The sequence below is a fragment of the Gordionus sp. m RMFG-2023 genome, chromosome 5 (assembly GCF_954871325.1).
Source record: "Gordionus sp. m RMFG-2023 chromosome 5, tfGorSpeb1-WG-v2, whole genome shotgun sequence".
Classification (NCBI taxonomy): domain Eukaryota; kingdom Metazoa; phylum Nematomorpha; class Gordioida; order Chordodea; family Parachordodidae; genus Gordionus; species Gordionus sp. m RMFG-2023.
Genome location: NC_088779.1, coordinates 4,958,854 through 5,030,942, shown reverse-complemented (window position 1 = coordinate 5,030,942; position 72,089 = coordinate 4,958,854). Strand labels below are relative to the sequence as shown.

Below are 72,089 nucleotides of genomic sequence, written 5' to 3'. Positions count from 1 at the left end.
CATGGTCCGGTATTTGGACTGGTCGGATACATCCGGACCACTCCACGGTCCTAAAATAAAACAAGCCAAGACCGGTCTTTAAAAAAAATACTATTCCTGTTTATCATTTTATTAAATATAAGAATAATTTATGTTTACAATATCAAATCAGATCTGAATAATTTAATAAATAATACAAATAAGTAAAATGCTTTTTTTTGAAGAACTTTTCGCTTTCATGCTTATTGTAAAATAAAAATGAACTAAAAAAAAGAATAACTCCTCTAGAAAAGTAATATATAATAAAATATACGTAAAAAATTATATGAATTGAATAGAATCGAAAGTCCTGTTTATTAATCGCTGGACCTGATTCACTATTAAAATAGATCAAAAAAATTTAATAAGACAAATAAATAAAAATATTTTTTATTTTATTATTGATTTTCGTGAGAGTCTAAGGTCTAATTGCTTAACAACTTCTTTAAAATCTATTTTTTAGAAAAACAGTTTCTATTTACTCTTCTTCTTATGCCCCCCCCCCCCAAAAAAAAATACAGAAAACTGATTTACACCGGGATCTTATATAATTAAAAAATTTCTATATTATAACCTTTTCGCGCCTTTTTTATTCAAACTGAATTAAATGACCATGATTTCGCTTCTCAAAACGAATACGAAATATGTTAAGCCTAAAAATGGCATTAAATTTACAGCCAGTCTTTATTTCGTTCAATTTGAATCTGGCTTAATACTTACTTAAGTTTTCTTGGGAAACGTTAAATTGGGTTTCTAATGTAATTTAACTTTAAAAAGATTTAAAATATGTTATTTAAGTTATATTCTAAAATAAATAGGCGGCTTTATTTTAATCAAAATTAATGATTTTTTTATCCTTATGAAATTTAGCTAAAAAGTTTTGCTCATGTATAGAGAGGGAGATATGGCAATATAAAAACTCTTATCTAAAAAAATAGGCTTCTCATATAGATGCCACGCGATAATCTTGAATGGTGATTATAGATATCGTTTAACCCCTTCTATGGCAGTTTCATAGCGAAGTTCAAACTTTAGAATTGAAAAGAAAGTTAAAATGATGCCTCCTAATTAATACATATAAACTCCTTTCATCCTTCTCAAGTATCTGATCTCATCTCCTGTAGAAAAGTATATATAAAAATGTCTTCTGATGCGTTTCGCGAATGGACCATTCCTTTGAGTGGAGGAACCGAACAGGCCAGTTCGCGGCCTAAAATACTCAATAGTTACTCTAAAAAATCTCAGCCTATCTATTACAACCTACAGCGTGGCTGTGCTTCCACAAATAACCACGGTGTCCTGTATGTTTGTCGGTCTGAGGTCGACCAAGATTTTGGGATTTATAGCATCGATTTAACAACCGCCACCGCAAAATCTGAAGACCATGCGCCGATTCTTATAATGGATTCTAGCAGTTATCGAGCTCATAACCCCTCTGTACCAAGCTACTCGGAACTCCCCTCTCGCGATCATCGAACTGTAATGGCCCTCAAAATTCTCTCAGACCCACCAAGGAGGATCGCCAATACGCGATGCCCTCTAGGCGGTAAAAAGGATGTCTTTGCTGAGGCTAGACCCCTTGTGGCACTCTTGTATACAACCACTCGTCCTCAAGGCGGTGAATGCGAAATCGTATCATTGACAACGCGACGCCTCTTGCGAACCTTAACATTTGCTTTACCCATCTCCGATATCGACTCGAATGAGTCTTATATTGCATTTGCATTCGCCGATCGTCTAGCCATATTTGATTCAGCGACCTTACAACCAGTTGTTGTGATCCGCAATCGCGAAACGCCACCTTTTACTAATTCATTTGACTACAATACACTCTTGGATGACGACTTCAATTCCAACCCATTTACATTGGGAGCTGGCAAATTTCTAGCATTCTCTGACTCCTCCTTCAAGCCCTGGCTGAGCTCGCGGTGCCATGCCCTGGTGGCCGAACGAACTGGAGACCCTGCTTGCATATCTGGTTACGCGTCTCGTAACATTGATCCTCCCCGCTCTCGATCACCTCGCAGCTTCAGCCAATTGACTGATAACAACAAACCCAACTACTACGCCTCCGCACTTTTTAAAGCAGCCAAGTCCGTTTCACGCGGTCTGTGTAGCCTCGGAGATGGGGCTTCTTCCTTGGCTTATAATTCTCGAGCTATCTTAGACAACTTCTATCAAAGCAGTCAGTTTACTACACTTAACACAGCGAATAGAGGACTTCATGCTAACCCTCTTAAGCCCGAATTGCGTTTTAAAAATATCGTAACTGTCGTGGATTTAGAAGTATTAGAGAAGTCCAAGTCCATGGATTTCTACTTTTCTACGAATCGACGTGAAAACGAAACGAAAGATTTAGATGATTGGTACCGTTTTTACGAATGCCGATCTGCTTCTTGTAAGAGCAACCCCCAGAGATGTTATGAGCCTGATGATAAATTTCGCTTACTTGACTCATCGGATTTCGGATCTAGCTTACTCGGCGCGAATCATCGCAATCCCAATTTTTTGCGCTCTAAAGCATCTCACCCATCTTGGCGTAAATCCATAGAGTCCGTTGTGATGGCCCACTTTATAGCTCTTCCCGGAGTTACTCACATAGATGATTCTCTCTTCCCAGGCGAAATTAAAAGGCCGGTCGATTATAATATGTATGGGGATAACTCTAAGGACGGTGAAAACATTATTAACCTGAAGTTTGATCCGGAAGGATGTCTTCTTTTTGTGGCTGGTCACATCGGACGGCATTTTCAGGTATATTACTTGGGTCGACACGCATCGTGTAAACCTGGTTTGACGAGGATTGTTCACATGTACACGTTAGAGCGAGGGCTCACGCCTTGCCATTATCTTTCTTCCGTCGATTTCAGTGCTGATTCCCGTTGGATTAGCCTCGTATCTGAAAAAGGGACCATCCATTTTTACTCCTTGAATTGCTACCGAGAACACGAGCCCTTAGGCTATAACAATATTAACTTCATAGGCTCAAAAATGGGGGAAGATTTGGAGAACGATTATTACAGATCAGCCGGTTTAGATCCGGCACTCGTTTCTTATCAACGACTCGTCACGGCTCGTAACATCGTTAACAAGCGCGCAATCGAATCTTCTCCCGGAACGATATCACTTCACACTCGTCTTTTTAAAATGTACCTAAGCACGCCTGGAGCCCAAATACCAGGTGGCTCTCCCTTACGCATACTCGCGCTACATCGCGTTAAGCCCCACTTTAATGAGCGCTTGTCAATCAGTGACTTCACCACCCCGCTTCGTGATATATCGCTTCCAAACCTGCTCTCTCATGCTAGCCAGACTTTCACTAACACTTCTCCCGCTTCTTACGGTTATTTAGTGCGATCGCTCTTTGCTCCTATTTCCTTCAATACCTCTTCATCTACCACTCATCTTTTATCCCAGAGGGCCACTGATCGAGGCGACCATATAGTTGTCGAGAGCGGAGCCATCCCATTCCACCTCAATTCCCACGCCTTACATTCTGACCCCCATAATGATACCAGACATGGTGTCATCTCCTTCGACGACCCATCTTATCTCTTACTCAATTTTCAGAACCTCGATCTGAGGAATCGTAAAGATTATTTGGCCACCCAGCTTGTAGGCTCTGATCACTTAGCAGAAAATAACTATCGTTCTTCAGTCTCCGCACGTCGATCTCGACCCACGTATGCCTACACTGGAGCTTATTCCCTTTATGTTTTGGATGGTACAGTTGATCGATTGCACGAATACGTGATTGAAAATCGATCTCTAAATTCGTCTAGTCTCAATAGCGTTAATTTGAAACGCGTCCACACTTGGTCATTTTCACGATCCCTGACAGCTCTTCGGGATGTAGGGAGAGGCGATGTTGATACGGAATCAGGGTCCATTCTTACCATCATTAACGATTTACCAATTTCTCCCTCTCCTCGCGATGCTGGCTATGCTTCCTGGCTACCGGAAATTGAGATCAGAACTTATGCGGGACCCCATCGTCGCCTTTGGATGGGTCCACAGTTTTCTTTTAAAACCTTTCAGCCCCATCATCATACTACCATTCTCCAGGATCGCTCTCCAGCTCTCATATCATCTTGTCCTTCTGTACCACGCTCTCCTCCCCATCTTCCGTCTTCGTGCTTATCCCGATCTCCTCTTACGGTGATAACTCAAGCAACAACACGCGCTACTCCTCTTGGCGATTGTTTTCAGGACAATAGGGACTGCCCCGTATACGAAGGGCTGGATTCAATCGAACCCATTTTAGCTCTCGAGCTGGACGAAACGCTACCCCTGTATCCCTTATGCCCTGCCCCAAAATTTAACCACAGCCAAACACGCCAAAATATCGACATTACAAACCCTTTCAACTATCACCAAAGTAAGAAGCCCCGAGAAGAGAACCACGTAGAGAATCGGCCCTCGCTTATGGTTCTCTCAAACGAGAGCGGCACTCGTTTAAATGGTGGCGTTGAAAAGGCGATAGAGAATAGTCCTCGAGAAGAGGAGTACCTCAAAACGGAGATTATGGATGAGTTGAGGGATGCCATCGAATGTCAGCTCGTTACAACTTACAGTGTTAGCGAACCAGGTACCCTCTATTTTAAATATTATTTTTGTTACATATAGAAAATGGAAAAAGCCACCTTCTGATGAATGCGATTTTTTCTAAAAACAATTTTTTTCTTAAACATAATATATTTCGTCTCCAGTAAATATTTCCTGCGCTGTCATGGAACCCAGAATCAAAGAACCCGGCAATGACTTATGTTTAAACGACGCATTAACCGAAGCTAGTATAGATATATTTGAAGTCTCTCCCGTCGATTCAGCTATTCAATTAGTCACTTCCAAATAAAATGAAACATTGTTACACAACCTAATAACTTAATCTAATATCTAAGGCGCTACAAAATCGGCAAATTTATGTATCGGTAACATTAAAGTGATGGACAAATTTTTGAATTCGTCCTAGCTCCACGTAATATCCTATCCCGTTATTTAATTCATCGCGCGTCTCATTTTTTTTTGAATGTTACATTATATTGTTGTTTATTATAATAATTTTACTAGTCAAAATTCGGGATTCCCTTATATCTAATATTTTTTTTGTCATTCTACAAAACTTCATATAAATTCACATCAAATCATTTTTATTTATAAATATATATTAAAATTTTGCAACGATCAAAGTATATAATCAAAACAAAAATGATTAAATTTGTATTATTATTTTTAAAAAGGGAAAACTTAATTTTTAACCTATTTTCGCCGTTGAACCAAATTTTAAAAACGATATATATAACACTAATATTTTTTTTTAACCCTTCTATGTAAGAAAATGATCTTATATGCAACCATTTGCTCATATTTATAATTATAATAAATCGCTAAGCTCACGTAAAGTTTTAAAAATTTATATTGATCAAAATCAAATTTCTTTCTTTATAAATAATGTGATGAATTATATTATTTGTATACGAATCGAAAATTACTCGTGTAATGTAAAATCATGTTTTTTTTTAAAAAACAATAATAATATAATATATTTTTAATCCTTAACACAATCTTACCCTGTATTCACAGTTAGCGTGAATTAGCGGTGAAGTATACAAAAACACGGCAAACGCAACTGTGATTGCAGGGTTATTTACATAGTTTGATTGATTTAGTTGAATTTTGTAATGTTATATATGTTAACTCCAATGTGTTATTATTATATTATTTTTTATTTGAGCGAGTTTTTTTTTAAATTTAAGAAATTGATTCTTTAGAATAATTCCAACCCTATAACTTTCAGACAATTTTGCCGTTAGCTTTTGACTCAGAATTATAATTTATATAAAGAATCTATGAAAAATTTAACATAAAATTTTTTAAAGCTCAAAAGTTCTTGGCGAAATTTTTTGGAATTTATAGACTTAGCTTTTCACACATGTCGGAATTTATTCCCAGAAAAATCTATTTATTTTTTTTAGATATAGAAAAATCTATTTTTTTTTAGATATAAAAAAACAGGCCCAAATAATGATTTAAAGTTGAAAAAAAAAGTACACATTGACTGATAAATCATATTGGACTCTAGATTTATATAATTAATTATTTTATTTATTTATATAAAATGAAATTATTTATTTTTTCGAAACATTTATATAATAATAATATTAAATATTAGTATATATATATATATATATTATATATAAATAAAAGTACATTTCGTCCTCATTGTTGACTGTTGATATTATAATATAAAAAAAATTAAACGACTTGATTAAATTCATAATTTGAGATGGTTTTATTTTAAAGGGACCTCTACTCCATGGACGCAAGATTGAAATTGGAGGGCGGTAGGTAGTTATGACGACTTTATCATCATTTGGGTAAAATTAGAAATGGGTGGTTTTTTATTTGGATTTACCATTTCTCCTAATTTTGATTTGGTATAAGAAAACAGCGTCTACATGACAGGATTTTCACTGGATGCAAACCCCCTTCAAAAACCTTTGCCTACCCCCCATTATTTTCACCTATTTATTTATTGATACTCTTTTCAAAGAATTTATAAAGGATAACTTAAATTAATCTATCTCTACTACCAACTATTGATATTTTGTGAATATAAATAATTTATTTTTTAGATAATAAATTCAATTAAAACCTCCATTATTTACAATGAATTAATTATTATGGCATTGTGAGCTTGCTGAAATATCTAAACCTTTTAAATGTAATTTAAAAGGATAGTTTATTTGGAAAACAATGTGTATGATTGTTTGCAATATATAGATTTGGTCGATGAATTGTATTATAATAATACTTTAATTAAAGTATTAATTTTTACAGCTATAAATTTTGTTCTATTTCATCTCAAAATTTAATCGATAACCCCCCAAAAAATTTATCATACCCCCATTAAAGCAGCTTACCCCCTCAAAAAAATAGGATGCAAACTGTTCCTACCCCTCCCGCTCATGTAGACGCTGATAAGAAGGGAAAAGGGGGAAGGGGGGTAAATTTAGAAATAAAATTTTAGAGGGGGGAAGCAAATCGTTAACTTTAGGGGGTGGGCAGAGAGTGTAGATATCTGCTTATTATTTTAGCAAAATATTCTTATACCAACAATCTATGGATCAATGAGAGAATAAATATAGTTTTAAATATATTTAGACCGGGTTTCAACCAAAAGGTCAGAAAACCTCACTTTTCCAATAATAATGATATAGTGGACATTTTTTTTGTCCTAACTTAAGTTAATTATTTTAATACTAATTTCTTATTTTATAAAAAAAATCTCGTATCTTCAAATTTTAAGAGACCCTTTTAAAATCATCTTATTGAAATTTCAAGAAAATTGATTAATTATTTTTTTAATCCTTTAGTGCACAATTTCCTTTAATTTAGTCCTGATTCGGAGCCTACCCCGCATTCGCGTCTAGTATACATAAATATAACATATTTTATATAATTCGCGCTAACTGTGAATGCAAGGTAACCTGCTAAAATAAAAGTTAGAAGTCCTGATTAAATTTAATAATATTTTATGTCATCGTTTGTTATGATTACTAATAAATGAAAACAGCTTGAGTTTTAAATAACCTTCATATGGTTATTATAGGCATATCCAGAGATTTTCTAGAAAAATTAATGTTATTTTGTTAGGAAGATATGAAACAAAAAATTACTATAACATTGATTTTATTTTATACATATTTATTTAGATAATTAATTAACGATGTAAATTAATGTTGAATCTTTTTTAAATTAAATTAACAATATCTATTTCAATTTACAGTATAATTTATTTGATTTACCTGCAACTGAAATGGAATCAAGCCAATAGAAATTACGAATATTTCGGATCAGATGACGCTAATAAATTATTTTATATTACAACAAACAATAACGTATATATAATATATTATATTATTGACAATCAACGCAACAATCGATAATGATAGAAGAAAGCATTTATTGAACATTTATAAATGGTGTCATATTACTATCAGAGACCTTCAAGATGATCAGGTTCTGCAAACTCAGAAATTTGCCAGCTCATCCCGTCCCAAGTTCATAATAAGTTTCAAAAATTTATCCCAAGACCATATTCAAAAATATAATTTATTCTATCTAAATATAAAAAAATTTCATTGTATTTAAGCTTTATTTTGTTTGCGATATTGAAATTTATTGCTAATAGAAGAATAAAAAATTCCTTTTTTTCAAAGTTAGCGTCGTTATATATGAGCATTGTGTTGCTCATAGAACCTGGCAATTTATTATTCATGCTCTCTACCATTGATATCAAATTGCTTAGATCTTCAGATTCTATTTCATACTCATTAAATAACATATTTTAATAAACTATAATTCATTGATAAAATATAATAATTTCATATTAACAACTATATCTATAATCAATATAAAAATATATAATTGGGAATTAAAAAAATATATATTTAGGTATGGTCGACGGGACTTGACCCATGTATGGATATGCAGTTGGAACGACAGATTTCGATGAATATTCTTTGTCGAAGGTAGAAGCCTTCTTTTGAATCACCTGTGGATAAATGTAACCTTTGCCCTATTGTTTTGAATAATTTTAGAGCTTGGGGTCCAAATGATCCACAGTGTCTGAGACTACCAGAAGGAACGAAACATTATTAAGGTGGCAATATTTATTGGTTTTTGTATTCTCAGCTTTCGTGATGGAGTTGGCAGAAAAAGATTTGGCAAAACGATCTACGCATGTGTATGCCAAGCGAGGGGCCTTGGTTCCAAGGGACTAGCGTCATTCCATCTGGTCTGGTTTGATTATCGGAGCTAAGGCCATTGGGTTCCGAGAAGAGGGAATATTTATAGATTTCGGGGTTCTATTGATGATTGAATTGATAGCAGAGTGTCTAGGAAGTCTGCCTTTTGAGAAATGACAGTGTAGTGGGTGGTGTCCAAGACTATCAATGTGAGTTTCACATAGGACACATGATGTAGGCGTTACGATTTCGCAGCCTAAGCGAAGACCAATAGCAAGTCGTATTGTAGTCATTATGTATAATTGGGGTTGGGTTTAGGTCGAGAAAAAGAGATGGAGATTTTTTTTGAACAGCTTTGAAGTGTAAGTATTCGACGCAATGCTGTATCAGCAAATTCCAGTCTCTTTGTCTTATAGAATTTGGATATGAGCAGTTTGGGACATTTTTGATCCAGAGATGCTACTCTATGATGTGGGTCAATAGTATCCAAGTTTCCAAGTGTAAATCAAAATTTAGAAACAGAGGATAGAAAGGGTGAAATGCTCAAGGATATGGGGGATTGGATATCTATACATCCTAGTTGTGGTGAAAGGGCAGCTTGCATCCAGGAGAGTGATGAGAATTTGATGTTTAAAATAGATTCAAGAGTATTTTTTAAATGGACTTCGAGATCTAATAATATTTTGGGGGAAGTGAAGATTGTTGATGAACGGAAGGTATGTAAAATCTTTAGGCATGAATAAAAATTTTTTTATTGAATTTAATTAGGAATTTATCTCTGAAATGAAATATAGCATTTTCCCCTCCGATGGGTGAACATAGATGGATAAAGTTAGCTTTGTCCACTGAAATAAAATTTTCGGGCAGTCCGATTCAAAAGGGGAATAAAATTCATACTTATAAGGGTTTAATGGCAGTCCTGTAATAGGGGCTAAGTGATTTATAATAGATGGAATTTTTATGATTTCGTTATAAGGGTCCGCTAGTATGCCATCGTCCAGGTACCATATATTTATCACAATATAAAGAGATATCTTTTATAATTAATTTAATGCCCTGACAAAATAATGCCGAACCTAAAGGGTCTCCTTGTTGGATGCCCTGTTTAGAGAGAATGATAGAATCATTAAATTTTAAAAGGGTGGGTTGGTTGTAACATGCAGTGATGTATCTTGTATAATCTGGGAATATTTCACAAAAAGAGGGTAAAAAATATTTCCTCCTAAGTAAATTGAAGGCATTATGTAGGTCGATTTTGAGAATGCATTGATCATGTGTATTATGGAGGATGACACATGTCGAGTGGGATGCAGCCCCACATCCTCCTGGAACATTAAAACCAAGCTTGTTTGGTTGTAGTAGATTAGATTTTATACGGGAGCAAATTTTTTTGGAAATTATTCTCCGGAAGAGTGACCCTATTGCAATAGGTCTGATGTCCTCATTTGTTGTATTTAAGGATATTAAGCTGGCTCCAAAAATGATGGGCTGAATGGAATTAGGTATATTATTATGAAAGATATGATTGAGCAATATGGTAAATTATGTAAGGGTATTTTGATATAGGGGTAAAGTTAGTTTAATTATATCTTGAATATAAATGGTTCTAAAGCTATCAATGCCTCCAGAAGAATCTTTTTTGAATGACATGATTGTATCCAAGATTTTCATCTCGGTTAGAGGAATAGGATTATTAGATGGTGGGAGGATTTGTGAAAAATCTTGAGGATATTTAGATTGCATGGCCATGAGAGTTTTATCATCATTGGGGGCCATAATATCACTGGAACAAGCTATGTTGATAGCTAAATTTACATTTGCATTTTATTTTCAATAAGCTTGGCCTTTTTTTATCTGTCAAAAGCTTATTGAAAGAATGTGGAGGTTGTTTCGGAATATTAAAATAACTAGTGTTATTTGAATTTAATGTTTTTTTGATATTTTGTGTTAAGTTTGATTTTGATGTTGGGAGAAGTAGATTCAAATATATAAGTAATAATAGTTTAATCCAATTATCTAAGCTTTTAATATTTTTATTTAGGGAGGTTAAAATAGCTAAAAGATATAGTTTTATGGATTGTTTCTGTATTGAGGGTATTATTGGAACTTGAAGTTGTAGGTATTGGTTCCAAATTAATACTATTAATAAGAGCAGGATAAGAAGATGGAGGTATAACAGGATCATTGTTGTTAAAGAAAGTCCCCGATGAAGGGCATCTGTTGGCACGTTTACCATGACATATAATTTTATTATTTTTGCAATTAAAATTTATCTAAGTTTCAATCAGAGTCAGCTAGGTGGATAGATGATACTTATATTGAAATAATTTAATTTATTTTGATTAAAATTTTTTCCATTTACATTAGGTATCTATGAGATGTTTAGATATCACAAGAGACAAAATATAATAAATAGAATTATATCCGAAACTCCATGCCGAAGAAAATATTAAAAAATTCCTTATCAGACAATATGAAGTTTTCGCCATCCATTAACGGTTTTTATAGTTAGAAGCTATTAAAAATGTTCTTACTTCTTAAATAACCAAATTGATTGAGAAAGACATTTCTTCAGAAGCAGACAGATTATTGAACATTACTGTAACCATATTTTTTTTTACATTTAAATGTATTAACAAATTATTTAATTACACAAGTATTTTAGGTAATATATTTGAAAAAATCATTGTTGAATCAAAAACGGAACGATATGAATTTAATATTTGCCTACCTCGACAAAGCAAACCTATTGTTCCAATATTAATTCAGAATATATTTCAAATCCTGATAGAGAAAGAAAATTGAATATTTGAAAGAATTTTATTGTATTTGAGTAGGTTAAAATATCCTATGATGCATTACTTGTTGAATATAAACTATGGCATAAAAGGTTAACCATGATGATGAAAATGTTCCAAAAAATATTATAGATGCTTTGCATAATTTAGGATATTTTAGATCATTTTAGATTATTTTATCAATATATCAATATTATTATATATTTTGGAAACTTCACCCATTTTGTACTTCTACCAATAAAAGAACATTTTTTTTTCTTTAAGAATATATAAAACACACCTGAAATACTTCTTAGAATGAATTGGTTAACCCTTTTTAATACACTTTAGGAGATCACACCAACCGCTGATGAAATCATTGAAAAATTAGCTCAATCCCCAAGAAAATTGGATTTCACATTATAAATTTATAATATGCTTATTAACTACATATTTTTCCCATTTTTTTTTAAAACACTTCATGAATATACTTTGTAAGTTTATAATACATGTAATAATTCTTAAGAATATTTTAGTGCATTAATCTATATTTTCTACATTTTATTTTTTTAAGTATAATTTAAATTTATCTTTTTTCGAGATACTTATTCTTATTTGAGTTTGTTTATTATAAATTGTCAATATTTTATTATCACTCGTCCTAATAAATTTTTATAGGAAAATTAATTATCTCCTCTCCCTTTCCCCATAGAAAATTCCTGCGTACGCGCCTGCATATCAAAACCAAAATAACTAAGTTATCATTGGTAAGAATCAGGGAGTTAGATAATGGCTAAAAATCGGTTAATATTACTCAATTTACAGGCGCTTGCCGAAGAAAATTTACTAAGACAACTACAAAAATTAATCTCAAAGTTTAATTTGTAATATAATAACTCAAAAGAATGGTAAATTTTGTCAAAATTTTAATATCGCGCCTGATATATTCTTTTTTAAATATATATATTCATTTTCTATTTAAAGGATGGTCTCGGGATTTATAATGTCCACATTTTTCATATGTATTTGGATAAACAACGCATCCACCGCAATTTTAAGGGCGCCATTAGCTATTGGGGTAATGGAGGAATACCAGAAATTCAAAAAAGTTTCGGTCACAACTAAAGTCAGTATACGATTCCTTCAAAACACGGATTTTTCAAGGAAAGAGAAAACGGTTTTGACTTATCTGTTAAATTAATCATATAATGCTAAATTTAATCAATGAATTGAATCATCATCGCTTGGGTGGGAGCTTATTTTCTAAGATGCAATAATTATTTTTAATATTTAGCGAAATCTAATAATATATTCCTACTATTGCGTATCATGTACACACATCAAAAACCCTTAAAAATTTTATGGTAAAATATTTTAATATTTTAAAACAATATTTTGTAATAAATATTATTATCATTATTATACATACAATATAATAATAATGTTAATATATGTGTCCAGGCAAGTAGCCACGAATTTGTTTGGAGGGAGGAGAGACTGGGAGGGGAGGGGAATGTAATTATATATTTTTATAAAATTTATCTTAAGTTTGTCTCATATGGAAGATGGGACATGTTTTAAAGACCCCAAATAATTTTGGGATAACATGATGAAGAAGAAAATTCTACTACTCCTACAATATTTAAACGAAGTGCATGGCTTATTTTAATTTTCTGAATTTTTGGCTTCGGAAGGGGGGGGGGAATATCTCCCTGCTTGTATTCCGCTGGCTACCTGCCTGTATGCGTCAATCAGATTTGAGAAATGTAAATGACTTTTTTAAGTTCAGACTAGCCTTTTATAATTTTTTATTTTAATAAATCTTTATACCTTTAATGAATAAATAAACATCATTACTTGTACGATATAACTATAAGTACAATTTTTTATAATGTTAGTTAATATATGATTAATTTCTAAAATTGCCCTGTTGTGTCTCATAATTAACAAATAATTAATATCTAATATTTTGTTTCTAAAACTTAAATAATAATATAATTGCTTTACCGTTTGATCACTTTATTATAGAAAGGGCAATCTAGGCATCATATTGTATAATTAGATGCCATAACACTTTTTTAAGTAATTAGTTCCTTTATCCCTTACTATTTTAACTTGCTTTAATTATGTTTTTTAATTTTTTTACCGAATAAAATTCCATTATATTAAAAAAAAAAAAAAAAACTTGTATTTGATATGATAAAACAAAAGGCAGTTATTATCAATGGTTTCAAAGAAAATGAAGATTTAATTGATCCTCCCAGCTTGTCAAAGTAAAAAAAATGAAAGAATAAAAGAATTCTTAACCATAAAAAAAAATTCTCACGTGTAAGATATTTTTTAATGTTAATTTTTATAGGCACGATAAAGACCAATTGCGAAACCTTCACAAATGCATATTTATAGGGATCACTTATGCTGTTAATATAGGTGGAACGGTATCCCTCATTGGTTCCCCTACTAATTTGATAATGAACGGATGCTTAAATCTGTAAATATCACACGTATATATGTATAAAATATATAATGGTAAGACTATTCTAATAAATCTGAGCGTTTGGTAGTTATTAGTGTTGTAAAACGGCTCAATTCGGGTCCATATTTAAAAACGGCCCGATTAAGATTATAACCAAAATAATATAATGCAAGATGATTTTGTTCATAGATGGCTGAAAGGTTTGGATAGCTATCTGCCAAATCGGGAGGCTTACATAATATGGCTTGGTCGTTTTTAAAAATCAACCCTAATCGGGCTTTTTAAAAAACTCTAATTATATAGGAAAATAAGTTATAACTTATAATATATATATATCTATTACTTTTTTAAATAATAGAAATTATTCAGAATTATAGCAAACTAGTGAGCAAAACGCTCAAAATATCCAAATTCTTTGAAAAGCTATTTTTGCAACGGGCTAATTTTTGCTTGATATCTTTTAGCATTATGCACTCTAACCGCCCAAACGCTCTTTATAACATTATCCTGTATTTATTGTTAGCGCGAATTAGCGGCTGAGTGTACAAAATTGAATGTAAAATTATAATATATATTTTTTATACTTCACAGCTAATTTTCGCTAATTTGAGAGTGACATTTTTTTAGGGGTATTTTAAAAAGTTATTTACTAATCTTAAAAAGTTTCATTTTAAACATTTTAAGTGACATTTTAAAATATCAGTTGAAGGGGGGGGATTCCCTATTTTGATTCTATTATTTATATACAAAAATCTCATTTGGTAATAATGTTTTGAACGGAATTTGTATAGGCAGTTTAGAATATGAATTTGGTATACTATTCAAATAATTTATTATAGTTAAAAATAGACTACTGAATTTGATAATGATAAAAATTTAAGTAGGAGAGACCGGGGGTAATGTTATCCATATATCTTTATGTTTGAAATTTTATATTTAAGAAAAAAGTCGTTTAATTTCTTATTAAATGCAAAATTAAAAATAAAAATTTAGGAATTAATCAAAACACCCGGGGTACCTTTTTCCCTTTCCCCATATAGCGTCTCTTCATTTTTTTAGATTTTATTAAATTATTTTTTATATAAAAATTGTTAATCCAAAGTAAATTAATGACATTGTAAAATATGATTAATGGATCATAAAGTTCATCTAGTATTTAAAAATTTTCATGAGAATATTTTTGCAAAACATTTTTAGAACCATTTAAATATCTTATAAAAATTAATTTATAGTTTAATTTCATACCTCATTTTAAAATTATTTGATTAGAAAACACCTGCCCCGGGATAACACTATCCCCGGTCTCCTTTAATATATTTAGGCTCCTATTAAATGGCTCAAAAATAATACTGAAATGCTCGGAAAAATTTTCAAATCCTCAGAATAAATATTTAACGCTCGGAAAAAAAAATACTAAATGCTCCTATTTATTTCTTATTGCTCAGAAATAAACTTAGTGTCCAGAAAAAAAAAATCTAAAACGCTCAGATTAGAAAAATAAAACTCTCAAAAAAATAATATAACGCTCAGAAAATTGTCTTCGATTACAAGAAAAATATTTGTGAAATTCAGTAAAAAATTTTAAAGTTAAGTATATAATTTAGCAATTAAGGAAAATTTTTTATTCTGAACGAAATAATATGTCATATATTTAATACTTTGAAAAAATTACAAATTGATTGAATAGCAAAAACACTCATTGAGAAAATTTTTGTTTAGGGGCAAGAAATTTTATTTAAGAATGGGGGGAGGGCAAGTACATTCCTTCGCAATGACAGTCTTTGTGATACCACGCAACTTTTAAAATAATCGCTTTGTAAATAAATTCAAGCTGTGTATGATTTTTCACAATATTAAAACTTCTTTTTTTTTAACTTATAGTTATTTTTCATCTAAAGCTGAAATCAGTTTCATGACTTGGATTCTATATGTCTTTCCGGGTGCAGTTATCGTCATATTTTTAACATGGATGCAATTATGCTTTTACTTCATAGGAATTAGGTAAAATAATAATTTTTTTCTAATGACACGGTGACATATTCATTTTTAAAAACGACAAAAGTATTTATTCATATTGAATATTTCTATGAAAATAGACATGACCACCTATCCCCCCATTTTTCACTCTATTAATTGGTAACACAGTCTAAATAATCTATAATAATAAGAATAACGCGTTTATAAAATTGTATTTGGTAATATAGGGAAACTTTTAGGCAAATGGGAAACAAGAATTCCAAGGAAGATCCTAGATTGTTTATCAAAGAACAACTAGACAAATTAGGAAAAATGAGGTATATTTTAAACTTATAATTAGATCAGTGGCATTAGGTGTTAAGAAAAATTACTATTTTTGTTGATTGTATAGAAAATAATTTATGCATTTTCAAATGTAGATTTTTTTTATATTAAAACATATTTATAGGTAATCATATTTATTGTTGTTAAGTGACTCGATTTAAGACGATTTTAAAAACGGCTAACTCAATATTTTAGCCAGGAAAGTATTGCTTAAACCTCGAGATTTCGGTAATAGATGTCCAAACTATTGGACCAACTATGACCAAAACCTTTAGGCTTGCATAATTCTGGATAAAATATTGAGCCAGCCGTTTTTAAAAATCATCGTAGTAAAAGAGCCGTTTAACAACACTAATATTGAACTATATTTCTATTAATAATATAACAATTTAAATATGGTAAACCTAGGTAAATCATAAGCGTATCCAAGATTATCATATGGGTGGATTTATGAGGAGTTTCACTCCCCCCCTCTATAGCTGGCCTTTTGGCCGGTTATGGGTTTTATCTATTAAGCTTTTATTTGTTAATGAACCTTTATGACTATTTAAAAAATAAATACAAAGAATTAAAGGTTACCTGTATATCTCAATTTTTATTATTTTATTTTAATTTAATATTTTGAAATAAATTTTAAATATAGAAATCAGGCTCTTAGCCTAATTAAAAAGATTGGCAGAGCCTTAAGAACTAACTCAGGAGACCCAAAAGAAGACCTCTATTTACGTCAACGCATAGGAATTCAGATTATAAAATCGATTTCCCATGCTTCATAGGTTCATTCCCCGAGGAGCCCGATTAATCTAGATTTTCTTCTTCTGCCCTAAATTATTCGAAATTCTCCCCACCCTCTTCCTCATATAATCATTTGCATTAATTATATTTCCAATATATCTATTATTATACTTTGTATTATGAAGTCGTGGTTTGTTAAATTTCTTGAATTTTCTAGAATTATGTTTTGGACATGATTTTATTTTTATATTAATATAAGCATAGTAATGTAATTATTTTTTAAATTTTAAAGGTCTTGCCTTAGCTTAGAAAATTCTCATAAGTAAAATATTTTGTTTTAATTGAATAAACTAATTGCAGTATATGTAGTATGTGTAAAATATTAAGTTATAAAAAAAATTTAAATAACAATAATTTAAAAAACAATTATTTAAACAAACTTTAGGAAACTTTATCGAAAAAGGATAAATAAGTGTTTTAATCTAAAAAATTGAAACACGCCAATAATAGAATTGTAGAAAATTATAAAAGTTAAATAAGTGTTTTAATATAAAAAATTGAAACACGCCAAAAATAGAATTGTAGAAAATTATAAAAGTTTGATAACTTTTATAAATTTTTTAAAATAGATTTTGGACACAACCATACATAATCATTTTTATATTCACATTCATTTTGTTTATACATTTTAAAAGGCAAAATGAAATCACAATTCTATGTTTATTTGTCACGTTAGTCGGTTTATGGATTTTCAAAAATCCCAATTTTGTTCCTGGGTGGCAAATATACTTTGAATAAAGGTATTTCTATTTTCTAATAAAACAATCTTTTCATTTAAAGCTATATTTCTGACGCGACACCGGCACTATTAATTGCTTTTCTACTCTTCATATTACCAACAGATTTTAGGTCCGTCTTCTCATCAAGGATGACAATGGTAAAATAATATCAAATTACTTTAATATGTTTTGTTTATGAGAGCCAAAGTTAAATTAGAGAACTTATGTTAAAGATTAATAATTTTATTTCTAAAGTTAGAAAAATATTATTAAAATATGAATAGCTGAATTATAATAATAACTTAAAGCATTATATATTATAATAATGAAAAAATAAAAGATGTATCAAAATCTAAAAAAATGTAACACATTTATTATAATCCCCAGAACTTATGTTAAAGATTAATAATTTTATTTCTAAAGTCAGAAAAATATTATTAAAATATGAATAGCTGAATTATAATAATAACTTAAAGCATTATATATTATAATAATGAAAAAATAAAAGATGTATCAAAATCTAAAAAAATGTAACACATTTATTATAATCCCCAAGGAGATATCCCTGATTGCCTACCTTTGTTAATATGGAGAGACATTTATCATGACTTGATGTAGGATATCAATTTGTTTGTAGGGGGTCGGTGGCGTAGCTAGGAATTTTCCTTAGAGGGGGTCCATACATATAAAAGCCTGGAGGGCTTCGCCCCCAGACCCCCTTTAACGGGCCTTCGGCCCTTTTGCCCGGCCTTCGGCCGGAGTTTATCTTACAAATCATAACCATATCTTCGATAATAAACATATTTTTTTAAATGCATCAATAATTTGTTTTATAATTTAGTAGATTATTCTCAATTTTTATAATAATACTATCCAGAATTTAATAGTAATATAAAATCCTTCCACAAACATCAAAACCAGAAAAATTAAAATATTATTGGTATTTATTTGATATAAAGTCACCACTTATAAGTCTTTTGAACGTATAATCTAAAAAAAAAATTTTTTGCTCTGGGAGGGGTCCAAACCCGAAAACCACCCCCGTAGCTACGCCACTGTAGGGGGTGGATTAGCTCTGGTTGCCGGATTCGAGGTTCTTTTATTTATTTAACATTTTATATACATAATTTTAAATTAATTTATATGCTACATTTAGTTTGAGTCTATATAAAATTTACAGCAATAAATAGCAACATATTTGTTGTTTTGTTTTGATAGATTTCTGGGCTTCAAAATTGTTCGTGAATTATTTTGACGTATTTCGCAATTTACCGAAGCAACTTATCGTGCTCATATTTTATGCTTTAACCTGCTTAATGACAGAATTGCTCAGCAATATCGCCACAGCTAGTATAATGATGCCAATAATCTCGAAGATAGTAAATATAACACAAACTTTCCTTAAATAATTTAGATATAATGTGGTATTTTTCAATATATTACTTATAATGATATGTTTTAATTATGACTAGCTTATTAAATAAATACATACGTTATATATAAGGCCGGAGGGTATCCGTATGTCGGAGAGCATAAGTGCTAACCTTGTGCCTTGAAGTATTCGAATGACTTTTTTGCCGTTTACATCGTTTGCTAGACTTTGCAAGGTCGTAAAAAATCTAAAAAAACATTATCACTTATTTGTTAATATAAAAATTGCAAATGATTAAACATTTCAAATCAGTTTATATAAAATTGCATTTATAGTAATATTGAATAATCAAAAATAAAATGATCTTTTGTTTGAAATCTTTAAGTGAACTATATTGATATAATATGCATCACACGTAATTAGTAGTTTATGTATCTGACTCTGAGTTGGTTACCATATTTAAGCAAATAGTGAGCTAATTATTTACTTATTAAAGGAAGTGTATAGTTCGAACTAGTAAGCAGGAGCGTCGCTTGCCTTTACAATCTCAGAGGGCTCAACAAAAAAAGCCCCCCATACCTCACAATTTGTGGGCCTTTGGCCCACTTTTGTCCGGTCTTCGGCCGGGTTTTATATTAATATATTATACTTTTTTAAAATTTACTAGTTCTAAATAATTATTCTGAATATCATACATTATATTTTGCATACAACTAGCATATAAAAATAAACTAGCATATAAAAATAATACAAGACATTTATAAAAATAATACAAGACATTTCTAAAAATAATATTTTTTTTAATAGAAAATCTATCTATTACAGTATAAAATATTTACGATTGTTGATATAAAATGATTTTGCGTCTAAAGAATATTAAATGATAAAAAAGGTTAATTAATTCATATATGCCTCAATGGATAATAGTTTTTGAAAACTACGTAATATAATATAATTCTTAGCAAATTACATTGACAAAAGGTCATGAAACTAATATCCTATTACCATTTTAGACAATGTTTTATAGAATGGACTAATAAAATAAATTTATAGACCTTACCAAATCTACAATTCTTGAAGAAGATAATATAAACGACTAATCCAAATCATAAAACTATATGGTGGTTAGAGCTTCCTCTTAAATGAAATGATGGAAGCTATAAGTAATTGAGAAAATTATTGTATAATATTAAATTTTTAAAAGATTATCTTCCATTTTCAATGTTATATAAACGACTACACAGTTGACCTATTGCTTATCTAAAATATGCGATCATATGCTCTCAGCAGCTGTAGTAATTATCTTAAATTACATAGTCACACAAATAATAGATGCTGGTTAATTCGCAGTTTTATCCATGACACTCAAAATGGTAACCTATCACAATTTATTCTCTTAGATAAATTGATAAAACAAAAACATTAAAACCTTTAAAGAAATTATGAAAATATATTGAAGCCTTGAGTTATTTACATGGCAAGGATGCCATAAGAAATGAAACATTTTGTAACTACAAAATAAGAACCAGAGTGATATCATGAAAGCAATTAAGATTTTATATATTATTGTCGCACCATCTTTAGTTGGTATATTGTCTTAAAATAATAGTAGTTTGTAATAATATCAAAAATGTATTTGTATTAAAGATTTAACTCAAGTCTATTTTTCGAAGAAGAAAAATATAGCTTTCCTAAAGAGAAGAAAAAATATCTAATTTTTTACATCTAATATCGGATAAAAAATAAATAAATAAATAGATGGCGTTAAATATTTGTAAACAAATTGTTATTTATATTTATTATCAAAAGCATTTATTAGTAAATATTTAAAAATATTAACTGTAATATTTTATAAAACTGTCAGATACGCCTGTAAAAGTGGCATTTTACCTAATATTTTATAAAAAATTATATATAATAGAGGATTATATGCTATATATCTACTTACTTTTTATAAATAAATCTCTTATACTTATTTGGATTTGGACCTTGAAAATAATTTTAGGAAGAAACATGATAATTAAATTTAAAAATCAATAAAGTTGATTAGTCATTTTGAACTCGGCTAAAATATTAAATTATTAATTTTCAATTAAAAAATGATTATATTTATTAGGGTTGTATATTAATTTAAATAATAAAAGTCAATTAAGCTTCAACTGTTAAAGCTAAATTAATATTTAGTGAGTGATATTGTTATATTTTTAACACAGAATTTGATTAAAAGCTGACATAGTATAATATGTAATAATCTAATCTAATAATTAAAATAGTATTCATTTAATAAAAATAAAGATAGTCTTATTAATTTTTTAATAATTTTAAATCTATATATTACTCAATAGAATTGTAATAGTAATTATTCAGAGGGCAATTAAAAAAATTTATTTTTAGTTCAAGGAGATATTAAGGAACCATTAAAAAAATTTTCTTTGCTTCAGGGGGCTATTCAAACTTTTCAGGGGGCTCGAGCCCCTGTGCCCCCCCCCTAACGCCACTGCTAGTACGTATAGAAGTCCATATTTATTCTTAAAAATATCTAAAGATTATAAACTATTTAGTAATATAAAACAGTTATCAAATATAATAATAATTATTATAAACTATCCAGCTTCCATATCTTCTCCACCCCAAAAGGCACACAAAGAAAGCTCCATTGTTCTTCACCAAAATCCCATGTGTTCACTCTTCAGCCCCCTAGGAAAAATTAATCCTCATGTCAGCAAATGACTGACATTTAGTATATTATATTAAATTTATTTCTTATTTTTTTCAACGGCTACAACAGTAAGTTTTCTAAATTTAATGAAATTTAAAAAAATAACATTTATTAACACTATCATTATAATTCAGTGGCGTCTCTAGGGGGGAGGCGCGCAGAGGCTCAAGCCCCCTAAAAAATTTGAATAGCCCCCTGAAGCAAAAAAAAATTTTTTTTTTAATGGTTCCTTAATATCCCCTTAAACTAAAAAGAACTTTTTTTGATTGTCCCCTGTTTATTATAATTCTATTAAATAATATATAGATTTAATTTTATTATTTAAAAATTAATAAGACTATCTAAATTTTATTAGATTAGATTAATAAATATAAATTATATTTTCACTATGTCAGCTTGCAATCAAATTCTTTGTTAAAAATTAAATATCAATACCATGCATAATGTTTAAATATCAATTTAGCATTAACAGTTGAAGTTTAATTGATTTTTATTAATTAAATTATTATATAGCCCTAATTAAATAAATATAAAGATTTATTAATTGAAAATTAACAAATTTAATATTGTAAGCCGAGAATCACTATTTAAATAAAATGACTTTGCGATTTAAAAATTTATGCATTAAAGACTTTATGAAAAAAACTAAAGATAAAAGTAGCAATAATCTTGAGGACCAAAGAAGAGGATTCAATAATAAAGCTGGTGATGAACAAAGTATATTTTATACAGTTTTTAAAATTCAAACTTTGATTTAGTTGAAAGACGATTAATTGTAGTTTTAAAAGATATAAATATTGAAAACAAAAATGTTAAAAGAAAGAAAATAGATAAATAAATTTATATATAGGTCTGTGTCCAAAATGTTTTGAAAAAATCCTTAAAATTTTTACAAATTAATAACAAAACACTTTGGACATTTAAGTTTTAAAAAATAAAAATTTATTAGTTAATTATCTATTTTAATGGAAGGTTTCTTTTTCACTTGATCATAATTGAAGTTATATGTTTTTGCTATTTCCTCCCAAATTTGCCTAATTTCTATAGAATTTCTATTTAAGTCATTTTTCACCAGAGTATTAAACAATATTGATTTCTTTAGTTTTCAAGTTAAGCAAAAATTGCTTTACAATATATTTTCACCTTTCAGGAGCAGGACACTAGAAATGGAAAATTTTTTTAAAATTTTTCTATTATAATCACATAAGATGATGTCAAAATATTAGCTAAATAAAACATAGTAAATATTTTCTATATAAATAGTCAATATCTTAAAATATCATACACTATTATTCTTTTTACATTAATAAAGATAATATTGGCTAAATTGTTTACTCAATCATTCTTTCATAATTTGATAATTATATATTTATTTGTTTATCCTAACTTAATAATAAACTATATAAAAATGCTAAATAAATTTAGAATAGTTTGCTTATTTATATATATTTTTGAAAAATGGACACTATAATATGGAATATTACTTTTTATATATTATATTTACAAAAATAAATACACTGAAAAGAAATACATTTTAAAATTAATCTTATTTAGATTCATTGAATAATGAAGAAAGTATTGTGAATGACATGATTGTAAATGTAAGTACAGAAGGAAAGAAAATAGGTAAAAAATATGTGGCTGGCTCAATCTGAAGATATATGTGAGATCCAATGTACCGATATCTCTGAATGTATTAATTTTTTAAATATAATTAAATTAAATATAAAATTTTATATAGACATAGAATCTGAAGAGGACAATGGGTCAGGAACGATTAAATTCGTTGGCTCTATTGAGCATAGAAAAAAATATTATTAATACCATTCCTATAGATCACATTATAGATGAATATGCAATAATGACTAGCCGGCGTAGAGAACTTATTTTATAAATAATTTAACCTTAAAATTTTTGGAACGCAATTTTAGGCGTTAGTATCTGCGAGTAAATATATCGTTTAATTTATTTTATAAATTTTTTTTCATATCCAAAATTAGTTAAAAGAGTGCTTATAAAAAAATTCTTTTTGAGATAGGAAAAAATCAGAAAAAAACAGTAAATGCTTTCTTTTGATATGAACAAAGTTTCTGAAAAATTTAATTAAAAATATTTGAATACATTGACTATACAATAATATATAAGATCTTAATTGCTTTCATCATATCACTTTGGTACTTATTTAGCTCCCAAATTATTTATTTCTAATTAAGCACACTTAAATTGTAAATTACTCAAGGCTTCAATATATTTGCATAATTTCTTCCAAACATAATTTCTTCCAAGATTTTAGGTGTTTTTGCTTTATCAATATATCTAACATACTAGATTTTGATATGAGTTAACATCGTGTATGTCATGGCTATGACTGCAAATTAACCAGCATCTATTATTTGTGTGGCTATGTAATTTAAGATTATTACTACAGCTGCTGAGAGCATATGATTGCATAATTAAGATGAGCAACAATGATCAACTGTCCAGTAGTTAATATCTCACAATAATTTTCTCGATTAATTATCTAGCTTCCATCATGTCATCTAAGAGGAAGCTCTAACCACCATATATTTTTATGATTTGGATTGGTCGTTATTATTCTCTTCTTCAAGAATTGTTGATTTGGTTAGGCCTATAAATTTTTCCTTATTAGTCCATTCTATAAAACTTTGTCTAAAATGGTAAGAGAGAGTTATATTAGTTTCTAGACCTTTTGTTAATGTTAGTTGCTTAGAATTATATTGCCTTATGGGGTTTTTAAAAACATTAACAATTGAGGCATATGTATGAATTAATTAATCGGTTATCACTTGTAATTCTTTAGACGCGAAATTTTTTATATCAGCAATTTAAAATACTTTATACTGTAGTAAATCGATTTTGTATGAAAAATTTGTAGAAATGTATTGTTTTAATTATTTATATTCTAGTTTTAATCAATTATATTCTAGTCTTAATTATCTATATTCTAGTCTTATTGATATTTATATTCTAGTCTTAATGATTTTATATATTCTAGTCTTAATGAACAATATTCTAGTCTTAATTATTTATATTCTAGTTTATTTTGTACGTATAATATAATAAAAAACAAAATATGAAAATAAGAATAATCCTTCAAGAGTTTAGTAATTTTTAAAAATATATTAATATACAACCCGGCCAAAGGCCGGGCAAAAGCGGGCCGAAGGCCCGCAAATTAAGGGGGTATGGGGGGCTTCGCTCCCCATAAATTTTTTTAGTTGAGCCCCCTGAGATTGTAAAGGCTAGCGACGCCCCTGTTATAATTACATATTTTATTTTTCATGTGGATGTATAGGCGTTCAGTATCGTAAACCCTTTGTACTTTATGTTCCCCGTTTGGCCGCTTCTTACTGTTTCATACTACCCATTGGAACTGCACCTAATGCGATTCTCTATTTGGCTGGAAAATTAAATTTTTTTGACATGGTATGGTATCATAATTTAGATTCATTTCAAATCTTTTATTAACCATATTGGTCATAAAATTAAAATAATATATTGCGAAATATAGTTTAAAATATTTTTTTTATCAACAAATAATATTATTCTATGATCATTTAATCACACCATCTATCTCTCGACTTTTAACTGCTCTGATGGCCACAAATTTATCAAGACTAATCGAATATCTATTACTTGCCTCCACTGTCAAACTCTCCTGACGATTTTAATTTAATAAAAAATCGCCATCGCTCTTTAAAGCAATATTACTTAGACAAATCACTTTTGTTTAAATCTTTTTGAAGAGACCGGCACCATCAACTATTTCTCGCATTCTTAAAGGTGCACTCTTGTTAGCATCAAAAATCTATTCTGAATGCATCATTCGAAAAATTGTAACTCTCAGGAACATTGGAAAAATGATCTTGTCTTTGATCACAGGGCTTTTAAAACTCCTGATCTTAATACCAAAACTTCCTTTACATAACAAGTAAAAGATTTTATTATTAACTTGCTTGATAAATTAATGGTCGATATGAATCAAAATTTCATATTAAGACAGAAATCTTTAAATCCTGTAAATGGTAAAATATTATTAAGAAAATTAATAATTTAAATATAAAAGAATTTGGCTTCTTCAACCTAAACTGTTGCTCCATTTGACAAGACCACATTCCAAAAATTCCTTGAAAAACAAACATGTTAGTTCCACAATACCCTTTGAAGTATCATAGGTAATCCTTTAATTCTAAAAGATTCTTGCCCATGGTTTTGAAGGTATACGACATTGCACGATTCCCTAACTTTACTATGCAATAAAATTGGATCTGATGATATTTGGCCATTTATTCTCCCAATTTTATCTGGTTTAAATTTATTGCCTTCATTGAATCAATAAAGATATAAGATCAATCGCATAGGTAGAGCCTTTCGAAGACTCACCCCCAAAATCATTTTAACTCTGCATGTAGGTGTTGGTATTAAAAGTGGTTAAGATGTAGCAGTTCATGCCGTTCGAACTTATTTCTAAAATAATATTTTGAATGCACATTTAATTAAAAATTAATTACTGTGATGTTAACGAAACAGAAAACACTTTCTCACGGAGTTCATCAGGTAACTAATTACAAAGATTCTTCCCTTCTTCAATTTGGGAACCAAATTATCTCATCTGCTGAAGACATTCAACAAGGGGACCCTTTAGGTTAACTTTTATTTTGTTAAGGCCTTATTGTATTAATAAGAAAAATTAAAAGCATCTACAAGCTAGATCCCCATACTTGGTACATCGATGACGGTATAATAAAGGTCACCTGTGGAGATCGCTATGGCTTGCTGCATAATTTGGTTCTCTAATAGTTTTCGATTAAACACAAACAAAACCCCGAATTCTCCCTTTCAATCGGACGTTGAAATTAATTATGGTTTTATGAATATTATACAAGTCTATCGGTGTTGCAGGAGCAATCCAATAATTTAAAAAAAAATCTTAACTAGCCTCAAAAATTTTGAGGAACTCTTATATTCCTCTTTAGATCACACGGCGTATTTCCTAATAAAAAACCTTTTCCCCAAAATTTTTTATGGCGTGAGATCCACGGCTATTTTCAATTTTCTGAAGATCTCAATATTTACGAATTAAGAAAAAGAGAGATAATGGAAAAAATTATCAATCTTGGTTTTAATGACTTCTCATAGCTTTACGCTACTCTAAAAACTTCCAATGGAGGAATCGGAATTCGGTCTCCAATTGCTTTATCGATTTGCCGATTCATCTCTTTTAGGTTTTCGAGCACTGCTGTCTTTGCCTCTTATTCTTTTTTAACAAACTATTTACTAGATGTGGCTATCTCCTTGTAGCGTAACTGAAACGAACCTGTCACTACTCTTCCCATTTCAAGCAAGCAGAAAGATTGGAATGCACAATAGAAGTAGCAAGCAAGATCTCCACTTTAAGAACCCTTATCAAGCGTTTTACACGATCAAACCTATAGGTTTGTTTCCTGACATTAGAAGACAGAAAATCACTTGGTTACCTTGGGAGGATGACAAGTTCCTAGGTTGGGATTTTCCCTTAATCAACTCGTTGGCTTCATTAAATCTATAGCATTTCTTAATTCTAAAATTGGGCAGACAAATTGCAGTCAAAATAGAATCCAAAGAAAGATTTTATCTTCGTCAAAGAGTTGCAATCTAGGTCATTAAATCAAATTTTTCATTGCCCTATTAACTCATTTCCCTTTTAATATTGTTTCAATTGTAATATAATGTCACTTAATTTTTATTTCTAATGCATCTATTATTATATTATTTTAATTTGTCAAAGTTATTGCATTTTTTGGGAAAAAAACTAACATAAGTTATTAATAATATTTAGATTTTTATATCATATGTTATTGATAAATTGAAATAATTTTAATGAAACACTTGAATCCTTAAAGTTTTTAATGATATAGTTATACTAAAAAATATAGGGAAATAAAAATTGTGTAAGGTTGGCGATGTATAATATTTCAAATAATAACACAACTTAGTATTTTGTTAGAAATTAATTACTAATATTCACTTTTATATATTTCCATTTATTTTACATATTTACAAAAATATTGTAACCATTTAGGTAAAAACCGGGAATAATGGTGCACTTGATATGTATGGTTGTGACATATTTGTCCATCAATAGTTACGGTACGGTATACTGATTTTTAAAGTAAATAAATTCCCAGATTGGGCGGTCATTCTAAATAACACAAAATCGTCAAAATTTACCAATTGATATTTCAAAGTTTCAAAATAATTTGGGTTTATAGACTTTTGTATTGTAATATACTTTTATACAATAAAATTTTGTTTATAATGTTGTATCAAAAAATAAATTATATAAAGAAGTAATAAAATATTTTTCATAATAAAAACAACAAATAATTTCTTATAATTATAATTATAATTTCTAAGTAATTAAGTCTCGCTTATATCTTCAGGAAATAGTCATCAGATCCAGGAAATTGCATTCCCAAGGTGCAATCCAATTATAAACGTAACTTGGATTTTGATAAAGAGGGATGGGATGGGTGGTGATGGTAATTAGAATGATTTATTTCTCCATAAATTTTATTGGAGGTTTTAAGTTTACTTATTACTTTAAAAAATATTTTGAATATTGGAGTGTTTGTTGCTTTAAATTTGATCAAATATCATATAAATTAATGATTAGCTGAATTATATTTTACTAGAAATATTTACTAAAATCGATAAAAAGGAAATAAGAAATACGATAAGTGAATTTTTGAATGTGTTATCAAAGGCACCAAATATCATGAAAGGGAGATTTCTTCATTATCTACATTTTCTTTGTGTCTATTATCGATCTCTATTCCGGTATTTTTCTGTTCCTAGCTTGTTTCTTCCCGATTCGTTGATTCCGGTATATTTGATTCTTCTTGTTCATTAACTCCTCATCTTAATTGATCATCATAATCACTCGCAAGATTGTTTAAGATTCCACTATAGTTAAACATTGTGAATATGTGTCCTATAAGTATTTTTTATTATTATCTCTGCACCTCAAAGTCACCAAGAAGACACCTAAAAGAGCGACGGTTGTTTCCTTCGCCGAATTAACATATGCCAGGCCACGTAGAATTATCGGTTCGCCGAAAAAACGTCGAAGTGACGTGTATATCTAAATTTGTTCAAAAAAATATTTAAAAAAAAATTAGACTTCATAAACAAAATTTTTAGACGATTATAAACATTAAAAAAAATAATATTAAATATCTGTAATTTATCTTAAAAAAGTCAATGACATATAATAATACCTAGACTGACGATGCATTCATTAAAAGTGTAGATCAATAAAAACAGCTGAGGACGCCATTTTTATTACCCATATCATTATTAAAAATTTTAAACGAGAGGCCAATTTATTCTGTCTGACGCAAACTTTATTAAAGAATTGCTTGGTTATTTAACATGAGAATAATTACTGTATGGGTTTTATCAAAATGGCGTATCTAGCTGATTTGCATTTAACTATGCTTTCACTACATTATTATCAATGCATCGTCAGTCTAGATAATATTATATGTCATTGAAAAATATATATACAATAAAATTTGTGACAGATTCGTCATTTAAATAATAACCAAGTAAAAATAGTGTGACCATTAATGGGTTAATAATCTGTATAAAGAACGGTAAATTATCAAAGAATCCGAAATTAGTGATTTTTCCTATTTTTTTACAAAAAAATTTCTTTTTGCGGCAAAATAATTGGGGTTGCAAATTTTATTATGTGATAAATTTAATTTGATAAATTTAATTTGATAAATTTAAATTCTTATTATATTTAAGGGATTTTTTTTTATAAAAATGAATAAATACATTTATGTTAAAAACGTGTTGTCGACCTTAAAATTTAAAAATAAGGAATACAGATTTATTATAATTAAAAATTTTACTCTTTTATAGCAAATTTTTTTTATTTATAAATCAAATTTGATAAAAATTTATTTTATTGTTATAATTTAAGGCTTCGTTTTATGATAATGGGAAATGGGAGGGGGGGGCATCAACTTAATATCTCTCCATATCCTGTCCTGTCCCTTTTTCTCTTCTCTTTCTTCCCTTTTAACAAATAATTCACTAATATCTTGTTTCATATCTCCCAACGATTAATTAAATAGATCAAGCTCTTACAATGTGGCAATACAGTGTCTTCTGATAAACTTCTTCCCAGAATAGTGACCCACCGAAAATATTTTTCGCCCAAACTTTTACAAATATATCTCATGAAGGCGTCCAACTCTTCAGTGTTTCCCTTAAAGATATTTAGTTTCAAAAATTTATTTATTTATTTATTTTATCGGAAATGTATGCCGTCATGTTTGGAATACATACCTACCTTATAAATTTCAGACAATTTCTCCATGAGCTTTTAAACATATAATTTATATTAAATTTTCCATATATTTTTTATATATATACTATATTATAAATGACTCTTGCAAAATTGTCTACAATTCATAAGAGATAGGAATTCCAAACATGATAAAATATATTTCTGGCAAAATCCGATTTTTAAATTTATTAAAACGAGCTCAAAAAAATGATTTAAATTTGTAAAAATAACACCTTGCCGGAAAAAAACACATTGACGCTAACACATCTTTATAAAAATATAGGGAAGAAAAATAGCGATATAAATGTATGAATCCACAAAATAAATAATTTTAAATTTTTAACCAAAAATATTGAAAAAAATGTTCTCTATCTGTTGTCAAGGAAATGAAAATAATACAAGATTCCTTTGAAAAAAGAGTGTCTTAAATACAGATAAAGTATCTTATTGATAGATCAGCTACAAGATATAAAAGTATCGTATCTTAATAAGTATACGCGGTTTCAACATTGAGAAGGGTGTTATACTTCCATTCTGATTTTTATTTTCCATTTTATATTTTCCCCATTCTGTTTTTTCCCCTCATTATTCTTTTCATATTTTTTTGAATGCCTTTTAATTTTTGAATGGCAGTCTAAGAATCGAATATATTTTATTCTTCGCTCTCTCTATTATCTACACAATATTATATCTTAATTCACATGACCAGTGGCCGCCCTAAAATATTTATCACCCATAGGTAAGAACGCTGTTGTGCCGTAGCAGCGCATGCGCCTGCGTGTTGCACCCCCATTCGAGTAACACCTGAATGATATGACATTCTTATCCAGTCCTAGACAATGACTAACTAAAGCAAGGCGTTGGTACAATCATTCACATGATACATGTATAGGAATCCGAAATGTAATAAATATTGGTTTGGTTCGGATCCAAATAGGAATAATGGCCGTCCAGTAGTAGTATTTTTAAAAAGCCCGATTTCTGTCGATTTAAAAATGATCGAATTAAGATTTTAGCCAAAATAATATTATCTAAGCCTCGAGATATGGCAATTCGGCCATCTAAGAGCAAAATCAATTGATTATATTTTTAATATTCTGTTTAGTAAAATTAAGGTGTTAGGTATGCAGAAAGTATAAATATTTATATATTTGATAAGCAAGCGTCTATCTCTAATTTGGGCAACTGGCACACCGGTAGATAACAATATACAACTATAATGTATACTAAATGGCGATGTTCAAATGAAAATTTTAGTTGAAAATAAAATAAATACTTTATTAGTATAATAATATACCGATAATATACCACGAAAACGCTTTGATCATTTTATAAGCATAAGAATCGACTTCAAATCGATTCAACCTTTATGGCGGTTTGGTGAGTGAGTGTAAATAACGGTTATTACCACCGGTTCGGGTTAGATTCCTGCCTGACACATTAATCTATATTTCCAATATTTGATATTTTGTTATCCCTCCCCCGTATAATTTCTCTTAATTAAAATCCAATTTAGTTAAAAAAAATTTCTTTATCAATAAATAAATTTAGAAAATAATACACTTAAAGGGAAATTTAAAAAAAAAATAAAATAATTTTATATTTTTATCAAAAAAAATAAATAAGCCTCCCTATCTCCCCTTCCTCAGAGCAAATTCCTGGCTATAGGTAACGAATGACGTAAGTTAGTTTTTTTATTCTTGGAAAAAAAAATATGTTTAAAATAAAATTGGGCAGTAAAAAAAATAAGATGAACTGTTTTTAAATTATTTAATTTTTACGGGGATTTTTTTTTAAATTATGAAAAAAAATATATACATATATATAATTTTATTATTTTGAGATTGTAAGAAAAGTATTTTATTATTACCTATAATATATTAAAATCTATGTATGTAAAAATTACCCCTGCCAATTTTTTATACACATTTATATGTATGTTGTGAGATAATTACAAAAAAAAAGGAAAATGAATCTAATGCCCAAAGGGTAAGATTTAAAATTATTTTCATATCCAATCATAATTTTTAAACTACCAATATATTCATAACTTATTTGGGCACACAAATATATGTTTTTTTTAACAAATTAAAATGAACTATTTTCAAAAAAAACTAAATGTCATTTTCCCCTGCTGCCTAAATTAGAAAGGACATTATCTTTTGGAAAAAAATTTTCAAAATAATGTGTACAAAAAAACGAGATAGAAACAAAACGTGATAAATAAAACACCTTTTAAAAATATATAAAATACATTTGTTTATTTTATTATTTTTTTTTAAGGGGGGTGTGTTTTTTATTTGTATATAACACCTACCTATCCTATTATAGGACCGACGATTATATAGAATTATAAATTAACTCTGTTTTTTATTTTCTTAAAAAACTGATAGAGAAAAAATAATATTTGTACAAAACCTCGAACTTGATTACATTTTAAAGGTATAGTTTGGGAATGCTAATTATTATATATATTATATTATATTAATAAACATTTCATACCTTTTTTTTTAAATATAGCAAAACAAAAAAAAATCATACGATAATCTACAAATTTTTTTTATAGAAAAATAAAAAAAATTTAAATTTTTTTAAATTTTCTTACATAAATTTTGGTATATCTATTATAAAAAACTATTTTGATAATTTCAACAATCTTTACAAGAAGGACATTTTTTATACCTCTTCTTTTTGTAAAGTGTAAAATTTTCTCAAATATTTTTCATAAAATTTTCAACAAAAAAATAATAATAATAAGATGAATTACTCTAGATTATTTAAATAAATAAATTAAGGTATTTTTTTTTCATCCTCTTTTTCTTATCCTAAATAAGACATAATTCAGGGTTCTTATATTAAACTAAAATATTTTAACATATATAAGATTTAACCATGTTAGAATTCGATTCGATTCAGCAGAGGATTGAAGTCAAAAGTGAGTATTCCATTATTCATTCGCTGAAAAGTGTTCTGAAACGTGTTATGAAGATAAAAAATTTCTACATCTCTCTTCTCATACCCATAATATTCTCGCCCTTGATTATATCTTACAAGTCTAAGGTATAATTTATCTCTTTTTTATGTGATTATTTAAATAAATATATATTTTTGGCATCTAAATAGGTTAGTAGTGCTGTTCTTGAAACAAACATTTTTATTAATAGATTTTTTTTATAGCATTTTTTTCCATAATATATTTAGATAGCAAATTTTCTCTATAATCCTATCCCAGTTTTCTAATATAAGGAGAAAAAAAATTCCCTCATCGATGGAATAAAAATCTTCAAATAAATTTAGAGAAAAGATTTTTGTTTCCGGGGAATTATTTTCCGCCTACCTTTTAATATAATAAAGCAATTCTAATTAAAAAAAATTTTAATATTTTCTCAAAAAAGTTATTAAATTTTTGATATCAAGTATTTAAATAATATTTTATATAAAAGTGCTTCGACCTGATGTGTCAGATACAACAAATCAATGCTTATAAAATAAAAAGGCATTTTTAATTTTTCTATAAATATAATAAGGCCATGTCCTGGTTCGTATTATTTTTGAAAAAAACTTATTTCTGTTTAGCCCTAGGGCATACCCTATTTTAAAGAAAGGAGGGGTACTATTTATTTTTCGGTACAAATAAACAAATTATCGTTACCGATTAACGTAATTTCTAAATAGATATTTAATTTACACCTTTATAATCTGTATGGAATATAATACTAAAGTCGTTCATTTAAATGTGTATATAAATACAAATCAGCTGTTTACACCATTTTGGTTTTTTCCATGAATAAATATTAAAAAAATTAAACTTTTAAAAATATTTCAGAGCTCAATTTATTTATAAAAGTCATTAAAACCAAAATGATTTAAATTTGTTTCCAGTGGAAGAACGAGAAACTTTTTATTTCAATATTTTAAAGCATTTTGATGCAAAAACATGATAAACTAGCTGGTTATAACAATTGATTTATTATGTCGGATATGGGAGAACAAAATTTATTCCAAAATGACAATAATTAATATTTTTAAGTTGATTTATCTAATAATATATTAATTTTGCTATATAAATTCATTTGTTTTTTTTACTATTTTTTTTTCTTCTACTCAATAAAAATTAATTGATCTTATATCTCTTAGAAGGAATTTTTTGTGAAGAATCGAATCGAATAGCATGATTATGTTATTATTTCTATGTAAATTATGATTGGACGAATACGAAATTCATATCAAGTGTTAATTTTCGAAATATATAAATAGCACAGAGAATATTTAGAAAATGGAAATCAGCTATATTATAATTTTTATTTAAAAAAAAATTCAAGATATGATACATTGGAGGAGATAGTATTTAATCAAAATAAACCACTATTAAAACATTTAAGAAATTAAAATTGTTGCCATTTCAGCTCTAACACTAGGTTACATACGTAGCTAAAACTAATAGAGGCCTTAATTCTTTTAGGCAGAGTTAAAAGAAAGGTTTCACACCTCTCTTTTGAAAAATTTGTCATCAAATAATTTACCTTAGTTATCCAGTCATATGTGTTTTTAGGTACATGTAAGCCATATTGCTGTCTGATTAATAATCTTTGGTTGATTTTGATATTAAGATTCCGAAAACCATATATTAGTCAAATCAACAAGCTCATTCCATAAAATATCTTGATATTTGACTTAATTAATAATTCTTCCAGATAGACACATGTTAGTTAGCTTTACCTGTCATATAAGTCAATAACATAAAAATATTTGGAAATTTGAGGATCCCGTTTTAAAATTGTCATAAGGCTTCACCTGGCTTTTGTACTACAAAATTTCCCACAATTGAATAATCAAGCGAAATCAGTTTTTATCACCAAAACCTTTCTGCGTCTAATTGGAATCATCTCAGGATAAATTTTCTTTGGTTTATTTAAGTCTCTTGCTATCAATTATACAAAAGCTACTTATTTTACTTAAAAATGGCGAAACGATAAAGTATTATTTTTTAAAAAAAAAATTATTAATACCATTTTCGGAATCTCCTTGAAAAACTATACACGATTCTATATTCATTTTTATAAAAATAATCTATCTTGACCGGGGACGCGCATTTTAGTCAAAAAATGAAGAAAAAAAGTGTTTTTTCAAAATTTTACTGTTACCACTTGTTTTTAAATCAAAAAAAAACATTTTCTGTATCCATTTAATGAGCTAAATATGAATCTGCTTTTATTTTTTAAAAAAAATTGTAATGTACAATATAAAATATAAAACCAATGAAATGAATCTTTTTATTACAAGTATGAAAAAATTTTCAACTTTCGCAAATAAAATTTTAAAAATATGATTATATTCTTAAAATTATTTATAAGGCACTTATAGTTATATCGATTCATATATTGTTCTTTATAATATTAAAAAAAACAGAAAACTGATTGTGCAAATATAGGTTCGACTAACCCCAGTCTCCTCTATATATAGGTTATGATTATGATTGAAGGGAAGGATTTTTAAAGGTTGTTGTACAGACACAATATATTATAAATTTATTTAGATTTTGAATGTTCCCCCAAATTTGAAAAAAAAAACTCATATAGAAATAAGTAAAATGTAATTGGTTGATTAATTTTCTTTAAAACAAAATAGATCATAATAAAAGTTAAAACTATATACAAATTTCCAAAAAAATTGATAAATAACATCAAAATATTTTAAAGGAAAATTTGCACTAGTTTTAGGAATCAATAAAGTTTGATGCGTTCCTTTTAGGAATTTGGTAAAAAAAAGTTTTCTTTTTTTGCTTATTTTGGAGAAATAGCGCACCCTATATATCAATTTTACATGTAGAGCACTTATTATATGTCATTGATGGTAAAATAATCCTAAACTAATTCATATATTGTATAATAATTGTTTTAAAATATATAGATAAAAAAAATTATACATTTATTTTCGAGTCAGGAAATAAAATGTGCCTATGTCTGTCTGGTGACCATAGCTTTCCTAATAACCCAAGCTCTTCCTTTAGCCCTTTCATCTCTAATTCCAGCTTTGTTATTTCCCATGGTAAGTGTATTGACGGTTAAAGAAGTATCATCAGTCTACTTTAAGGTAATAATTTTAAACATAAATCATTATTAGTAAAAATTGGAAAAGGCTGGGGTGTACTTACTTTTCTCCTTTATTTTAGTTCACAAACCAACCTCCAATTGCGAATATTTATCTATCCTAGATATGATATTTGTGTTGCTCTACGGCTCGTTTTGAGGCGATTTTTAAAAACGGCTAAAATATATTAGTCGAAAGATATTGCTCTAAGCCTCGAGGATGTTCAGATCTTTGTGCCGTCTATGAGAAAAATCTTCAGGCTTGTGTAATCTGGATAAAATATTGAGTTAGCGGGATTCAAAAATAGGCTCAAATTGAGCCGTTAACAGCAATACTAGGTATGATTACTTCGTAATGTTTGTTTCGTTTTTAGATAATTAAAATATAATGATTTACAGTTCCTTCTAAATTTTGAGATAAATAATCTACAATAATATTATAAGATATCTAATACCTGCAGGCCAATTCATGGATATCCGGAAGATAAATGTAACCGAAACTGGGCTAAATCTTTTTAAGATATATTTTCATCAACTAATTAACTGTACGAAAAATTAAGTCATGAATCTTTTATTCATTCACTTCTCGTTTTCAATTTTCGTTTAAAACCATTTACAATATAAAAGCTAAAATTAATTAAAATGACCCAAATTATTAGAAACTAGACTGACCCTGGCATGAAATAAAGATTTTTAAAAATCCTAGATGGCTTGACAAATTTGTCGCGCAGGTTTCTGAAGGATGTAATTAGACGGGTTTTATAAGTGTTATTATCAATTTATCAAATAAAAAAATTAAGTTATATTGAATTTCACAAATAATCTTGTTTCTTTTTCTGTTACCAGGATCCTATTCTATTATTCTTCGCATCTGTCATATTGGCTAAAGGTATCCAATCGGCCAATTTGCACAAAAGAATAGCCCTAAATTTGTTGATGTATTCGGGTTCTAAGCCTATATGGTATACAAATATTTAAAGAAATTACTTATATAAAAATCGACAAAACTAAGCTATCATCCGTAATCAGTTATTAGTGGCAGTCATAGGCGTAGCCAGGATTTTCATAAGGGGGGGGAATTAAAAAATTACTGGGGGCTTCGCCCCCAGACCTCCAGGCCCGCTTTTCCCCGGCCTTCGGCCGGGTTACTTTAGTCTATATATAATCATAAAATATTTTTACAAATAATAAGCTTGGAACAAATATGAAATATATTTTTATTAGTTAAAAATATAATAATTACTTGTATTGTATATACCTTCATATAAAAGCATGGTAATCATTTATTCCAAACAATTATAAGAAATTTATTTATAAAAAGTAAGTAGACATATAGTTGATTTTACTCTATTATATAGAATTAGTTATAAACTACTAGGTAAAATTCCACTTTTACAGACATATTTGACAGTTAGAGAATATATTACAGTTAATAATCTAACAAATTTTACTAATCAATGCTCTTGATATTAAATATAGCAACAATATGCATTCAATTATTTAACGCCATCTATTTATTTAAGTAAAAATGATATTTAAATTTAATCTTCATATTATTCATCTTACAATGTCTTTAAAAGATATTTTCTGATGTCCTTATCAATATTTTATAGTTTTCTGTAAAATATATAATTCGCTATATTGGTAAAATTACTTGATTGTCATTTGATAATTAGATATACTGTATATCTACGACATATAATATTCCACTGTTTATATTGTGCTTTAATATTTTTTTAATTTATGATTTAATTTTATCAATAGTTTTATAATTATATTTTACTTTTATTAAGATAAATAAATTAAAATTACTTACTTTATAAAAAATTATATTTGATATATTATCAATGATTATCATTGTATATTATATTATTTAGTAATTTTATGGATCTATTATTAATAATTATAATACATTTCACTTCTGTCTTAAGACTTATCTTTGGCTTATATGCCATTTATTAAAAAACATTTTTGGTTCATTTTATATATTTATAAATTTATTTTCCCAAAAATCTATAAATATGAATAGTTTTATAAAAAAATATCAACTTTTACATTCTTTCTTTTAAATTATTATTTAAGATATATGCATACATATTTGAGGGTCAAGGAGTGGGGGGAGGACTAAGGGGGATATTTTTTATTAGCTAAAAATGATATTTACAAAAAGTGAGAAATTTCTGAAGGGGGGGGGGAAATTCTCCTTGCCCCCCCCCCTTGGCTACGCCTATAGTGGCAGTTGAGTATTGGTTTAAAATGGATATATTTGAGTTGATCTAGAAAAATTTACTAGCTTTAAGATGTGAGTTAATTATTTTAAGTTTAACTTTTTTTTTAACCCAGACATTGTATAAAAAATTTGAGAAAGACTAAAAATACTATATAAATTGATTTTATATATAGCAAAGTTTAATTAGTTATAATTCAAAAGATTCGCTAATTGTCAAAATTTATTGCTCTTGATATATTCTTACGATTAAAAAAAGGATGGTCTCGGGATTCATAATGTCGACATTTTTTATATCCATTTGGATAAATAACTCGGCTACCGCAGTTTTGATGGCACCAGTTGCTATTGGGGTAATGGAAGAATATAATAAATTCAAAAAAGTTTCGGTGGTCAATAAAGTCATTGCGATTTCTTCGAAACACGAATTGTTTAACGAAAAAGAAAACGGTTTTTAATTTATCCTCTTTATTAATTATATAAAATTTAATCAAGCAAATTGAATTATCAATGTTATGAGAGGAAGGTGGGGGGGGGGAATAGTTTCTAAGACACGACGATTTATTATGTCGTCCAATTTTACATGCTTAGAATTTAATAATATATATCTTATATTGCATCGGTAAACTACATTTTTTAACCTATACCATTAAAACCCCTAAAAAAATTACCGGTAAATTATTTTAATATTTTAAGTGATATTTTGCGATAAATATTACTGAAACATAATATAATAATATTAATAATATGTGTTAATCAGATTATCTATGTTTGCGCTAGTAGGAATCTTATTTAAGAAAATATATATTAAATTTAGATTACTTATTATATAACAAACCAATCAATATCCAATATTTTTGTTCATAGGTTAAAAAAAAATAGATTATCATTGTTTAGATAAGAAAATATATCATTTTATTACTATATTATACAAAGTGTTCTAGTTTTTTTAGACTTATTATTACTTATTTTAAATATAAATTTGTATTTGATACTAGAACAAACGCGAGTTATCATCAACGATATCAAAGATAAAGAAGATTTAAGTGATTCCAACTCCAGCTTGTCAAAGTAAAAAAAAAGAATGAAAGAATATAATTGTCATACAATAATGATATTTTACTCTCTTCACATTTATTTGTAATATTTATGTAATTATTTTTAACATATTTTTAAAATAACAGTTTAATTACGTAAAACATGTTAAGGCATAATCATAAATAAATAACTCGGTGTAAGATACTTATTTTAAATAAAAATAATATTTATAGGAACGATGATGAATTGCAAAACCTTCACAAGTGTATCTTTATAGGGATCGCTTATGCTTGCAATATAGGTGGAACGGCATCCCTAACTGGCACACCTCCTAATTTGATAATGACCGGATTTTTAAATGTGTAAATATTATACGTATATATAAATCATATCTTGGGATAAGCCCATTCTCCTACCCTTTTGGAAACCTGAACGTTAGGTTGTTATTAAAAATATCAAGACGACTCTAAATCTCTTAACCTATAAATAACTAAGAGTGTCCATAGGATATTGACTCGGATGCAACCTAAGTCAGTCTCATCATTGCATAAACAGCGATTTCCTAGTAAATAGTAAATACTAGGGGAAGACATGTTCTTAATTTGCATTAAATGTCAAAGTCGACATCAACGACTCTCTTAGATATTTAAATTATAAGCATCCTTTTAAATAAAGGTTCGTATAACCTAATATTCTATAACCTTGTAATCCTTCTATAGATGTGGGTCTAAGACCTGAATTACCCACTGGACTATGGGGAAATTCCTTATTTAAAATCATACACGGTCTCATCCTTACCCATCAATATAAATAGCAACCTGCTTATTCTAGCAGAGACTAAAAAAATAGAAAACCCTCAGCAATTTTATATTCTCGCCAATCGTAAATTTTACCAACGGACAGTTTGCTTCCTATCACATTTAGTTTTTTTTTCAAAATTAGCTCACAAAATTAAATCACAAACACTTGAAACCTAAGGAATTCTTATTCCTTAGGCAGAACATACAAATAAAAATGTTTAAATTTAACTATTATTCCTTTTTTGGAACCCAATTATGTTTTATCAATTTTTTTTACTCTTTTATTTATATAGCTCCTGTAATATTTTATTGGTTCTATAAAACTTTATACATTTCTTAAATATCAGGAACAAATTAATATTATTTTATAATAAAATTTTTAAATCAATTAAAATAGCAAAAAATACTAATTTTTTAAAAAAAATTTATATTAAGACCATATAAATTTTATTCGGGGGTGGGGAGTATATAATTTTGTTTAGACCTTTTATGATAAAACATAACGAAAAATCTGAAAAGGAGATAAATTCAAACTACAAATGATATTTTACAATAATAAAACATTTCTTTTTTAAAAATACAGTTTATTTTCACCCATAGCTGAAATAAGTTTTATGAATTGGTTTATATATTCCTTTCCTGGTGCACTCATCATCATAATTTTAACATGGATGCAATTATGCTTTTACTTCATAGGAATAAAGTAAAATATTTTTTACTGAAACATGAATTTCATTATATAATCCACATCAATGTATATATTATCTTTACATGTTTTTAACCGTCTCACATATAGAATATTTGCTATTGAAATAATTATAGACACCTATCCATTAATTTATTTTTACCCATATTAATACGAATATTTTCACATTCTTAATATAAACTAAATTTATTTAATTTATATATTTCTTAATATAGAGAAACATTTCGGCAAATGGGAAATAAGAAATTTAAGGACGACCCTAGATCGTTCATCAGAGAACAACTAAAGGGATTAGGAAAAATTAGGTATATTAATATACAATTTCACTTCCTATATTTCGTTATATTATTAAATAAGTGGCACAAAGTCTATAAAATTTTTTTATTATTTTTTGTTGATTTAAGTAGTGTTGTTAAATATGGCTCGTATTGAGCCGATTTTTAAAAAGGGTAAGCTCAATAATTTAGCCAAAATAATATTGCCTAAGCGATTTCGTTAGTAGATGTTCAAACCTTTATTGCTTCTACAAGCAGGCTTACGTAATATTATTCTGGATGAAATATTAAGTTAGCCGTTTCGTTTAACAACACATTTAAGGCTGAAAATATTTTATCAATTATATAAAATATCGATTTTTTTTTTGGAAAATTAAAATATTTATCTATATAATCGTATTTGTATGCATTTTTTATTATAAATGTATTTTAAAGGCAAAATGAAATCACAATTTTATGCTTATTTGTCACGCTAGTCGGTTTGTGGGTTTTGAAGGACCCAAGATTTATTTCAGGATGGCAAGTTTACTTTGAAAAAAAGTATTTCTATTTTCTAATAAAAAAAAAAAATCTTTTAAATACATTAAAATGTTTAAAGATATGTCTCTGATGCGACGCCCGCGCTACTAATGGCTTTTCTACTATTCATACTACCAACCGATTTTAGGTCCGTGCTTTTCATCAAAGATGATAATGGTAAAATAATATAAAAATTCCTTTAGTTTTTATTATATATAATAATTTATTCAATTTCTGAGAGCCAAAGTTAAATAGACACTTTGTTGTGAATAATAATTTTATTTTAAATTAGAAAGAATGTTAAAATTTAAATACCCACTTCTGGCCGGGCCGAACATTTTAAATCGCCATTATTATATTTAAAAATTAATAAAATATATTTAAAATTAATAAAATACAATTAAAAATTGTATATCACAGAACATCTCACACATCATATTTCCTATATATAAAAAGCTTATTATGAACAGTTAAAATATCATAGCCAACTATTTATTAATTATTCGGTTTTCACAAAGGAGCCAGTTGTATATGAACAAATTAATTTCCATTTTTTTGTTTAGAGATTCTCTTAGTTCATTAGTAAATGTTTTATTAAGAAAACACATATTGTAATGTATATAAAAATACTAGATTAAAAAAAAATATATATTAAAATTCCAAAATCAAATCACATAAATTTTAATTAAAAATCAAATGCATATAATAAAAAATAATGATTATATGAACGTTAAGCATAAAAGTTTTAAAAATTTGTATGTTAAGGGAGAAAAATGTCCGTTAGTTGTTAAAGATTGGAGTGAACATGTAGTTTTTATCCCTATATTGATTTATTTATCTTGTTTCGAGCTGTTAGTAAAAGATTCGAATTTTGTCTGATGCGAAAGACGAGACACAAATTAATTACGAAATATATTTTCCTGACTCACGAGGGAATGTAAACTCTGACAATCCTCTGATAAATTGGTACTTTCGAGAATTTTTGAGATATGAACATCTTTTAGGCCTCCTAGCCTGTGGGGTCGGGCTAAAGGAGTTATAACGAATCTAAAGGAAAATTTGGTAGTGATTGGAAATATGATTAATCACTGATGGATAAAGAATGTTTACCAAAATACTTTCTTTTATTGCTTAGTAAAAGGTAAATTGGTGATGATCATAGAATTAATTATCAATCTGGAGGCGACAGAAGATAATGATATAAGATGGAGTGGGAAAAGATCCATCTCACCAGAATTTGTTGGTACTTGAGAGCCTTAATACTTTTTTTTAAAAAAGATTTAAAATTTAACTTTAATTTATCAGTAATAATTATTAGCTGAAGGAGTTATCGTGTTGCACAATATTTAGCAAACTAAATCTATGGCTTTGCTGTTTGAAAAGCAAATTAGAGGGAAAACCCCAAGATAACCCGCATCCATTATCTACATTCCATAGAATTAAGTCGAAGTTAAAGGATCTAAAGAATCATCTTAATGGATCCTGTGATGGAATTTGAAAAGCACCGAATGTTAGTGGAAACCATAGAATCAATAAATTTAGAGTAATTAGGGAAGTTTTCATAAAAAATTTTTTAATTTGTCTAGATTTAAACTATTAACAGAGATTTTTAAATCTATTTAACAGCCCTTTGAAACCAAATCCTTAGAATTATAATAGAATACTGAAAAAAGGCCTTTAAATTAAAAAAAAAGAAGTGAAACACTTTCATTAATATTTTATAGGAGAGATTCCTGATTATCAACCTTTGTTAATATGGAGAGACATTTATCGTGATTTGATGTGGGATATCAATTTGTTATTAGGGGGTGGATTAGCTATGGCAGATGGATTTGAGGTTACTTCAATTATTTTTTATCTTACAATCATATATAACAAATTTATATGTTACAGTTAATCTGAATAAGTGTTTTACATTTGGTGAATAATTTTTTTCCCCCATGATAGAAATCCGGGCTCTCAAAATTGCTGGTAAAATACTTAGACGTATTTCGTTTATTTCCAAAGCAACTTCTCGGCCTTACATTTTCTATTTTAACTTCCTGTGTCACTGAAATGCTCAATAATATTGCCACAGCTAGCATATTGCTACCGATAATATCCGAAATAGTAAATATATACACTCCATATATAACAAATATTTATACCTTAAATATATAGAATTATATATAATCACTATAACATGTCAATTCGAACACAATTGGGGACTAAATTTTCGATTCTTTCTAGATAAAGTGGTGTTTTTAATATAATAATATTTCTAATATAGCTAACTTATTAAAAAAACATATGTTGCATCTTTATATATATTATATAATGCCGAAGAGTTTCATTTGCCGGCGTGCATAATGGTTTAACCTAGTTACTTGATTCAGATAGTTATTTTTCACATTTGTATCGTTGCTAGACTTTGTAAGGTTTGTGTGTGGAACCTAAAAACATTTTTTTAATTTAATTTGTTGATATGAAAATTGTAATTGTTTAAACATTTTCCCTTTTTGAGAATCTAATTTTAGTCAGTTTTTTTAAATAAAATCATAGTAGAAAATTTAAAAATAAAATAATTCCACGTGTGAAATTTTTATGTCATGACTTAATATACCAAATTACTATTTTCGCATTAGTTTAATTCTAACTCTGATATAGTTATCACAATAGGTGAATTAATTATCTAATTATTAAAGTGAATATATATTGTCTATGGGTTTGCTATATATTACAAAATTTAAAGAAATTACATTTCATAAAACATAGGCTCTTAATATCAAAGTTAACCCTATATACTTTATGTTCCCCGCTACATTGTCTGCCTCTTACTGCTTCATGCTACCTATTGGAACTGCTCCTAATGCGATTATCTATTCGGCCGGAAAATTGAAATTTTTTGACATGGTATGATATCATAATTTATATTCATTTCTTTTTTTATTAAACATCGATTGTTGACAAAATCAAAAAAAATACATATTCGGCGTAATATTGCTTAAAATATATTTTAACAAGTTTTTTTGATATAGTCATTATAACTGTAGGGCATATACTTTAAGTATTATAAGGAGATAAAAATAGTGTAGGACTGTAATATAGTATATTTTAAATATTCACAACTTCAGCTTAATTGTTATAGAAAGTAATGATATATTCACTTTTATATATTTTAAAATATTTGTTCATTTAGGTGAAACCGGGCATAGTAGTACATTTAATATGTATAGTTGTGACTTATGTATTTATCAACAGTTATGGAATATTGGTATTAAAAGTGAATGAATTCCCAGATTGGGCTATTTCAAATAAAACAAAATTGTCAAATTTTACCAGTTAAATCTTTTATAAGTTTCAAAATAATGTGTTATTTACTTTTGTATTATATTAATATGTATATAGTAAATATATATATATATACAAATACATATATCAGAAAAGCAATTATATGGTGGAGTTATAAATATTTTTTATAAGAAAAAACAAAATCTTTTTTATATCGTCAATATCATTTATTAATCGCACTCCTTTAGTTATAATTCTAATTTTTAATTGTCCACGCCTCTCATATATCTTCAGAGAATTGCTATCAAATCTGGAATATATAACTCACAAAAGGTAACTGAAACTTAGGCGTAACCCGGATTTTGCTAGAGAGAAGGGTGGAGAATCTATTAGTTCAAATTATTCTTTATAGTGGAATATTATGTGGTGGGATGGAGGTAAATATTTATTTGCTTAAAATTATATTAACAAGCGGCAAATTTTTGAAAAGAGGGAGATTTCCCTTGCCCCTTTCTACGTCTATGATATAAATATTATCCATTATTAAAGTATAATTTATGAAGTAAGCAGACAATTTCTATAGGTAAATTTTAAATTTGGCAAGACGATCAAAATTAATAATCCAGAAATGGGTTGACAATAGAAAATGGTAAAACAAGTTTATGCTATATATTTAAAAATCAATTATTATTATTAAACTCATTAATGGTCACACTTTCGCCAGTTCATAAAAATCTTGATTTTTTTGAAATTTTGTTTATGGAATTGCGATCTGTAGCATATCTGCAACGTTTACCGCTAGTGGTGTATACAGCATCTACATGACAGTATATTTACTGGATGCAAACCCCTCTCAAAAATATATATCTATCCCCCTATATACCAAAATGTTATCCATAGATAATTTAAAAATGTAATGGAAAATTTTCTAGATTAGCCTACCCCCCAAAATGCCTACCCCCTACCCTTTACCCCTTTATAGATATTAGGATGCAAACTGTTCCTACCCCCCCTTCCCCCCCCCCGCTCATGTAGACGCTGGGTGTATAAACAAGATCATCATTGGATAGAATCGGTATACTATATAGATTTTAAAATTTATCGATATATTTTACTTAGATAGGAAAGACTAGGGCTAGTCGGCGCAAAGGGCTAGTTAGTTCAGCTGATTTTATTAAAAAACAAGAAATGTTTAGAAGTTCAAATTTTAATTATGTAATAACATTGTATAATTATATATATTTAAGGCGAAAAATATTTTATAGCTCTGATCAATTTAAATTTTTTTATGATAAAATATGATTTTTAGTCAAAAAACAAAATGTTTTTAAAACTACACAATATTAGGTGTTATGAAAATACGAAGGAGTTTAAAAATAATAAAATTAATATTACATAAAATCAAAAACACTCGTTTCGAAAATCAGAAAGTTTCATAATCGTATATCATGCAATGACATTATATGTCATTTATATCATGTTTAAATATATTTTTAGAAGGTATTAATTATATTAGTAACTAAAATTATGCTTATATGATATATTATAATCAATTATATATGATAATTAATAGAATTAGGAAAAAATTAATTAAAAATTTTACACATAATTCTAATAAGGTCATATTTCGTCATTTTAATATCAATTATTTTTACATAAATTATATCTATATCAATAAAACTTGTCCTTAAAATAATAGAACAATAATTTTAATTCTATAGGATACTTAGTAAAATAATTGAATCATAAGCTCCGGGTTTGGGGCTTTTTAGCGGAAAAATTAACCCTAGAATTAATCTTGAGAAATAAGTAAATATTTTAAAAATTTATCAATGTATAATGCTTAGGATATCTCATGGTATTTTGTAAATTCATGTAACAATTATTTTCGGGCCTATGATGATTTTGACAAAATGCTCCCACAAGTATTGCCCTACTATATTGTAATTTCTATGCTGTATAAAAATTTTTAAAAATATTGGTATATGACATATGTTATATATATTTGAGTTATCGGTATTCATCTTTAAATACATAAAAAAATTTGTTTTTTCCGTTAGTAAGGAAAAAGTACTGTTTCATTTACTAAGAGTTTATAAAAGTGTCGTAGTTATTTCCAGCCAAAATGTAAGCAATGATTTTTTATAATCAATTATTAACTGTATTCCATAAACTTCCACGAATTTACCATTGATACATAAATAAAAGCTACCACACTTTTTTTTACTATATTTAACTCCGCCCATTTGAGAAACAAGATTAGGTTATTTTTATCTTTGAGAGAATCTTGCCAAATTTGATTTCACATAAAAGATATATAACAATTTTTTTTTCTTTGTTATTAATCATGATTTATTCAGGCGCGTACGCAGGAATTTGGTCTGGGGGGGGGGGGGGATAATAAATTTTTTTAAGAAATATTATTGTTTTTTAAAAATATCAAGCCTAAATTTATTAGGACTAATAACTATTCGTAATACACAATTTTAAATTAATGTGAATTATAAAAAAATTATATGTAAAGAATCACTTAAATGGCCCAAAATAGAAATTTGAATTTTTTGAGCCTTTACACAAAAAGTTTCTTAGGAATAATTGTATTTTGTATGTAATATATTTACAATGTAAAATCCAATCTTCGTTGGGATTGAACTAATTTTTCAATTATCTCATCCTTGCTTGTCGTCAAATGCCTATGAATATTCACAAGATCCAAACCTTTCAATCTACTTTCACATGTTGTACTTCTTGGTATGTTTTTCAGAGACCTGCAGTAATTTTTTTAAATATACCCGGGCCGGGCCCGAAATTTTTTTAAAAAACACCCGGGCCGGACTTGAATATTTTTAAAAAAACACCTAAGCCGGGCCTGAATTATTTTTTAAAAAACACCCAGGCCGGGCTGTATTTTTTAAAACAGCCTATATTAGAAATCGTTATTATTAGCTATAAAATTCAAAAATAAATATAATTTATTTTAAAAAAATCCGGGCCGGGCCTGAAAATTTTATTTAAAAAAAAAGCCGGGCCGAGCCTGAAAATTTTAAAAAGAAGCCGAGCCGGGCCTAAAAATTTTTTAAAAAAAGCCTGGCCGGGCCTGAAATTTTTTTAAAAAAAACCCAGGCCGGGCCGTAAAAAATCTTTAAAAAAAATCCGGGCAGTGCCCTGAAAATGGTACTTCTGCAGGCCTCTGTTATTCTTCTTAAAAAAGAGAGTGTTCTCTCATTAGTTTACTAATGGGAAGAGTTTATAAACCCATTTAATACATTGGGAATTTAATCTAAAATGTGTTTGAAATAATGCAGAGCATCCATAGCATTTTTTGGAAATATATCAACTATAGTTAATCTTATAAACATAGTTATTCAGCTAGTAAGGCATACATCTTCATAATAAAAATCTAACAAATATTTTTTTTTCTATCACCATCTGAAAAAGGTTGGGAAGGCTTTTGTGGAAGTAATATTTGCAGATTAGTAAGTGCTGCATGATGAATTTAAAATTCATTTATTTGGGTTATAAATGTATCTGTATTTAAGATATACTCTTCTACTGATCCTATATTAATGTTTTAACGATGAGCTTGCCTTGCTACAAGTCGAGGGAGACAAATATTAAACACGCATAGCTCTGCTTTAGAAGTTGTATAATTCAATAATACATTCTAATGAGATATAAAATTTGAAATAAGCATTGAATCAAATAATTTTCTTGCTTCTGAGTAAATATTTCTTTCAGGCCATTTTGATATTTCAGTAATAATTGGCTCTTCTAACTCTTAATAGCTTTTAGTGCTTGATGGAAGAGGCTCTATCTCGTTGGACAAGGTTGCAATTTCTTTTTCCCTGTTGGACCAGAAGTTTCAGAAATAATTATTATTTGACTAGAAATTTGAAAATGGTAGATAAATATTACGCCACTAAAAATTTGAAAATAATTAGTAAATATTACGCCGGGAAACTTGAAATCGAAATTAATTGATAAAATAACTTATGAATGTGATAATATAAATGTAATAAAATTTATATTTAATATGAGATACGAATAAATATTAACAAATATAAATTAATATAAACAATAATATTTTTGAAAAATATATCCTGCATCTGCATTTTTTGGCTTTGGGGGGGGGGGGGGATTTGTCCCCCTGTCCCCCCTCCGCTGCGTACGCCAATAAATTTATTTTTATATTTGGAAATAAAGAATTGAGAAAATTATATTTAGCAAAGTATTAGCAATATAGAATTATATATTTATTTTTAGGTTTATGATGCTTATTTAATGTTGAGAATTTACATATTTGTAATAATAATTACTATTGTTTTATCTAAAATTGGACATCGATAATTGTGTTGACTAATTTATTATCTTTATAAAATAAATTAGTTATTCGATATTTAAGAAATTTAGAAGATTAATATTTGTTTCTTATACCATTCTTAAAATCATCTATCGATTAATTTTTTTTATTCAAAATAGTCATTTTTAAATATATATATAAATTAATCACTACAGCAAGCAAATATTTTTGGCAGATTTCAAATTTAAAAAAAAAATGATAATATTAGTCTTAGTTCTCGATATTTGCAAAAAAAATATTATTTTAACATTATGGGAGAATCATTTAAAGCACCTAACATATCTTTTGGATTATTTCTCAATCTAGATGTTATTTAATAAGTTTTCTGAATAAGAATTATTTTTAGGTCAGTTCCAAAAAGCATATTAACAAATACGATATTTCCAAATGTTTTAAAAAATGTGTTAATTAGTATATATATATAAGTAACAATTTGATCCTAAAATTTATGAATCGCAACACTTAAATAGTTCTTTATGAATTGATGCAAATAAATTCTACAAATCACGATTCATTTTTCTAATATATTTGACGACCAAATCCTCCCATTATTTTTCAGCTTCATATATAACATTGCTATATAGATATTGTACAAAAAAATTGACCCCCTCTACTATATCATATTTCATCGTATATAATTTTATTTATGTAATTTGAATCTTAACACATATATAATTTCTTTTGCTAAATATGGCCTTTCAACTTTCTTTAATTCAGCTCCTTACTGACATAAATCATAACATAAAACATTTCACTTGGTAAGGATAAAGATATTTATGGATATTTAATATTTTTTCGTTATCAATTTAAAAAAAATCCGTTTTTACACGAAAACAATTCCATAAATTGTTTATGAATCATGTCAAATTTTTGAATAAAACAGTAATATTGTTCGTAATAATCTATAATTGGCATTCAATTTTTAATCATAGAACTTGGGGATCAAAGGGTTTAAATTGCGTCATTAAAATAAGTGAAATTCAGGGGGGGGGGGGTGAATATTGAAGTTTACATATAGTCAATATATTTAGTCAACAAGAATCATGAGAAGGGGGGATGATAGATGATTATGTTGAGCTATTATAACCAGAACTACATAGAGCATGAGAAAAATATCAATATAGTGTCTAATAAAAATTGACAATTTCAGTCATATCTTTGTGGTTGTTGGTTATTTAGTAGAGCAGGGGTTAAAGAAATCCCACTTTCCAAAATTACAATAACAATTAAAAATATTTATTATTTTAATTTGGTTTAGCTTTGATAATTATATATTTTGAGATATCATAGATATTTGATATTTTTTATCCAGGTCAGAACCTTTTGAAACGCTAGAGTATTAATACGAAGGAATAAATTAATTTACGTGAAATATATTTTATAAATAAACAATTGATTAAACATTATTTACCCCTTCTATTTTTAATTATATTCTTTAATCGAACAATAAATATGCTTTGTTCAAATTTTTTTGTTTTTAAATATATTATATATTTTTCACTGTATTATAATTTTATGTTCTTAAAACAATAGAATTGCAAATATCTAGTCATATAATTTCTAATATGGGTTTTTTCAAAAATTTTATATTTTATTAAAAAAAATTAAAATATTGCATATCTATAAAACAAGTAAAATCATTTTAGAAAAAACTATAATACACAATCATAAAAGAGGATATTTTATTTATTAATGAAAGAAATAATATTTATTTTTTATTATGAAATATATCTATTATAATAATCCTCAAAAAACGTCAATCAAATTTAGCCAATAGTGTTCTTTTAAAATATATTTGTCCAATAAAAATGATTATAGAGTAATCGGTCCAATAGTAATCACCTTACAAACTAAGCATTAATTTAGTCAGTTCTATTTATAAATCATATGGAAACTCTGAAAATATTATTATGATACTCAAATATATACCCAGATTTCAATTAAACTTGATGGAAGATTTAAAGATGGTATGCAAATATCTAAATTTCAGAAGAAGATTTAAAGACTCAACTGTTAATATTTAATATAAAAATTAGGCATATCATTGCATTTAATAAAACTCAATTAAGTGGCTTCCATCACCCAAAAGGGGATATATCTAGTGCCGTGATGCATAAAAATTACCTAATTGAAAGATATATAGTTGTATAAAATTCAAATATTTAATAGATTATGGAATGCATCCTTCCTTAAGGGCTTTTAATAAGTAAGGCACACACAAAGCACACCTTGGAACACAAAACTTTCATCTAGCAGGAATAAATTTATAGATTATAAATTTTACAAATGAATAACACACAAATAAAATTACTAAATATATATACTTCATTAATATATTTTATAAATATAATGGAAAAAGAATAACCCCAAATAAATATAAATTTTTAAATAACACCTCATAAGATGAGAAAATTTTGTATATTTTCTCATAACTTCATAATTGTAGAATGTATGTTATTCATAACTTATTATAACATTTTTGATTAAATGTATAACCTTTTTGTTTTACTTATTTGACTTTAATTGAAGTTAACCTTCTATTATGTGTTAACTAAGACATATCTTTTTATTTTTTCTATTGTAATTTAATAACAATGTCTTAAATTTAATTTTATATTTTGTAACTAAAGTAATAAATCATTTGGAAGTGGTGGTTTGTTTAAAATTTAAATTAAGATGAACATATTTTCAGCATGGTATTTTAATATGTATTCATGAATTTTATATAAATACCAGGAGCTAACCAGTATAATGATAGGCAAATCAGATATTTACCCTTCATTTGATGATAATTTTTAAAATTTTCCATATAAAATGGCGAAAAAATATGTACATATTAGACAGAATATTTATAAACCCCTTAATCAGACTTATTTTTCTGGATCCAAGGAAAAAATAAATTATTTTGGGTTTTCCTGGACTTGGGAAATATTTTTTACCATTATTATGGACTTGGACATAGCTTGATTATAGTCTTAGATTCCTGTAAATTTTTTAATTTTAAATATGGGCTAGAAATTGGCCTGAAAATTTCTTTTGAAGATATGGCAAGGCCTGATCAAAAACCAAGGCCCATACAACTTTCATATTCTGATTGTATTTTTAAATGCATTGTGACTTTTTATATATATTTTATTTCAGTTCTCAACTATCAAAAGTCTTTGGCGAGTTTAAGAAAATTTTCCCAAATGCGAGGAGTTGGCTTGGGAATTTTTTTAATATTAGGCAGAGGTATAATATTTAACACACAATATTTATATGGCCCTCAGGTAAAAGCTAATTTTAATTAAAAAAAATAGTATTCACTCTTAGTCTTAATGGGTTGGCTTTGGTCGGGGTGAGCTGGGTTAAAATAGAATAAAAAATAGATATGGTTTTTAGAGATTTACCTATCTTCAGGTTTGGGAAAAAATTTTGAAAATTACTATGGGTTGGCCAGGTTTGAGAAAATTTTTTTATAAAATTATTACTTGGAAAATATTTTTATATTGGGCTGGGTTTGGGGAAAATTTTTCAAAATTATTATTAGCTGCTTGATAATTTTTATTATTAATTATGGCTCAGACATTGGCCTAAAACAATTTTTTTGCAGGCCTGGGCTTGACCTGATCTAAAAACCAAGGCCCATGAATATCTGATTTTGATTGTATTTTTAAATTCATTATGCTTATTTAAATATTTTATTTCAGTTCTCAACTACCAAAATTATTATGATCCTTCATTGGGCTTGGAAGAATTTTTCAAAATAATTATGGCTAGTAATTTGCCTGGGAATATTTTTTAATATTAAATATTAGATATAGGTGATCAGTATTATTTAACAAATAATCTTGGTAGAAGTTAAAGCTTTAAATTTATTCTTACTCAAACTATAGTATTTACACTTGGTTTTAATGAATTAAACTCGGCCTGAAGGGGGGAGGGGATAAAAAGAATAAAAATTGGATAGTATTTTCAAATAACAGGTAACATCTAGCATAAAAGTAAGAAGAAAATTCTTATTCCCCGTCATTTTTGACGGGCTATCTACTAGTTATAATATATTTAATATAATTATAAACAATGATAATAATTTAAATGGTGAGAAATATTCACAATGAAAATCCTATAAACAAGTTAATAATTTTTAAGTATGTAATAAATTTTTTAATTATTATTAATTTAGTATTATGAATATTGATATTATTTTAAATTATGATAAATATGATTATCACAATGAAAATCGAACGAACTAGTTATTAATTTATGTATGTATTGAATATTCAAATTTCATAATTTAGTATTAAATGATGCTAATAATCAATATAACAATAAAGATCTTTGGGTTAATTTAATTTATTTACATAGTTTCAAGAGGTAATATTTTATTTCTACATTAAAATAGAAGATAACAATTATTATAAATTTTTCGCGTATATTTATAAAATTTTTATACCTTAAAAAGATGAGGAGAAACTATTATAGATTTTTCGATCAAATTAAAAAATATTTGCTTATATAATTTAAAATCGCTTTTTATGAACTTTTAAGAGACATTATTATCTGAGTAAGGCTACCCGAGTTGGATAAGGAGCTTCAGTATACCGTAGGTATTATCACTTTTGAAGATACCGCGCGTTTAGCTATCGCGTTTTTTTACTTTGAAAAGGAAACCCAGGTACAAGTTAACAAAATCATTAAATACAAGACGACGTAAGGTTCCAAAAATAAGTATTTTAGGCTTAATAGTTATAATATCGGTAATAAATTCAATAATAATAGTTATAATGCCAAAAAAATTAGTCATTATAAATATATTCATAATAATTATAAATCTAGTTGTAAACTTAACTTCATACAGAAAAAATCATCTACTTTTGATGCGGCAAGGCAAAACACATAGAAAAATATTGTAATTGAAACTCATGCCATACAGACGATTCTACCATAGACACCTCGCCTTTTGTTTCCTAATAAAGCTACCATTGATGTGAAAATAAATGGTTTTCGGTTTACTATGGAATTTGATACATGTGCTGGGTACAAGTGATAGATGAAGTTGGCTGCAGATTAATTAGCAAACTTATCTACCTGTTGATGAACTATGGGGCAATATAAAAATTAAAGTGTTGGGTAAATAGACAGTGAAAGTCGAAATAAAAAAAAATTCTAAATTTTTACCTTATTTGGGTAGTTAAAGGAGAGAATTTCCTTATTTTTGGGATGCCAGAGAATTCGATATAAAGCTTCCGGAATTCGGTTAAATAATATATAAATATGAATTTCCCACTTTAATTACTAATACATTGAAATTTCCTCAAGCTTTTGAAAATAAATTGGGAGAAATAGGACACCAACAAGCAGTTATTCGCATACAACCGAACGCATTACCGATAGATTTACCAGCAAGAAAAGTTCCAATTCCGTTGCGTCAAGCGGTTAAAGCGGAGTTGGTTAGACTTTTAGATGAAGGCGTTATCGAAAAGGTGATCTAACAACAACTCCAATCACTTGGACTATACCAACGGTAATTATCATAAAGAAATCCGGTGTCTTACGGGTATGCGGAGATTTTCGTTTAACTATCAACAAATAATTAGCGATAGATAACAATTTACTATCGTCGACCTGACAAATAGGATCGCAAATGGTGAAATTTTCCACGATATAGTTAATAGACGTATTTTTATTTTTACAATTCGGAGTTAGTCCAGAATGTAGGAACTTTTAGTAAATTCGACTAATGTCGGTTATTATCGGTTCATGAAAATTTGTTTTGGGTTGACTAAAGCACCGATAATATTTCAACGCTTTATGCAAAACTTATTGAAGAGATTTCCTATGGTTAGTGTATTTCTAGACGAAGTAATAATTGCTGGCGAGAATGAATTTTGATCATGGTTAATGTACAAGTCTGAACTAACTGACGACCGTTAAGTTTAAAATTGGAAACAGTCACTTATTTGGGTGCCATAAAAAATTGTAAAACACCCTCAAATGTAAAAGAATTATACTTTAGTTTTTTTTGGGAGGGTGAATTATTATGAATCGTATATATAAAAGATTTATATTCTAATTGCGCTCCTATATGAGTAAAAATAAATGTAAAAGAATTATACTTTAGTTTTTTTTTTGGGAGGGTGAATTATTATGAATGGTATATATAAGATTTATATTCTAATTGCGCTCCTATGTGAGTAAAAATGTTAGTTGGTTTTGATCACCTCAATAAAGTTAAAAATATATTATCAAAAGAGTATAAAATAATTCCTTATTCAATCGATATTCTTGCCATGATTTCTTGTGACACTTCTAAGAAGATTTAATATCACAACTTTAAAATATATTTTAGGCGATAAAGGTATAACAAATAACCGTTTAGTGGGCGACGAAGCTATTAAATTATGACTATGAGATAATATAGATCTGGAAATTGAAACAAATGTGTCGACGCTTTATCCCGCTTGGTGGTAGAAAAAGCAAAAACCAATGAGTTTACAAAAAAAAATATTCGAAGATTAAATCAGAAAATATTAATCTAGTAGAAGATTTATCTTTCATTCTGTATACTCGTGAGTGAAACGAATTTCAAACTGAAAGAGATCATTAAATTAATTAAAAATTATTGTTATATTAATTATTCGGAGTTTTTAAAATTTTTTTATTTTAATTAAAGATAATATTTCGTTCGAATAAGGATTATTATTTTATAATGATAGAATTATTATCCGTGATAATCTAAAGATAGAAGTTTTGTATGTTATCCATCAAGAACATCCTGAGATATTGGGACATCATTAAGGTATTATGTTTTTTGGGCAAATCTTGATCGTGATGATGAAGATTTCGTTAAATGTTGCAAGAGTTGTCAGGAAGGGAGCTAGAAAAGTGCCTTTATACAATTGAAACATCCTACTCGATCTTCTAAACAAATACACATTGATTTGATAGATCCCTATCTGAAAAGTATTGGTTAACTTGCATAGACGCTTTTACCAAATGGGTTGAAGTTGCAATTTTAGTGTAATAAATAAAATGCATAATTATTTCCCTAGATCAATAACAATGAGTTTCGAAACCCCCTACTATGTTATTCTGACAAATTCACGTAGTGGGGAGAACTGTAATCAATAAAAAATGTATAAATAAATTGTATTTTTGTTTTAAGATATAATTTACTGAATGATATATTAATTGATTGATATTATCGTTAATACATTTTCGATGAATATATTTTCATCTTTTCATTTTTTTTAAATAAAATTATATTTCATTTTGTTAAAATAAAATTATATCACTTTTTATTAAAATGAAATATAATTTTATTTTTATAAAACCTATTATCTTAAAAACCAGGCTTTCCTAAATCAGATGCCACTTATATCAAACATTTATTTAATGAACTACAATAATAAAGAATTAAACCTTCGAATATATTCTCTATATATCTTTTATATTATATTAAGTTTCCTGAAATATTATAAACCAGATAAAATTCATTTATGGAGTCTAATTAATTTATTTTTAAATAAAACATAAATTAAACTTAAAATAATTTTATCTTTAACTAAAAAACTATATTTTTTTATTGTATTTTTGAATATGGAACCTTTTTACTTAAATTATTGAAGATAGAGTTAATTTTTTGTTCCATATTCACCTTTTAAAATGTATAGAATTTTCTGAAAATACTTTTTTATTATAATAAAATTTTTTCATAATATATTAAGTTTTTTTTTATTATTGTTACACTCTTATTGAATTATAACTTATATAGAAAACAACTAAGTAGACATTTGATTTGATGCTGAACCCAAAATTTTTTTCATAATATCTTAAGTTTTTTTTTATTATTGTTACACTCTTATTGAATTATAACTTATAGAGAAAACAACTAAGTAGACATTTGATTTGATGCTGAACCCAAAATTTTATTATGATTGTGTAAAAAAAAATAACAATTGTAAATCACAATTATTTTTTAAAAAAAAATTATATAATTGTGTTAAGAAAGAAAAAAATGACCACATTAATTAATCAAAATAATAATATAAATTATAATTTATAAAGAAATCAATAAATAGACATTTGATTTGATGCTAAACCCAAAATTTTGTTATGATTCTGAAAATAAAATTACAATTGTAAATCATAATTATTTTTTTTAAAAAATTAAGATTATTAGTTAATTATAATTATGTTAAGAAACCACATTAATTAACCAAAATGTTAATAAACACCATTATAATGCCCTCAAAAATTCGTTTTATATACCAAAATCCTTTAATAATTATTGAATTAATTTATTTATAATGTTACCCAAATAGGTTTGTAATTTAAATCTTTAACAAGTGGCACTTAAAATACAAATAAAATATAAAATAATATAAGTTATAAAAATAAGATTCTTAATTTTATGCTAATTAATACCAAACTATTAATAAACTTAATCAAATGTAAACTATTCTTCCTTTCTGTATATCATTAGAGATGACAGCCTACTTTCTAAAACACTAGATCCAAATTTACTAACCATAGATCATCCATCTATAAAATTTATGCAATAATCAGCTTCTTGATGAAAATAAAAGAGATGATTTACCACGGCTTCATATTACCATTCTTTTTTTCCCTTATCAAAAACCTCATATATATCCTTTTTGTCAAAACTGACTTTTCTTTTACATAAATCATTTTTTGTTTAATTATACTTTTCTATTTACAGAAAAAAATTATAAATAAATATGAAATAAGTTAAATCATATCCAAATAAACTTAATTTTTAAAATTGCTCTCCTGTAAACATTACAAAAAGTGGAAATGGAATAATTTTATTCCCAGGCGACGCTATCCTAAAACTTCCACACGCTTTGCACTCATTCACAAAATGAGCAATCTAGATTTATCTAAATTAAAATCTATGATCATGACAACCCTTTATGAGCAATATTAAATATATATTTTTTACCCTTATGGGTTCAAGAAACACTTTCTAAATCCGGTATTAACATATGATCCATAATTTCCTTATATGTGTGGTCTTCATTTCCCGTTAATCACCAAAATATCACATCTGACGTAAAACTAAAGGCCTAGCTAACATAAAATTCGAAAAGCTTACCAATCTTTAATTTATATACAATTATAATGGTTATAAATGGCTAGACGCTAGAAGGTATTCCTAGTCAAAATCTGATATCCCCGAAAAACTACGAATCTCAATTGGCCTTTGGCTCAATAGGATTGTCATCACACACATCTGGAGAAGGATACCATCATTGCATTGTGGATACTAAGAAGGAGCATAGCGGTCTCATTCTCTAATAACACAGATAACAGACACACTAAACTAAAAGATAATCTCTAGTTTGGAATTATACTTGTATAAACTCGTTAACTAAATTAAAAAAATATATATCTCAACCACCATTCATTGCACCAGAAAATTTAAAGTAAATAAATTTTCTTTCCTAGAAAATGTCAAAAAAAGAAGTATAAAAATGACTTTAAAAGCGCATTGACTCTAATATAAAATGAGTATATATTTATAATGTCAGATTTTGTAATAGAGCTTTATTGATAACATTTTAGCAAAGATTTTGTTGGGATATCATTAATATAAATAAAAATACCAGATTTATTTTGTATTATTCAAATAATTTTTTCTTGAAGATTTTTTCATATAATCAAAACTAAAATTGCTTTGTGGTGCAAATTTTTGTTATCAGAATTTCAAGCCATGTATTATTTTTTTCATATTATATATTTATAACTCGTAAGTGTTCTTAAAGTAATTTAAGGTATATTCAAGTCATGTTAAGTCATAATATTCTTAGAGTCTTTCAAGATGACCTCTTAAAATTTATTCCATTATTAGGCGCAAAGGGAAAATATAAATCTAGCAAAACAATTGCATTAAAATCCTAATTTTATCCATAAAAAATGATAATGATATGCAATTAATAAAAATATATATTTACTACGAAAATCTTTATATAGTTTCTGTTTATATAATAAAAAGATTATGATAATAGGTTAAGAAATAGTTGAAGTTATAAGATCCATTAATAAAGTCTGATATTTATAATTTATTTTAAAATTAATCATAATTGTAGAAAATTAAAAGGGTTTCTATATGGCAAATAATTTATGCACAATTATAATAAATAAGAAAATTCGTATTACTCAAATGATTTCAAAATATTTTTATGAAAATATAATTTCAATCATTGATTAACTTACAAAATTTATGAAAAAATTTTTAAATTATAAAGAATTCAAACTAATTTTACAAATAATTAATAATTACATCAAGTTGGTTGGGTTCATAAGGTTGATCTTTGCAAATGACTAGAAGGTTTTAAATTAAATATATTTTGAATAATTAATAGAAAATTCTGAAAATAAAATAATATTATATTAATATGAAAATATAATTATTTTATTCCAACTTGAGAGCAGCGTCTATGAAAGTTAATCCATGTAATCCACCCGCCCCCCTAGCAATAAAGAATTTCCAATATTATTTAACTTTTATTTTAATATTATAACTCTAATTCACCTTTTCGAGTGGTAAGATCTTTTAGTATAGCTATCCATTTTTTATTATTCATACAACGTCTTAAACTCTAAACCTTCTTTCTGATACTTTTTGACAACCCCTCGCTATCATTTTTAACCTATTCTTCCCCATTATCTATAAGCTTATCTCGTCTAATTACTTGCACCATGTTTCCGAACTATAAATAATAGTTGGCTTCACTGCAGAATTTTATATCCTCCCCTTTAATTTGTGTGGAGTCATAGAACAATTAATTATCTTTATCTCAACACTTAATTTATTTGATTTTGCCGGTAGATTCCATACATTTATGTCAATGATATCTGTTTCTCCTTAAATTACCATATTTTTTGTTTTTTTCTTAATGAATTTTGCCCAAGATTTTCTAGGATACCTATCTACACTACTTTTATACTTTAAAATATTATTTATAAATATTATCCAAATTATTTGAGTTATATTTATAACCTCCATCCAACAAATCAGATATAGGAATAATAAATAATATTTGATTAAATTTATCCTGAGCATAAATAAAGTCAAACTCTTAAAATTATTTTATGGGTAGAAGGATTTTAAAATTTATTTCTCCTAATTATTTTATCAATTAATATACTTGGAAATATTGTTTATTTTCACTTAACATTTAATCTACCCCATAAATCTATCTTCCTTTATAAAAATTGGAGGTCAAATATATTTAATTTGGAAGGCATATTTTTCAACGCTAACAATAAAAGCATATAAATTATATTTATTATAATAATAAATAATTCTCTATTGAACGAAAAGTCAATAAAATTTGAGATAATTTGCACAAATCAATATAATAAAACTTGACAAATTTCTAAAAGTGAAAAATTTTTATTTTTATAATATCTTTTAAAATCCATAAATGTCGTTTTTAAGTTTTAATTTAAATTATTTTTGCTTGCGAGGTCTAGAATTCTCACTCTGCAATTCTTTCAAATTACAAGAAATTACAATGAAAAACAAATAGTTTAAATAACTAAGTATAAAATAACTTATGTTTTTTTATAATATGGCCAAATATTAAAAAAATAATTTTAACCCTAAAATCTTATCACTCAAATAATAAATATATATTTCCAAATATAAATTACTGAACACCTTTTAATAGAAGGTTCAATAAAATTTTCTGTAAATATTCCTCTAAATATGGTTTAGATTTAATTTAGAGCAAAATTTTAAAAGACCGGGTTCATTAACACAGATTTAATTTGGTTTAAAACAATTAAGTAAGGCTGCTAGCTTGAGGTTTAGTCTATAGAAATTATTTTAGGGTGCCATTATTAATATGGTTTATAATTAGGTTTTATCATCATTGGCTTAAACTCTGATTTTAGCAAGTTATACTACTAATTTTGGAAAATAAAAAAAGTAAAAATCTCGTTAAAATGTGTTAGCTTCCTATTATATGGTGATAATGTATAAACAATATTTACATCTCGCATCTTCCACTGTTTATTTAATTTAAAAAAATAAAATATATTGTTCCTGTTCGATTATCAATTAATTTATTACATAGGGATTTTAAGTTTTTGAATATAAAATAAAAATTATTAATTTACACGTCTTCATGGCTAGTTCAACTAATAATAATAATAAGTATAAAACGAAATTTCATTGACATAGGCAAAATAATTTAACATCGTAAATGTGAAATACTGGACTAGTTTTTATAAATGCCATTCAATTTGGGTAAAACTGATATAACAAAATGTAATAAAAAATTAAATAAAATATTAGAGATGCTTTTTTTTCTCGTTCAGACAAGTTATATAATTTAATCAGTAGAAAGTGATATTAAAATTTAAAAGATATAATTATTAATTTTTTATGATGTAGATTTTTCATATAAATATAAATATTTATGTCCAAATTGTAGAATTAAATAGGAACATTGCTAGATTTTATTTCCGGTCAAATCTTTACATTTAAAAGTCATCCTCAATGAATGTTTTAAAATGAATAGATTTTTAAATCAGGGAGCATTCTTATTAGTATTTATTCTAGATAAACTAAACTACTTACAATATAAATTTAATTTAGTAATATTAATCTTTTTTAAAGTAAAAATCTCTTGAGAATATATTTCCTTCAAAAACCCGTATATTTATATTTAAAAAAATATAAACTTACATATATTATAAACTCTATTAGCTAATAATTAAAAAATAATGAAGGTTATTCTATATTTATATATTAAACAAATCATGAAAATTATATCTATAAACAAAAGAAGATACAAATAAAAATTATAAATGTCCGTATTACGAAACACATCATTAAATTCGAACTAGCTTTGTTTATATTATAGACCCTTCTCCTCCAAGATTGCTATAAAGGAAAAAATATTATTCAATATTATTTAAATCCATTATTTATTCATGGAAACTATGGATCCTATATTGTCACATAATGAGATTAGATTAGTAACATTTAAACTCATTTATTGAAGCCATTTACTAAATCATGTTTTTGATTGTAATCATGAATTGTAAATAAATTGAGTTTTAAGGGTAATCGATTTATATAAATGAATTATAACTGATTTGTGGAATTTTTTTAAAAAGTAAAAATTTAATAAAAAGATGCTTGATAAAAAAATCTAAATTTACCTATGACCCTAATCATAGTTTCTGTTATAAAAAAAATATTTAAAACAATTAAGAAATTCTTAAATCAATTTAAATATTGCAACTCATTTGTAAAAAATTTATAAATAGAGATCTTTATTGGACCTACTTTTTCAGGTACGGGACTTCGAGATAGTAATGAAGAGTTAAAATTCAATACTTAGATATCTTAGAGAAAGAGTCATAATGACCAAACGGGAATATGTAAAAAGTTCAAAATAGATAAATTTGTAACTGGTCAAATACTAAAAAAATGTTGACGAGCACACCACATTTCAAATGCCAAAAAAAGATTACATTTTTTTAAGTAAGAATGCAACGAAAATTTTTGAATAGTTAAAAATGTACAGGTTTAATATATTTTTTATACAAGAAAAAAAATTATAAATTTTAAATTTGAATAATATATGATATTTATAAATGCACAAGCAGGGTTGGCCAAATTTTCAAAAAAAATATAATCGAATATAAATAGAATTTTAAAAAATTATCTGGATATAAATACTTATCCATCAAATTCAAATATTTTTTTAATCTCTATTAATGATTCATTAAATTCAAATTAATAAAACATAAAATGCTCTAATTAAAACTTAAAATTTAAAACGTTATTAAAAATTTCTCTTTGTCATCTTCAAAATGTTTTTCATTGTTTAAATTATGTATTCTTTGTTATAAAAAATGAGTTTATCAAATGCTTTCACTTTATATTATACTCATGCCAAAATATATTTATTTATTTGTAAGTCGCGTGATTATAGAATCAGAGTATGAAACCTGAACCAAATCCTGCAACCCATAGATCCACGTCAATTTTAGGAAGGGGCGCTAAACCCGAGAAACTACTTTTCAAAAATTAAGAATCTTAACCAAACTTTTTAAAAAATATTTAGAGCCAAAACTAAGAATCTTATTTTTTTAGGTTCCAAATTCCTTATTTAACTCGAAGGTAGTGTTGTTAAACCTCGATTTGAACGATTTTTAAAAACTGTTAACTCAATATTTTAGACAGAAATAGATTGTCTAATTCTTGACATTTTTTGATGTGTTCATACATAAATCTTAAGTCTTGCATTTTATTTTTCTGGATAAAATATTGAGTTAGCCGTTTAAAGAATCAAAACGAGCCGAAATAAAATTCTGGAAGAAATTTAGCAAACTAATCAGATATAAAAGTTTGCAAAACCAGTCAAAAGAGACGGCTAAAAATAACTAATTTACGAAGAGGGTAAATGAGATTTCTGCAATTGGGAGACAATTTTTATTATCAACTTAGTATTGAAGATTATATTTAATAATTTTTAGGATATTCTTCCCATAAGAGAAAAAAATATCATTTTAAATTTTGTATACATTGTTGTGATGACTTGGTATTTAAATTTAAATATTTACTTTATCGTGTGAGAAATAATAGATTAATTTATATAGTTATCTAGATTATCATAATTTTATATTGTGGTTTATTTCAATTTATTATATAGAGAAATTTATATGTAAAATATAGGAATTATTATTCATACACGGTTTTGTCTTTATTTTATATAAAGAATGATTGTTTAGTTCGACTATACGTTTATTTTAACTTTTAATATTATTTTAATTTTTAATATTACAATTTCTCTATATTATACTTGCGTAATAAACTATGGATAATTAATATTTTTTTATTATAATTATTTATTGACTTAATATTTCAATTAAATTCAATGCCTTAATTCATTTTATATTAAATATTTTAAGCAAATTTTAGTTTTCTATTTAATTATAATGGAGATATAAAACAAATATGCTATTTTATAAAGGCGATTAATAAATTATTTTTAACAGCAACACAAAAAAAAAAATTAAAATAAACTTAAAAATATTCAAATTGGACAAAAATAAGAGGATAAAATATTTAATGACGACTCAACATTTGTTATAAAGTTTGAATTTTCACAAGATAGTTATGATGTCGTAATAAATAAGCTCAGGCTTTTATTTCCATCCCAAATTGAGAACAAAAAAATTATCGTATTTAACAATAATGACATAATTTAAGAGCTAAAAGATTGCCGAATGGGCAGCAAGAATTTGTCAGTTAGGGTGTAATTATAATTTTGACAGCGATAGAAGAGATAAAAGTCCCCACTTATTTAAAAACTATTACATGTAAACTAAGCGAAAAGATCCTTATTAGATGAGAATTAAATATTGGTAACGAATTAGAAAATATTGAGATATCGATTAGTAATATAATAATCAAGCTAAAAACTATAGGAACAGGATATATTTAAAGCTGAGGCACAAGTTAAACAAGGTTAGAGTGTCAAAAATAAATTTTATGCATACAAGCAACTAGTATAACACGGCAACAATTACGCTCAGACAACCTTGATGCTTCAACAATCGATACAATAATTGTAAACCTTGTTACCAAAACGACAGCATATATTATTGTCAGAACAGGTTTGAGTTTATTATAGACCTAACGATCATAATCATCAAGGGTACAATACCAACGACAATTACAATCAAAGGAATGTGAAAGTCAAAACAATTATTAGGACAGGTCTAACTCAAGGTATAACAATAATTACAGAGACAATAATAATGTATATAGAAATCAAAACAACATGCAGCATAGAACACGAATCAACATTACGACAATATTTATGATAACAATAGGATTGAGGTCCAGGAATCAAATACAAAGTGGCAGTAAGATAAATACAATTAATTTTGAAGAATCAGAAGATGACAAAGGTATATCAGAGGTTATACAAGAAATGCAACATAAATTAAAATTTACAAAAATAGAAAATGATTAAATATAGAGAAAGATTGCCTTTGCAAATCAAATAAAAATAAGGATTCCAATAAACGTAAAATAATGCTACAAGATTTATAAATATCTGGTAACAGGTAGAACTAACGCATTATTATTATTTTAGTCCTGGAAACATTGCTGAGATATATTTGAGTATAAAAACTTTCTAAATTTTATTTAGAAGGGGACAATTCAGAGAAAGATATAACACCGAGACCGGTAAGAGAATATATATCTAAACGGTTTGAAAACTACATTATGCATGTGAATAAAATTGCAAAAACTCTCGATACATAAAATATTTAGAAAAATATTAATTAATAGTATTCATTATATTAAAAAACAATTAAAAATATATAATTAAAATTAAAATTTAATTATAAAATAGCATTTTTCCGAACCGTAATCAACAGAACCACCTTAACGCTACACGCTTCATAACGAGGAAAGACTTCGCACAGCTGAATGATCCGGATATAAAAGAAGAGTTCATCACTAAGCTAACAACATGGAGAAACACCCTAAATAACATGATCAATCCTAATATAACTTGGAAAGATATGAAACTAAATTTATCAAGCTGTATGACTTCATGCTTAAGACAACGAATTAAATGTAAAGAGTGGCTCTCCCCTTCATCAATACAGATGATTAAAAACTTAACAACAAATATCTCCTATAACCAATATACTATACATCACAGAAGATACATAACTCACTGCATAAGAACAGACAAAAGATCTTTTATTGCCAACTTATCTAAATCCATACAATACAATACAATTTTGACAACAATAATATTTACAAGGCTTTCCAATAAATTACTCACCACCTTTAAATCCAATCCTCTACCAAGATTACACATTGATAACAATAAAATTATAACGGACCCCAAGGAACAATTAGCTATATAGAGAGACCATTACATAAATCTTTAGAGGAAGTGGTGGCCTAAACCAACATGTGATCATCCTTTCCAACCACTCAATCTAAACCTGAACAAAATAGATATAATCAATTCCATTAAAAGACTAAAAACCCACAAAGCTGCCGGAATCGATGGGATCCATGCGGAACTTTGGAGGATAGATGCTGATTTAAGTTCTAGTCTACTGCTTCCCCTCTTTAATGAGATATGGAATACGGGCAACTTCCCAGAGGAATGGATGACCTCTATAATACTAAATTTCCCCAAAAATAGGAACCCGACTAGCCTGAAGGACTACAGAGGGATTGCACTGATCCCAGTTACCCTAAAAATGTTCACGTATATTATAACAATCAGGATCAAATCAATCATCGATGGGAATCTCTCAAACGCCATCACATCATATAGGAAGGGTAGAAACATGACGGAACTAACCATGGCACTTAAGGTTATTCTGGAGAAAGCTAGAATGCATAAGTCCCCAATATTTGCCCTAATGATTGATCTAAGTCAAGCCTTTGACTCCATTAAACAGCATAAGATCTGGCGCTTACTGGAAGGCATAGGAATAGATAAATCTGATTTCGCTTATAAAAATAATGTACGAAAATTATAACGTGATACCACAACATCTGAACTTTAAGTCACAACCATTTAAGGCCAACAGAGGGCTGAGACAAGGTTGCATTCTATCACCTATGTTATTTAATGTAATAATGAACGATGTTCTGAATAAATCCTTCAAACAAGAATATGCCCTTAACCCTCGATATCTGAATCAACTAGGCGATAATATCATATACAACTCTCTGAATTTTCTATGCTATGCCGATGATGTATGCATATTAGCGAACTCTGAGTACAAATTAAGAAACTTGCCGTCATTGTTTGTTAAAAATTGCTATGAATACGGATTAAAAGTTAATTACTCGAAGAAAAGTTAATCGTGTCCAATACATTTCTATACAATACCGACCCCTTTAACTTTGATGATAATGTGGTAGAAACGGTTTCAGATTTTAAGTATCTAGGAACCAGGATAATGGCATTAGGCACCACAATATTGGATACTAAGTCGAGGACAAACAAAGCCAGATCCCGATATCATCAGCTAACGAAATTATGGTCGTCCAACCAGATATCTACGACCCAAAAGATAAGACTCTTCAAATCCCTAATTCTACCTATCTTAACATACCGATTAGAAACATGGCAGGACACTAAAAGCAATATCAACACATCCCAGATCTTTATAAACAAATGTCTAAGAAAAATCACTAAAACATACTACCCATACAACACCTGAAACTTAACTCTCTGGAATAGGTGCGACATCCTACCTATCAATCGATTCATTCCTCTGAGGAGATTAGAATTACTCGGTCATTGCTTTAGACATTCACAAGAAAATATGATATTTTCGTCCATGAAGTAGACCCCAAATTATGGGAGACAGAGAACGGCCAAATACTATTGGCAAGCTAAATGTCTGAAGGATATGGACTTGGTCAATCTTTCTTTCACAGATTTCTTGGCACTCAGCAAAAACAACAAACATTTAAAAGAACATCTACAATACATGCTTAAATATAGTCTAAACTAGAGCAGCAATCGTGGAAGTATTGGACTATTCTCGCACCGTCTTATTTCCAACCTCTTCTCGCAGGTTGAATGACAATTTATCGGCACGGGTTATATTGGAATTATGGATTGAATGAAATAGGATAAGGATGATGATAATTAGTATTTTATTAAACTACCCCCCCCCCTCCTTCCATTTATAACTCCTTTCCCTGTCTTTTTTCCCTTTCCCTATTGGATAAACGATTTTGACGAAGTCAATGATGATCTCAAGACCGTGAAAATAATGATAACGATTCCGGGTTCACTATAATAATGATAATGTGGTAAATAATGAGGATCTCAGCATCGCTTGCTTAATACAAACAAGGATTTATGGGGACACTATTGACTCTAGAATGACAAAAATAATTGAAGATAAAAAGAAGGAAAATATCAGACAAAAATAATAGCTCTTAGGATAATGGGTTTCAGGAATTGTGATTACAATTATAGGGAAGTTGGATGCCTCCGTAATAGGACACGCTATATAGACATAACGTTATCTTCCAAGGATATACTTACCTAACATAAGAATTACTTTTTTTCCACCTCTTAAATATTTAACCAGGCGTCAGGTACATTATTATTGATATTGGTTACTATTTCTTAACACTATCTTGCCGGTAACGGAACTTAGATCCCCTCTTTCTTACTCCTCTCTTCTTTACTATGCTAGCTGACTACATAGTGGTATCGTCCACTATAATAAAACGGATATACAAAATGCATAGGATCTATATACTAGTGAATATACTTGGTGCACGCTACAACTCCTGGTGGGTGATGAAAATGCAATTTTTGGCGTGGTAATGAATAAATGAATGAATTATAAATAAAACGCCTAATAATCATTGTTTGATTTATTTTTAATATTATTATTCTAAATTTGGCATTCTTGATATATACATATATAACTAATAAATGATAATGATTAACAACGAGAATCACGACGAGAGGTAAACGATCAATGATATTATGACAACAATCAAAACGTACCTTAGCAAGACTGCAACTATCGGAACGCATAACTTAGCAAGCCTTACACTTGAATCAATCAAATGATGAAATTGAAAAGAATTCTAGGCATATAAACGGACTCCGAAAGTAATCAAAAATAAAGATGGGAAATTGATAATAAAGGAAAAAGAAATAATGAATAGATGGAAAAAATATTTTCAGGAGCTTCTCAACTTTAATCCCCACATACTACATCTAGATGAACCCTCCCCATGTCAAAACCTTATACAAAACCAATAACAGAACAAGAAATAATCACATGCATCAAGCATATGAAAAACATTAAAGCTAGGGGTCCAGATGATAAGCCTTAAAGCACTAGGGGACGATGGAATACATCTCCTCACAAATCTGTACAATAAAATACTGGGAAATAAAGAGATCCCTCAAAAATGGAGGCAGAGCTATCTAGTTCCTATCTTCAAAAATAAAGGGGATCTACACAATTGTCAAAATTACAGGGGCATAAAACTAATTGTCTTCCAAAAAATAAAAAAAGTTAAGAAACTGATGCTATCCACGCAATTAGGCGAAGAGTGAAAAATACAGGGAAAAGAACAAAAAGCTATACATGTTCTTTCTCGATCTAGAAAAAGCCTTCAATAGAATCTCAAGAAAACTTATCTGGTGGGCGCTACGCCACAAAAAGGTTCCCGAAAAATATACAAGAATAATACTGGATATGTACAACAATGGCCCTTAGCACAACTGGTACTTCAACAGGCTTTACAATAGCCGAGGGAGTTCATCAAGGGTCGGCTCTCTGCACACTTCTCAATAGATATATTAGCACAGTTTATACCACAAACAGTCCCGTGGAATATGATATTTGTATGATATTGTGATACTTGCCGAATCCAAGGATGAAATTAAAGAAAGATTAGTGAGCTGGATAAATATCCTAGAAAAGCACGGACTAAAAGTAAATAGAGAAAAGACGGAGTATATGGTGATAGGAGGAGATGAAACAGAGAGCATTGATATAAATGAATGGATATCGGCAATTGAAAGCTGCAAATATTTGGGCTAGACTATACAAACAAACGGCATAATAGAGAAAGAGATAAAGAGTAAAATTAATCAAGGGTGGTTAAAGTGGAAATCTTTATCTGGAGTGCTCTTTGACAAAAGAATCCCACACAAATTGAAGGGAAAAATTTACAGTTCCATAGTACAACCAACTATTCTAAATAGTTCGGAAACATGGCCAATCAATAAATCACACGAGAGATGTTTACAAACTATGGAGATGAGAATGATAAGGATGATTGCTGGGGTAACAAGAAAGGATAAGGTGCGAAGTACAAAAATACTAGGAAGTTTAAAGGTAGTGCTCATTAAGAGGTAAACAAACTTAGGTGGTATGGGCATACAATGAGAAGGCCTATGAACTACATAGGAAATAAGGTTGAGTGGAAGTGATGGGTAAACGTAAAAGAGGAAGGCCAAAACTCAATGGGGCCATAAAGTTAGAGCCAATATGAAGAAGTATAAATTAGATAAATGAGATAGTATAAATAACATAAATTGGAGAGAGATATTGAAGGAGCTTACAACCAAAGAAGGTGAAAGCTAAAAGATAAATTTTTTTTTTATTTATTAAATATAATACGCCCTCTCTTCACCCACGGCAGTTGAATGTGCTTTTATGCTGCATTGAACACCATGTGATCAATTGTTAAAAATAAATTAATATTACAAAAAGATCTTATCTTATAATAATATATTCTTGCATAATTTTATTTTTATTACCTATGGGGTAGTCCGGATTAAATATTTTATTAAATCCTAGATTAGTTGAATTTTATTTTAATTCAGATTTTAATATAGTTCATCTATTCTATAAGCAAAAAAATACTTTGATATAATCAAATAATAAAAAATTTGATATTATATTTAATTTGGAGATTTTTTTTAGACAAGATTATACTTTATATTAATTTTATAAATATAAATTTGATAGCAAAGTTTGTATTTTTTTTAAAATTTGAGAAGGTTGAAACATTTCATGTCTTAGTATTATTTTAGTCATGATTAGTAAAGAGAGTGCTTGCTAAGCCAGGATATACTTTGAACCACTAATGCATTATTATTATATATAATTTTAAATTTATCTGTTATACCAAATTTCATGATATATTATTATAATAATTACAAGTAATTAAATATTTTGCAAGCCAAAATTTGTATTTTTTTTTAATTATTACTGAAAAACTTAAGAAAAAATAATGTCATCTTTTACGACAGGAAATACAAAAGTTTAAAAAAGTCCCATAAAGTGCTTTGAGTAACCAAAATGTTGGGCAAAATGTAATTTAAAAATGATAATATATTAACTAATTATTCATTTATTTCTCAAATTGGTGACCATTATATTTTCAAAAAAATAAAAATTAGTAAAAGTATTTATTTCTGTGTGTATCAAACAAAATTTACTTATAGATTCCTTATCCTTTGAGTCTATAATTAAAAAAAAAATTATTTAAAAATATATTTAATTTTATTTGGGTAACTAGGATTTAATTTGCATATTTTAACCCAAATTAAAGCAATCATATGTATATATATATATAATATTATATTGTTTCTAGAGGTAAATTAGTAATATAAATGAAAATTTGTTATCAAAATAACATCCAATAAAATTAAATCTTATTGGTTAGAAATTTTCCTATATGTTTATATATAACGCTCTTCTTTAACAAAAGTAAGTATCAAATGGATAAAAGTAGAAATAAATTATTCCTTGGAGAAAATATTTACTGAGGCCACATAAAAACCTTAGATAGCCACTTTGAAAATTTTTCAAAACTTTTTTATTTGAAAATTTTAGTCACTAATTATTTTAAAGTAAGTTATCACGCCACTGAATCAAATATATAACAATTGTTTTCTCTATTTTTTATTTAAAAAAAAAATAAGAATAAAATATCTTTGAT

At 27.6% G+C, this 72,089-nt stretch overlaps 2 protein-coding genes across 3 annotated transcripts in view; both read left to right on the top strand.

Annotated features, from left to right (window-relative positions):
* The window catches only part of LOC135930393 (uncharacterized), an 8,276-nt gene extending 2,190 nt beyond the window's left edge, over positions 1-6,086 (top strand). For both annotated transcript variants that reach the window (XM_065467186.1, XM_065467185.1), the window contains exons 2-3: positions 889-4,606; positions 4,728-6,086. In XM_065467186.1, coding sequence (XP_065323258.1) covers positions 1,159-4,606; positions 4,728-4,873 — 3,594 coding nt within the window. In that variant the 5' untranslated portion in view covers positions 889-1,158 and the 3' untranslated portion in view covers positions 4,874-6,086. The remainder of the gene's footprint in view (positions 1-888; positions 4,607-4,727) is intronic.
* A 30,044-nt stretch (positions 6,087-36,130) lies between these two features.
* On the top strand, positions 36,131-55,047 carry LOC135930097 (Na(+)/citrate cotransporter-like). Its single transcript, XM_065466882.1, has 14 exons — positions 36,131-36,142; positions 36,200-36,382; positions 37,225-37,340; positions 38,865-39,055; positions 39,604-39,676; positions 39,877-40,005; positions 41,365-41,454; positions 41,860-41,964; positions 42,023-42,120; positions 43,668-43,780; positions 43,891-44,052; positions 44,698-44,835; positions 45,122-45,263; positions 54,875-55,047. Exons 1-14 carry the CDS (start codon positions 36,131-36,133, stop codon positions 55,045-55,047), a joined length of 1,725 nt encoding a protein of 574 aa, XP_065322954.1.
* Positions 55,048-72,089: the final 17,042 nt, after the last annotated feature.

Coding starts and splice junctions, on each gene's coding strand:
- LOC135930097 (XM_065466882.1), top strand. Junction 37,341..38,864: donor TCGGGTTCTAAGCCTATATG/GTATACAAATAT, acceptor GATTAAAAAAAG/GATGGTCTCGGGATTCATAA. Junction 42,121..43,667: donor TTTCATCAAAGATGATAATG/GTAAAATAATAT, acceptor AATATTTTATAG/GAGAGATTCCTGATTATCAA.